The 60,948-nt window shown below is 40.2% G+C and overlaps 3 protein-coding genes across 4 annotated transcripts in view; 1 reads left to right on the forward strand and 2 right to left on the reverse strand.

Moving 5' to 3' along the window:
- The window catches only part of GPRC5A (G protein-coupled receptor class C group 5 member A), a 7,216-nt gene extending 3,704 nt beyond the window's left edge, over window positions 1–3,512 (forward strand). Inside the window, exon 3 of one of the 2 annotated variants that reach the window (XM_067469154.1) lies at window positions 227–3,512. In XM_067469154.1, coding sequence (XP_067325255.1) covers window positions 227–319 — 93 coding nt within the window. In that variant the 3' untranslated portion in view covers window positions 320–3,512. The remainder of the gene's footprint in view (window positions 1–226) is intronic. The other variant, XM_067469156.1, reaches the window with a different exon arrangement.
- An 18,594-nt stretch (window positions 3,513–22,106) lies between these two features.
- On the reverse strand, window positions 22,107–25,836 carry LOC132775364 (retinoic acid-induced protein 3-like). The gene is made up of 3 exons (XM_060776119.2): window positions 24,797–25,836; window positions 23,521–23,588; window positions 22,107–22,314 (listed from the first exon to the last, which is right to left on the reverse strand). The coding sequence occupies exons 1-3, from the start codon at window positions 25,704–25,706 to the stop codon at window positions 22,198–22,200; spliced, it is 1,095 nt and encodes a 364-aa protein (XP_060632102.2). The 5' UTR covers window positions 25,707–25,836; the 3' UTR covers window positions 22,107–22,197.
- An 11,530-nt stretch (window positions 25,837–37,366) lies between these two features.
- Window positions 37,367–56,336, reverse strand: HEBP1 (heme binding protein 1). Its single transcript, XM_060777195.2, has 4 exons — window positions 56,105–56,336; window positions 48,391–48,529; window positions 46,451–46,631; window positions 37,367–40,887 (listed from the first exon to the last, which is right to left on the reverse strand). The coding sequence occupies exons 1-4, from the start codon at window positions 56,180–56,182 to the stop codon at window positions 40,716–40,718; spliced, it is 570 nt and encodes a 189-aa protein (XP_060633178.1). The 5' UTR covers window positions 56,183–56,336; the 3' UTR covers window positions 37,367–40,715.
- Between the last annotated feature and the right edge of the window lie 4,612 nt (window positions 56,337–60,948).

Genomic DNA, 60,948 nt, shown 5'->3' on the forward strand with positions numbered 1-60,948 from the left:
CTCCACAGGTACAGAAAAAGAAAAAAATGTGCATTTAAAGTTTCAATAGCTCTTGTCTGTCTCCAGGAAACCCTACATTGTGCAAATCTCTGTTCCTAGATTATTTAAAGCCCCCCCCTCCCCAAGTGTAGCAAAGGCATTCCTAATGTGAAAAAGAAGCAAGAGATTGGGTTTCCTCTGCATATATATATTTACTTTAAAATGCATAATTCCTTTTTCTCTACAGAACCTGGAGCCCCAACAAGATTTCTCCATCCCAAGGCCTAAAGCACGGCCCAGTCCTTATCAAGACTACTCCGGAGGGAAAGGTCTCAATTAACAACTTTACAAGGAACACAAGAAGAGCAATATGGAGTTGACTGAGGTGCTAGAAACCATAACAGATATGGCATTACTTACAAACAAAACAGGGATCTAGTTCAGCACTACAGTGTATGAAGGACAAGACTTTCATATTTCGCCAGCTTACCTTTTTATTTGTCTCTACTCACACAGCACTTTATGATTCTTTGGTCAATAACTTCTGTAAACCTTCTCAGATGTTCAAGATATAACATTTGCCCCATTCCTTATCATAACATCATTGCTAGTTGCCACCCATGGCTACAATTGTGGGGACAAGTCTGAAGTGAGGCTATTGCTGTACATATATAGCTTTCTGTCTGATTAATAATCACAATTGTATAATATTCTAAATCGTTTGTAGAGATGGCACACATAAAGCAGGCTACCAGACTTCCCCCCACCGATCATGTGGGCAACAAGAGAGATGGTGCCATTTTTCAAGGATAGACTGAAAAATGTGAAACCAGAGAGTGGCTTCCCCCCTAATGTGGCTGCAGTTGGTGGTTGTCCAAAGAATGCTTGTACCATTTCGTAGTTTTATTGAATTTATTTACCTGAACAATTTGGCCAAGTTTATTTTCTTCATAATGCGTCACAAGCAGGAAAAAGACATTCAACCCATTCGTGGTGGTTTACTCCCCAAATGACTAATCCATCTTTGACCGGACAATACTTGAACTGTCTGCCTTAACTTGCGTGTGTTTTTCCTATTTGCCTTCTGAAGCACTGGAATCAGTAAGAATATTCAATGTAAAGCACTTCATGGTTTTCTGACCATTCTAGCATATTAGAATCTAAAGTACTTTTGGCTCAGTTTTAATTTAAGAATTGTGTTCTTTCTTTCTTCATAAACTCTGGTCAACTGTCCATGAAGGATTCTGATATGTCTCCATTATATACTTGATTGATGCTAAAGTTGTAATGAAAACTACGCTTTGCAGTTCCTTACTTCTAACAGTCAGTCACTGCTTGTAGATGTTGAAGGAACAGATGATCATACTTGATGGAGTTCTCTAGGGTCAAGAAGACAATGACTCTTTGCAGAAGATACATAACTGGACCTGCTCCTGGAAAAAAAAAATCTACTCACAAATTCGGTTCCGGTCCTTATTAGTATCACTGACCACTCTGGTATTTATTTATGCATTTCCCAACATAAATGGCCAAAATAATTGAGTTGTTGTAAGTTTTTTGGGCTGTATGGCTATGTTCCAGTAGCATTCTCTCCTGACATTTTGCCTACATCTCTAGCAAGCATCCTCAGAGGTTGTGAGGTCTGTTGGAAACTAGGAAAATGGGGTTTCTATATTTGTGGAATGTCCAGGGTGGGAGAAAGAACTCTTGTCTCTTGAATACTTCTGGAACATGGCCATACAGCCTGAAAAACTTACAACAACCCAGTGATTCCGGCCATGAAAGCCTTTGACGATACAGACACCAAAATCATTGTTTATTGGAGGAAACCATGAGATGAATGGAGTGAAACTCATAATCTGTGACATGAAATCCTATTGAGGCATTGAACTGTGAGGTTTTGATTATGACATCATTAACCAAATGATGTAGTGAAACTACAAGTTTTAGTTAGAGGAAGAGAAATTTGGGGTGAGTGATGTGAGTGGATGGGAGAAATGTAGTGGAGGTCTCAGATTCTCCAGTCTGATACTTACCTGAGACTGAACTTCAGTAAAGTCAGTGGAACTTTCTTCTGATCAGATACATATGACCAGGGATTCTCAAACTAAGGCCTGAGGGCCAGATACGGCCCTCCAAGGTCATTTACCCAGCCCTTGCTCAGGGTCAACCTAAGTCTGAAATGACTTGAAAGCACACAACAGCAGCAGCAGCAGGAGCAGCAGCAGGAGCAGCAGCAGCAACAATCCTATCTCATCAGCCAAAAGCAGGGCCACACTTCCCATTGAAATACTAATAATTTTATATTTGTTAAAATTGTTCTTCATTTTAATTACTGTATTGTTTTTAAGTGGGTTTTTTTGCACCACAAATAAGATATGTGCAGTGTGCATAGGAATTCATTCATGCTTTTTTCCAAATTATAATCCAGACCTCCAACAGTTTGAGGGACTGTGACCTGGCCCTTTGTTTAAAAAGTTTGAGGACCTCTGCATATGATATTGTTTGAAATTTCCCGAACTCTCATTCAATTTCCGGATAAACTCTAGCTGGGAAAGAATACATGGCAACAAAAACTTTATCCCTTTTGCGAACTCTTCCATAACGTTTGTTCACACATTGCAGAAAAGGAAAATATGAAATTATGTTAATTGCTATTTCATTTTTTTTCATGGAAGATTGAATCTTGTACTTAAATTTCTCCCAATGAAATTTGTTGGAAACACAATTTCAATGGATGGAATGCTCTCATCCGAATGCATGAGAAAGGAATGATAAGGTTCTGTTTATGTGCTTGTAACTATATTATACTATTTATTTGTTTATTTCACATATTACACTAAGCACAATGGTTATTATCATTTAATAAATAATTATATATAATTTGTAATCTTTTTTGCTTTATTCCTTTTTATTAATATACTCAGCAATTCCTCTCTGTCTCTGTGCAGGGATGAGAATAATGAAATTTCACTGTTGTATTCTTCATACTTAAGGGCACAACCACTCATAGCTAAGACACTGCCAGATATTCAGAACCTTTTAGATGTTCCTTCAGACCTCTTTGTTTCAATGTCACTCAATATCTGTCACATAGAAATATCATTGTAACACCTCCATCATGTCTTAAATGCTTTTAATGTGTTTTTGGCATGTGTGTATGCACATGTGATTTTTTAGACAGTCTTTGATGATGGAATGATTAGTGTACTGAAGGATGAGAAATGTTAATAAAGAGGCTCTGCATTAAATATAAACAAAGAGACACCGAAACTAGCCAAGATATGCAAACCACAAAGTGAGGAAGTGGAGTAGATGAGGAAAATAGTAAGTTGTTTTGGAGAGAATATTCCAGCAATGAAGACAAGGCAAAATAAGGAAATGTGCCTCTTTACAGCGATATTGAATAACCTATATAAATAAAAATGTAAATGTTCATTTGTTCAAAATCTTAAATCTCCCAAAATACTTCACTGATTGCTTTGAAATTTTGACACAAAGTTGCAATCGAATATGCACATGTTTTTATGTTTTCTATATGTACTATTATATAAATGTCACACCTGTGACAGGTAAAAAGATGTTTTTTAAAAAACAGCACCATCTGCTGGATGTCAAAGCAAGACACGCTATACCGCATATTTTACGATTCTATTTTAATGTTAAACCCTAAAACCTTCTCTGCCAAAGAGTTCTGGTGCCTCACCAAACTGCAGTTCCTAGGAGCTGTAGCCCAAAGCTCAAACCAAAAGATGCTCATTCTGCAAAGGCTTTCAGAAACAGCATTCAGATAACAAACTCATTCCAATAAGAGATCAGCACATGCACTGCCAGGAATGATTTATGTGAAGATTATCTCAAATTGGAGGAGTAAATATGTAGTACTGTTTTCACTCATGGGCGAATTCTTGACTTCCCATTTGTTTTACCTTCTTTTTTAGGTATTTGAAATGACAAAAAATTGGAAAGATAGATGACAGCAAACAAAAGCTGTGGCACTGCCCCATATATAATTAATTTTTCACATGAGTGCTTTCATTTAACAGTGTAGATGCCCCCATGGTTTGCCAACTAAACTGGAAGCATGACGGCCTAATCTGTTTCCACAGTCTACTATAAGTGTTCCAATGGCAATGATACAGTGCTATTTTTGCCCATTAAAAACTCTTCAGGACTAAGCCGTGGATGTTTTCCTCAGGCATTTTGCTGCCTATTTTCTTCCTCATCTTTCTTTGTTTTGGAGGCCACTCTCTAGGTATTCCCCATGCCATTACCCTATGAGTGACCATTCTTTTCCTTTCATTCCCTTCTCTTTGCAAGCCTCTACTTGTCTTTAACGTGCCTTCCTCTGTACCCGAAACAGTGTTCTGAAGTCAGCCTACTTCTCCTCCACCCTGAAAGTCAACACATTGCTATGCAATGATCAAAAGTTTTGAAGGAAACTGGTGTTTGTTTTCCTTTTTAACCATGATGATTGCACACAGTAATGCATTATGTAATGAAGAATACACCCTTCCCATATTAAAGCACATGAGCATAACCGGTACATAGTGGTGTTGCTGTTTTGAAAATCATTTTGGCCCAACTCAAAATATCCAGCATTGGCTGAATAATGGTAAGGAACAATGTCAATCACCAAAAGTTTATATCTCAAGAGGTCCCAACTATTTTAGATTGACTTCTCAAACAGTTTGGATTTAATCCAGGGTCTCTCTGAAAGGATTTCTTCACACCACTCTTCTGAAACTCTCAGGAGCGAAAAAAAAAAGCTCTTGTTCATAACTCTCTCCAGAAAAATTATATATAGAACATTGTTGCATAATGGCACAAAATGTATAGTGAGAAGATATGTGTGATTTCTTTCATATATAAATGTGGGTTTTTGAAGGCCAACCCAGTAGTTCACTTATGTTCTTTCATATGGTCCTACTGTACCTATTTGGTAGAGTCAATACTGATTTATTCTTATTTTCTCTTTTTTCCAGCTGTTTTAAACATGATCACACTCTCTCCTTTGCCTACTTCCCCTCTTTGATCTTGATTTTCTTCCATTGAGCAAACTGAATTCAGAGGGCAAAAACCTTTGAAATTTATTAACACAGCAGGGTAAGAGAAGAGGACAGAGACAGATTATTCCATGTATATTCCATATATCCCATGTATTTCCAAGTTAAAGCAAACATCTGCAGTGTTTTCTAGTTTCCATGTTTTTCCTCATTAATAACTTTGATATTTTTATCCTACTCTGATTCAACTTGGCAGGGGCCAAATGAGCTAAAGGTCCAGTTTGAACTTGGAAACAAGATCAGCCCCATTTAGCTCTTGGATGAGAGATTACTAACACATACCAGGCACTGTACGCTATATTTCAGATGATGGGAGTGACAAAACCACTTTTGAATATTCCTTGCCTAAGCTCTATTTGTTTATTTGTATCAAAAGCATTGCATACATAAGTATAAAACTGATAAAATAGAGGGAGCACAAGTGGCTAAATAATTTTAGACCAAAAATGGGCAACAGTGAACACATTGTCTGTAGCTGTAAACAATTTTTCCTCTATGCATGAGGCAGGACATTGCGGACAAGCATACAGATGCGGAGTTGTCTGTTCTGCTCCACAGTCGCACAAGGTGAAAGATTCTTCTAGGTAGTGCCATTCTGCCAGGTTGTCTTTTGATCTGCCCACTCCACTTCTGAGTCTGTTCAGGGACTTCCAAGTTGCCCATCCTTGGTTTGCCCCTGGAGAAAGACCCTCATGGTGAGCTTATCCATTTGAGGTTTCCTGGTTTAGTTGCCCAGAGGGATACTCTTGCTTTTGCTAGGGAAACATTAAGAAGAGTGGTGGTTGGAAGGACATCTCCTGCTGCTCCACTTCCTTTTCCGGCTCCTGAATCTCAATTATTTCCATGGACCTGCTTGTAACTAAGAACGACTTCTGTAATGATGCATCCAGTTGTACAAAAGCCGTGGCAGTTTTTAGGGTTGCCAGAGTAAATACAGGGGAGAGCTGGTTGGGTAGAATAGGAATATCAGCACATGTTACTGTACTTGTAATCTGCTTGCATGACAAGCAAAACTGGCTGAAAATTCCTCATCTGCACAACCATTAAATAAACAGGAGCTGTTGTCAGCCTCTCAACTCTAGTTGGCATGCCTTTATGCACAGTTGGGATGTTGCGTACAAAAGGCACTGACCATGGCTAGCATTTTTTTCTAGGAAGGAATTCTTAGGGTAACTAAGGAAGGATTCAGGAAAGTGAATTAAAGTGGCAACAACAGTGGCAGGAGGAGGAAGAGAGAGGTTGTGGCATGTCCTCTTTTTGCCTCAGGCGGCAGAAAGTTTTGGGTTGTCATTGTCCATGGGAAAACTAAATTCTTAGATGGGGCTTCAGAAAAAACTGTGGGGAGTGGAAAGTCATGATTTCTTCCTGATTAACACAATTTCTTCCATCAGCCCTTCAACATCACTATGTATTCAGTATCTATGAATTCTTGATGTCAGACATGTGTATGTATAATAAGAATTTAACTTCAGAAGCTTATTTTATTTCCTTCCATGAATCAACACTTAGTGTCAAAAGGATAGATTTACAGATGAGTTTATACAGGCTACATGAAAGCCAAGTATTGTGGAAAATTAATTATAAACACCTTGAACGAAACGATTGTTATCTCTTTTTTGATGAGAAAGGAAGATACCAATACTGCGCAATCACTCCGTGAATAGGATTACCCTGGAGGGAACTTGAAGGAAAGCACTCCATTTCCTTGTCCATATATTAGAATGTATGTGTTGATATTACTTAACTTTAATGACATTTTAAAGATATTAAATAAGTTAAGTCAAAGGAGTTTAGTGTACAGTAAATCCTCCAGATCTACAATATCCAGATCTGCAATTTCCCGATTGTGGATCATCACATCCTATACATAAAATGAAGGTTGCGTGAGCACAGACACACTGAAGCATCTTTGTACATGTTGCCACCATTTAATAATATGGAATGCAATCATCTGCTTTTTGGGGCATCCGCTGGTTGTGTTTGTGTCCTGGAACTGAACCCCCATAGAGCCCATGCAATTCCCGGGGAAAAATATAGATTACAGCATTTTCATTTGAAATTTTGATTTCTCCTACTCCCTTTATTGCTTCCCTTGACACATTCACTGCAATTTTAAACTCCATAGTGAATGGCAGTAGTGGGGAGTGCAATGGATAGCAAAGAACGGAAGAGATGCAGGGAGGAGGAATGGATGAGAGGCAGACAAAGTTCATGGTTCATTGCAGAGAAGGTTGATGGTTCATGGTACAGCATGCCCATGTCAGAAGGAAACTGGTGAGTGCAAGACTGAAAGATAGGGAGTGGACTGAGATATGATGATAGGTGAGCAGAGAGAGAACAAGAGAAAAGATGGGACAGCAAAGAGAATATGAATAGCAGCATAATTGCCTTCCAGAGAAAGAACATAGCCTTAGTAGTATGAATACAGGTTACTCTAGGTCTGTAACTATAGTACTGAATACCAGCCATTGTTTTTAAGAAACAACAACCAAAAAGAACAGCTTTCTTCAGTATTTAGTATTAGTTATGGACTTGTAACTAATATTATGAATTAGTAACTTATCTACATTCAGTAAGACTATGTAGTCTTGTTGTTGTGTGCCTTCAACTAGTTATGGTGGCCCTAAAATGAACCTGTCATGGTTTTTTTGGAAAGTGTGTGACTCGCCTAAATCACCCAGTGGGTTTTCATGGCTGAGTGGGAAATCAAATCCTGGTCTTCAGAGTCATAATCCAGTGCTTATACCATGCCTGCTCTCTATTAATCTACGTAAACACCCACCCAATCCATTTTAAGAGCCAGCTACTGGATTGGGTGGAGGAAGTCCATTCAACTGGTGATTGGGGTGCAAGTAGCATGATGTTTCCACTGCCTTCCTGCCACTGAGTGAGGTTACAATCATCACAAGCCTTTATTATAGTATCACTCACTGATGGAAGGTGGGAGAAATGCCATCCTCTTTGCTACCTGAATTCCTTTAGTTGAATGAATGTCCTTCATCCAATCTGGCAGATGGGTTTTAAGATGGACAACAGGGATGTCTAGGCAAGCTACAGACAGCTCTGTCTAGACCAGTGGTTCTCAACTTGTGTGTCCCCAGATGTTTTGGCCTTCAATTCCCAGAAATCCTAACAGCTGGTAAACTGGCTGGGATTTCTGGGAGTTGTAGGCCAAAACACCTGGGGACCCACAGGTTGAGAACCATTGGTCTAGACCAGGGGTCCTCAAACTAAGGCCCGGGGGCCGGATACGGCCCTCCAAGGTCATTTACCCGGCCCTCACTCAGGGTCAACCTAAGTCTGAAATGACTTGAAAGAACAACAACAGTCCTATCTCATCAGCTAAAAGCAGTCCCACACTTCCCATTGAAATACTAATAAGTTTATATTTGTTAAAATTACTCTTCATTTTAATTATTGTATTGTTTTTAAGTGGATTTTTTTGCACTACAAATAAGATATGTGCAGTATGTATAGGAGTTCATGTATTTTTTTCAAATTATAATCCGGCCCTCCAAAAGTTTGAGGGACTGTGACCTGGCCCTCTGTTTAAAAAGTTTGAGGACCCCTGGTCTAGACCAACCTCTCTTGAAATGTCATGTCCTCCAGTTGTTAGCTGACAGACACCCCAAATGAAGCAAAATACTGTGATAAGAGTTGGCTTTGATCCCAAGTTCAGGAACATTTGCACAGCATAACTAGCGGCCGATTCAAAAGCAGGGCCTTGGGTGGTGCTTTCTAGCAGGTGACTCAGCCAGCAGGTGCTCCAGGTACTGAAAGGGAAGGATAAGCTCTGGTATGCAATTACAGAAGCCTTCTGGGTGTCTTTTCATTCTTTATATAGAAGTTGTTCTGCCACAAATTTTAAAAGCTTGTTGGTTTTGTTTTGAGGAAAACATGGTTAGATGGAGTGGATCATTGTTCCCTATTGTTCCCACCCTTCATACAGCCCTGGGTTGCAGGTTTTGTCAGTTCCCATTCAGCACTACCCAGACAGGATTGGGCAATTGCAACCTTTGTGGAGTCTTTACAGTGCAATCCCTTTAATGCTTCTTTGTAGGGTGTGCTGGCTAGGGCTTATCTGGATTGTAGACTGCAAATGTCTGGATGCCCACAGCTGCCTTGCCTGGAGTTGAAAGGGTCTCATGGAGCTGGACTGGGGAAGATTTCTGCTTCAAAAACTAGGAAGTTGTGTATTTATTATAACCAAAGGTCACAAAATGAAAATATAAGGCTCACCTTTAGAGCATGGGTCATCCTCTAACATTCAAAAGGAGAGAGGGGACATTAGATATTAGGCTCTTAAAGTTTTTGATAAAACAGTTTCCACGGTAAACAGAGCTACCATGTAAGTTTATATTTAGCTTTCCTTCCTCTGAGCTCCAAGCTGAATACATAACTGTCTTCCAATACTCTTCAGTCCCAGAACAATTCTATTAGGTAAATCAGCTGAGGGCCCTTCCACACAGCCATATAAACCAGAATATCAAGGCAGGAAATCCCACAATATCTGCTTTGAACTGGAATGTATGGCAGTGTGGACAGTTCAAAGCAGATATTGTGGGATTTTCTGCCTTGGTATTCTGGGTTATAAGGCTGTGTGGAACAGCTTCATTTCAAGCAGTGCCAGGTCAGACTTGGCCACGGTGGTCCATGCTCTCATTACATCCAAGATAGACTACTGCAACACATTCTATGTGGGGTTGCCTTTGAAGAGTGTTTGGAAGCTTGAAATAGTTGAACGAGAGTCAGTGAGGCTAATAACTGGGGCAACACACAGGGAGCACCCAACTCCCATGTTACATCAGTTCCATGGGCTGTTTGCTACTGGACACAATTCAAAGTGCTGGCTTTGGCCTATAAAGCTCTAAACAGCCCCAGTCCAGTTTACCTGACTGAACCACTGTGAAGACTAAGAACCATCGTGAAGACTAAGATCTTCTGGGGAGGCCCTGCTCTCTGTCCCACCACCATCACAGGGCCTTCTCAGTGATTGCCTCCCGGCTATGGAACTCCCTTCCTGGTGAGATTAGATCAGTCCCCTCCCTCCTGTCCTTCAGAAAGATGGTAAAAACCAAGCCTTTGGGACCAAGCCTTTGGGGCAGTGCAATAAGACTATAATAGAAAACCCACTCCACCGACCAGAGCCAGCATCGTGTTTTGAGATGATTTTAAACAACTGATTTTAAAGTAGATGTAACTGATTTTAGTGTTTGTGTATGTTTATAGTTATTTTATGTTCCAGCATGGAATGCATGCCATATATATGTTGTGCTCCGCCCTGAGTCCCCTTCAGGGTGAGAAGGGTGGAATATAATTGTTCCAAATAAATAAATCAAGATTCAAGACTGGCTCAATCTTTCAGCCAAACAAACATTTCCCCCAGCTCTTCTATGGCCCTCATTCATTTGATCCTACCTGCTTTTAGTGTCCCACCAAAACCTATCTGGAAATTCCACATAGTGATCTTCCACAGCATTTTCATGTGGTCATTTTCTTTTTCAACAGAGATCTGTGTGGTGAGATGTGATGGTAGGAAAAAAAAGGTCCAGTTTATAGAGGGGGTTTTTTTTAAAGCAGCAGGACTCTTCTGGCATCTTTAATGCTAACAGATTTATTTAACATGACCTTTTGTGGATTATAATCCACTCTGCAAGATTTCCGAGCAATCTCCTTGGGTGGTACTTAGCAACACCTTTCACCCTGTGGGATCTCATTCAGGTGAAAGATTCAAATGCGTACAAGGAAAGAGGGGAAAGAGTGCCGCAAAATGCTTTTACCTGGGTCAAAAAGCACACTGAACAACTTTCTGATAATTGAGTATAACTAGAAATGAATACAAATGTAGTTATAAATATTAATGTAAGAATTAAGCTGGTATCTATGGATGGCAAGAGTGAAGATAAAGAAAAGGGCAATATGACTCCACTTTTTGCTCCTCTAATGGAAGCAATTTCATTAAAGGTATTTTCAGCTTGGATAGGAGTGGATGGGTATAATGCCCTCTTCCCTGGATCATGACTGGAGGAAAGGGTTAAAGTCTCCCCCATCTTCTTTCCCAAGTCACCAAGCATTCAATTAACAGTTGCCAATCTGATTCCTAATAATGCATTTCATGTCACTTATAGTTTGACCCTCAATTGCTGCTAATGTCTCAAATTTCTAGCATGGGCAGAGGAATGAGACTGGTAGTGTAGCATTAGCCAGCAATCTGCACTTAAATAGATAATCACTGTTGAATTTCCAACATGGTTTTGCGTTAGACATTGGAAAGAATTAGTAGCAAAGCAATGGAAAGATGCACCTGTGCTTGGAAGAGAAACAATGAAATAACATTTGAGCAACACAGAGCATAATTTGATGCCACACACACACATGGAACGCAGTTTCCTTGAAGAGAAACACCATAGTTCTAAACATGACGAATTTACAAGAAGATCCCAGGAAATGCCATGGATGTTGCAGGAAAGAAGTCTACTTTGTTATAGGAATTACTTGCGTAAACCCAAACTTACGTTTGTAGACACCTGCTAGAACAGTGGACTTCCAACTACACTCCTTCCTGCTTCAGGAAAAACAGCCCCCAAACCCTAATGTACATTGCTATAAACAAAGTATTTTTTTATTTATTTAGTATATTTATACCTCAGTCTTCTCACCCCGGCCCGAAGGGGACTCAGAGCGGCCTTACGAATAGGCAACAATTTGATGCCGCATAACATAAGATAAAGGTACATGCATAACAATAAAATAACATATACATTACAACCAAAATATCAACATTAAAACTAATCATTAAAACCACACAGTCCAAAATCATAATTCGAGGCTATTCCAGTCGTCATTGCAGTATTATGAAATCACATATTGCACTGAAAATTATTGTCCAAAAGCTTGGTCCCAAAACCAGGTTTTTAATTTCTTTCTGAAGGTCAGGAGGGAAGGATCTAATTTCTCTTGGGAGAGATTTTCACAGGTGAGGGGACACCACTAAGAAGGCCTTGTCTCTTGTCCCCACCAACCGTGCCTGCGAAGGGGGTGGAACCGAGAGCAGGGCCTCCCCAGAAGATCTTAACCTCCAAGGTGGATCATAGAGTGAGATATATTTGGACAGGTAAGCTGGGCCAGAACTGTTTAGGGCTTTATGAGCTAAAGTCAGCACTTTTAATTGTGCTCAGTAGCAGACTGACAGCCAGTGGAGCTGGCGTAACAGGGGGGTTGTGTGCTCCCTGTACGCTGCCCCGGTGAGGACTCTGGCTGCTGCCCATTGGACCACTTGAAGCTTCTGAACAGTCTTCAAAGGCAATTCCATGTAGAGTGCATTGCAGCAGTCTATTTGGGATTTAACAAAAGCATGGACCACCGTGGCCAAGCCTGGACCACCATGGCCAAGTAATAAAATCTCCTGTATTTTGTGCCTAACTCAGGGTTTAGAAAAGTTACTTTTTAAGAGAACCATTCACAGAATGTGGAGTGGAGGATTAGGAGTTGTGATAAAAATATATATCCAAAAATGACATTTCCAAACTTTGAAGCAATTGCAATGTACTGTTTTGTATTTTTGTGACTTAGGGTGCTAGAGGCATGGATTTTTTGAAGATCTGATTCCCAGGAATTTTGTTTTTGTTTCACTCCACTTCTGTTCTGTCCTTTCTGGGTTAGCAGGTCTTTCTTCAGCAACAAAAAAGACCATGAGAATATGATGAAGGCTATTCTTGTCTTGAACAGCTCATCCTACCTCAAGAAACTATCAAAGCTGCTTTTGAGGTGCCATAGACTCCATGTTCATAAAGAATCAAGAACACACTGTTGTTCCCAAAACGAATAAGCCATTTATCCCTTTGCGTTGTGAACATTAAATGGTGCAGCATTGTTGATATCACAGGGAATTGGCTTCTCAGCCGGATACTGAATGCGTTAAGCCGAAAGTTCACCTCGAGTATTAATTTCATCATTAACTGCCTTCTGCACCCAAAAAGGCAACGACCGTACTGCAATGCTTTCCCCTTCATAATACTGCTAATGAGAACTTGCTCATAAAGAATTGTCATTGTCTTCATGCATGTTTTTACTGCCTTGATAAGTGTTTATATTTGGAAACAGGTGGTTTGTAATAAACCTGCCAGCTCCTGCTAATTGAATAGGTGATATCTGAATAAATACTGATTGCCGAGTGGTGCAAGCAGATGGGAGGAAAACCAAGGTTGGGGCTTCTTGAGTCACAGCACTTTCTCAATTGGCCACTTGATGGCAAGCTTGCACCAAAAAGCTTCATTGGGTCCCCCCCCCCCACCCCACACACACAGAATGCTCTTAAACTGGATCTGACTAGTATAAAAGTCAAATGTGTGGCGCCCTATGCATTGGTGCACAATTGTCTTTGATTCGTATCTCTGCCAGCCTCTCCTGCCATGGCATAACCTTGCTGCTCATATATGGGCTGAATTGTTGGACTGTTCCTCCAGATCTGTTTTGCAATCTGCTCGAATCATGGGAGAACATGCTAATTAGTTTGCAGCAAGGCCAAACAGCATGGGAGTAAAAAAATGAATGAAGATCTGCATTTTGTTGGTTTTCCTTTTATGCAGGCCAGCAGTTTGAATCATATTATGAAGCTATAGAGAAAATGTCCAGATTCTCCACCCCTTTCATTTCTAAATAGATTGACATCCCACTCTCCGTTAATAAAAAGCAAATGCAAATTTCAGCTTGGCATACCACAACAGGCTACTCATCTGAAACTGGGTGATGATTCAAGTAAGCCAGCCTAGCTGTAGGCTAGAAACGAACTGGACTGCCTCAGTTCTGTCCACCCCAGGGCCTTTAAGGAAGCATCTACACCAGGCATGGGCAAACGTTGGCTCTCCAGGTGTTTTGGACTTCAACTCCCAGAATTCCTAACAGCCTCAGGCCCTTTCCCTTTCCCCCTCAGCCGCTTAAGCAGCTGGGCCACTCTACCATTTCAGACTACACAGAGAAGACATTGAAATCCACCATCATGTGGACAATTTCAACAGAAAGGAAGAAACCATGAAAATGAACAAAATCTGGCGACCAGTATTTTAAAAAACCCTCTACAATCATAACAATAAATAAAGGAAACATTCAAAAGCAGGGGAACTCCAGACAAGAAACAATCAGGGACAGCTAATCACTTTTCAACAAATGATTCCCTCAGGCAGTAGAAGCCACACCTTGAAAACTGCTATGCCATTAAATGCTATTCAAGGTGGCCAATTGAAACATTCACACCTTGCTCCAACAGACAAGAGTTTTTTCTCCCACATTTCACAGATATATAAACCCAATTTTCCTAGTTTCCAGCAAACCTCACAACCTCTGAGGATGCCTGCCATAGATGTAGGTGAAATGGAGAGAATGCTTCTGGAACATGGCCATACAGCCTGGAAAACACACAGCAACCCAATGCTGTTTGACATCATTTTAATAGCCATGGCTCAATGCAATGGGATTGTAGGAGTTGTCGTTTTGCAAGGTCTTTAGCTTTTTCTGCCAAAGGGTTCTGGTACCTCATATAACTACAACACCCATAGAATTGAACTCCCAGAATTAAGCCATGGCAGTTAAAGTGGTGTCCAACTGCATCAGTTATAGAGTGTAGATGCAACCTAAGCCAATGTGTCTGAAAAGCTATTTAGCAAATTTAAGGAAGCATTTGCAATGCCGTGTGAGAATAGCTCGACAATCAAGATGCCATAAGCATGAGCTCAATTTCTCATCAGAACTATGGAAGGTTCAATCCAACATTAGTCCCACCTGGAGCAGACCCTCTGAACTGAAAGGGAGAATGACAGCTCATTTATGAGTCTCATGGATTCTAGTGGGCCAACTCTAAGTAAAAGCTGCATTGTATTTAATCCAGAATAAATGCTAAATCACTATTTGATGCTTGAGTTACTATAATTAAATTGAAAACAAGTATATAGCAACTATGTTTTACATAAATATCTTCCACCATGGACACATTAAAATATTTAGTAGATTGAGATCCGTTTTGAATGCATGGCATATGTGAAACCTGGAAGCCCAATTCCATTTTCAGTTCCATTATTCCTAAGCACCAACTATGCATGGCAATTTAGACTTTTACAGTATTGGTTGGTTCTGTTTGCTCAGCCAGCCAAAGCATCTAGAAGTGTTATGCATAAATATTCTTTTCCAGTCAGTACACTACAATATAGTGATATCATAGAATCATAAAGTTGGAAGAGACCTCGTGGGCCATCCAGTCCAACCCCCTGCCAAGAAGCAGAAAAATTGCTTTCAAAGCACCCCTCACAGATGGCCATCCAGCCTCTGTTTAAAAGCCTCTAAAGAAGGAGCTTCCACCACACTCTGGGGCAGAGAGTTCCACTGCTGAACAGTTCTCACACTCAGGAAGTTCTTCCTCATGTTCAGGTGGAATCTCCTTTCCTGTAGTTTGAAGCCATTGCTCTGTGTCCTGGACTCCAGGGCAGCAGAAAACAAGCCTGCTCCCTCCTCCCTATGACTTCCCGCCACATATTTATACATGGCCCTCATCATGTCTCCTCTCAGCCTTCTCTTCTTCAGGCTAAACATGCCCAGCTCTTTAAGCCCTCCTCATAGGGCTTGTTCTCCAGACCTTTGATCATTTTAGTCACCCTCCTCTGGACACATTCCAGCTTGTCAACATCTCCCTTCAACTGTGGTGCCCAGAACTGGACACAGTATTCCAGGTGTGGTCTGACCAAGGCAGAATAGAGGGGTAGCATGACTTCCCTGGATCTAGACACTATACTCCTATTTATGCAGGCCAAAAATCCATTGTAGTCAAAATCATGGGCATTGTAAAACACAATAAATTATCTTGTTCTCACAGACTTGATCCCAATGAGAATAAACCAGTTGGTCTAGTGGAAAGGTCAACATGTCTATACAGTGAGCCTCCAGTATCTGTTGAGGTCTTGTTCCAGACTCTTTGTGGATACCAAAATCCAAATACCATTGTGTACAATGGCATGGTAAAATCATGTCCATTATACAAAAGGACAAAATCAAGTTTTGCTTCTGCTATTTTAAAACATATTTTAAAGCTGTGGATGACTGAATCTGTGGATACAGAATCAGTAGATACAGAGGGCCAATGGTAGTTTAAGTGCAGAGAGTGTGAAATGCACTATTATGAGTGAGAAGATATTTAAAAAATATTGAATATGAATTTATGTAACTATGATACATAATCAGATTTGTCAAAGCCATAGCAAATCCCAGAATAGCCATCAAAGTTTTTGGTTCAGAACTTGGTAATGATAGAACAAAGACAAATTATATTTTTGTCACTTCCGAAAATACTTACAGCTTACATGGAGAAAAAATATGTGATTAAGCAAGCATAGAAAACATGATTACAAATCACATATTTATTGCAGCTCCAGGAAATGAAAATGTTGAAATAGAACAGTCAGGATTCACACGCCTTTCCTTTCCTTCGTCTTAAAGAAGCATGTCTCCAGTAAGCCTCCTAGTCTTCCATTGGCCTGTTTTTCAATGGTGTTTAGCAACGTGATTGTTTTTGGCTTTGTTTTAAAATAATACTTTTGTTCACTTGAGACCACCCACCAGCGACTTCTCTGAGATTAAGGCAGTCTTGTTAACATTCTCATGAAGCAAATAAAGAAAAGCAAATGACTTTGACATGTGCCACACTGCAAAATATTTCATTGCCACAGATCTAGGACAAATCTGCTGTGACAGAGTCCCAAATGAATTATGCAGATTCACAGCAATAAAAACGGATATGCTTCTGCCTGGCAGTTGCATGTGTTGTTTATGGCATAGATTACTTTTGAAGACTTAAGACTGCTTTTTTAAAAGATTCACTGGTAAGATTGAAGACTGAATTAGCCTATTAGAAGAGGTTGTGGTGGCTTCCATGACAGTTGTATTTGTTTATAATACTAATGATGTTTAATGCTCTTTTAATATTTGTATATTTATATGTTTCAAATTGTATGTTGATTTTTAAAAATATTAAGATGCTTTGAGTCTCCTGCAGGGATAAGGCAGGGCATAATAATAATAATAATAATAATAATAATAATAATAATAATAAACATTGACAAAATCATGATCTGTCAACTGCAAAAGGCCACCTTACTTGGATCTGCACGCATCATTCAAAAATACATCACACAGTCTTAGACACTTGGGAAGTATTCAACTTGTGATTTTGTGATACAAAATCCAGTATATAGATCTCATTTGCTGTGACATACTGTGTTTTTGTGTCAGTAAAATAATAATAATAATAATAATAATAATAATAATAATAATAATGGAAAAGCTGACGTGATACGAGGATTTAAAGATAGAACTGCAAAGACTCTGGCACAAGCCAGTAAAGGTGGTCCCAGTGGTGATTGGCACACTAGGTGCAGTGCCTAAAGAACTTGGCTTGCCCTTAAAAACATTTAACACTGACAAAATTACCATCTGTCAGCTGCAAAAGGCCACTCTACTCGGATCTGCACACATTATTTGCCAATATATCACATAGTCCTAGACTCTTGGGAAGTGTCCGACATATGATCAAATACAGAAGCCAGTATAGTGATCTTGTTTACTGTGTACTAATCTTGCTATTTATCTAATAATAATAATAATAATAATAATAATAATAATAATAATAATAAATAAAAAAGGTGTTGAAACTCTGAAGGTGTTATCTAAGGTGTTGACCCCTTTCTCTTTCCCCCAAAAAACGTCAACCCCTTCCAAAACTCTTTTAAAAGCTAAAACCTGGAATTCCTGCTGACATAGAAACCACCAGCTACTGCCAATTTCAGCCAACCTCTGGAAGCCAATATCTCTGTTGGTGAAGTCACACTTTTTAAAAATGTGGGAAAGGACCTATCCCAGAATGCTATTCAAAGGGCTGAACCCTGTTGTGAAACTAGTTTTCCATCATGGCTAGCTTCTTTCACATTCAATTTAAAACCCAGAATATATTCCATGTCTCACTGACATGGAAGGCACAAGCTTGACTCTCTGGACAGCTCCTCCAGTCCTGATGCTGGTCCTGGGAGCTTGCTGTATTGGTTGATTGAGTTGAAGAACGGTCCATCAATTTAATTTGTCACAATACACAATATGATACTAGTCTGGAGATTTGCAAGAAATTAAAATGGTGGTTCTGTGACTTTGACCCCAATATCCATTGCTGTCTGCTGTCTGATCTTTGAGAAAGCTTATAGACATTGACTATACAATTCAGTATATCTGTCCGTCAGATTTTCTCTTGTGTTTAAATTTTGCAAATGTTGCTCAGTTCTGATTCAAAATCCTAAATTGAATCAAGAGAGAACTGACAAAAAACACTTTCTGGGCAGAAGATGTGGATCCTGCCAGTAAAACCGCCTATTTTCCTTAGATGAAAATGTTAATAGCATTGTTGTCATAACTGTCTGAGATGTTGTTGTTGTTGTTGTTGTTGTTTGTATCTCACTTTTTCTCTCTTAAAAGATATGCTTTCATACTTTTCCCCTTTCAACAATATCAGGAATTTTTGGCAGTGCCATTACACGGCTTTTACAAAACAACTATAATGATATTCACACCTAAAAAGTCTCCAAGTTATAATATTTTTAAAAACACCCCTACAGTATGTAGAATATTGCTTCACTATATGGCAAGGAAAGGAGGAGAAATGAATCTGAGCCCCAGTGCTGAAAGCTTTCCTAGTTTTACTCCATCTTCCTTTGGAGAGGACAGGTCATGGTTTATCAGAAAAGAAAAATGGGTTCCCCTGACACTGTGGAGACCAAAATCCACTGATTGTGGCAATATGAAAACAATCAAATTAACTAAATGTATATATTACACATACACATATAAAAAAACCCAGGACTGCCACATTCACATTAAGAAGAAACACTGATCTTCTCTTGAAATATAAAACACAGTCTTGGTGTGAGTAAATGTCCTGTTCTTTATTCCATATGAGTAGACTCCAGTAGTCACATGAATTGACTCCAACCTACGACCGGTTTCGACTTGCAAGAGCCTTCGTCAGGTGGTTGGGTTCAAATTATCACAAAAAGCTCAACTTTTAAGGTGAGCACTTCACCTAGTGTCTTCTGGAGGGGTGGATCAGCTAGTTTTTGTTGAGCAATATACTCTGCAAGAAGTTTTATTCTGTGGCGAGTATCCCTATCTATTGATCTACTCACATTTGAATGTTTTCTAATTGCTAGGTTGGCAGAAGCTGGGGCTAACAGCAGGAGCTTACCCTGCCCCTTGGATTTGAACCACTGACCTTTCAGTCTGCAAGTTCAGCAGCTTAGCGGTTTAACTCCCTGCGCCACCGGGGGCTTGAGACTATTGCTAACAGAGGGTATTTTTGTTCAAAATTTTTCCTAGAAAACTTGATTTTATTAGATTACAGGCATACCATCACTAGGTGACAACCCTCTCAGGTCTAGGTCCTGAAATCTCAAGGCTAGGGATGCCTCTGACAAGACAACCAGGAGAGAGGGCATAAGGCATGCCAGATGCACAGGACTCTTTGTTTTAACGATCTCTACCTCTCCATCTGTACCAGTGCAGTTCTTAACATAGATTTTTTTCCACTTTGTTTTGGCAACGTGCCTCAGCCCTCTTTTCACTTATTAATCATCAAAGATACAACAGACATGGAAAATGAGGCAGCTTTTGGAAAGGCAAGGCAGTGACATCAATGACGCAGCCAAGTTATGCAATCAAATGTTCTCCTTGCTTAAGCAGACATGGATGAACAGTCAACAACCTCTTCTTTAACTGGCTTGTTAAGGATGATAAATCTGTCTTTTGGATACATGAGGGCTAGTCCTTGGTGCATTACAATCCTTCAGTGCTCAGTGGCCTTCTGTGGGGGAAAAATAACTGATTTATTATGCCAGTATTATCACAGTCTCTGAGCCTCAAAGGAAGTCAATAAAAGCCCTTCTGTGAACAAGTCTTGACAACAAGGCTCCATGACAGGTTGAAAGCACATCAGCAGAACAACAATTGTGTTACTTCAATCCATGAGTTTATCTGTGTTAAGTGCTGTACGAGCTAATATAAATATACTATCTTTGTGCGTATACGACATATGTGCCTTCAAGTTGCCCATCAACTTAATGTGATTCCATGAATTTCACAGGGGATTCTTAGAAAAGGAATACTTGGGAATAGTTTTGATAGTATCTTCCTCTGAAATATAGCCTACAGCACCTGGGTTGCATTGCCAATCTTGCTTAGCTTCCATGATCAGATAGGATCTGGTGCCTTTAGGACATTTTGACTGTTACCCGACTAGAAATCTCAATGTGCTAGGCAGAGGCTGAGAAAAATGAATGGCTGTGCAGGTGTAACCCATCCCCCCCCCCCCCCCAATTTGATTTGGTATTCACAGAGAAACATAGACTTTGCTGATCTGTCATTGTTTACATTTCACTACCCACCCAGTGTGTGTCGCTATGTAGATCCATGTACTTTGTGAAAGTGGTACAATATTTTGCACAAATTGTTTAGAATGTACTTCATACATCTTTTTGGCTACCATCCCAAGTATGGAGTGCCTGGTTCTTGTGCCTACCTTAGCTGCAAGTGGTGTTTGGAAGTGTCCAGTTTTTCATTATTGCCTTTCTGGTGACCCCCACCCTAGTCATCTTTCTAAGCTTCAGTTAAAGCTCAGGAGAAGTTAGCATGAAGTAACACAATTGTTGTTCTGCTGATGTGCTTTCAACCTGTCATGGAGCCTTGTTGTCAAGACTTGTTCACAGAAGGGCTTTTATTGACTTCCTTTGAGGCTCAGAGACTGTGATTTGTCCAAGATCAACCCATGGAGTTTCCATACCTGGTCTTCTGCAGTCCTTGCCCAAGGATCAAGCCACACTGATTCCCAACTTCTCCAATGCATCTTAAAACCAGGAAATGCAATGAACTGGAGAAGCTATGGAGAGAAATGCAGAATCAGTTGGAAGAGGACCCTTCCATACAGCCCTATATATCCCAGAATATCAAGGCAGAAAATACCACAATATCTGCTTTGAACTGGGTTATCTGAGTCAACATCAGATAATGCGGGATTTTCTGCCCCGATATTCTGGAATATAGGGCTCTGTGGAAGGGCCCAGAGACAACAAAAGCCATCCAGTTCAACCCCCTAGCCACTTAGTAGAGGTACTAAAAATCCCATTTCCTGGATTGCAAAGAGACATAATGGGATATCATCAAGAGTGTACAGGGTACATTGTACACTGATGTCCATCACATAGCCATGCACATCATCTCTGCAATGACCTCTACTAGAAGTGGATATTATGCAACGGCACAGTTCTAATTCATACAGTGTTAATTGCACCAAGGGAGATGTAAGGGCCCAACTGGATTCTGGCAAAGGAATTTTAAAGTGCCCCATGAATGAAATAAAATTATTTCTTCCTTTTTCACTGATGAAAAAAATCCCCAAAACCAAATTTCTGGGGAAGTGGACACCAAATTTCAACACAGCAATAGATCACAAGATATATTACTAAGAGCATTTCTAATTGTTAGCCTGGTAACTAGAATGACAAATGATAGCCATGTATGAATAGGTGAGGGGAAGTCATAGGGAGGAGGGAGCAGGCTTGTTTTCTGCTGCCCTGGTGACTAGGACGCGGAGCAATGGCTTCAAACTGCAGGAAAGGAGATTCCACCTGAACATTAGGAAGAACTTCCTAACTGTTAGAGCTGTTCAGCAGTGGAACGCTCTATCCCACAGTGTGGTGGAGGCTCCTTCTATGAGGCTTTTAAACAGAGGCTGGATGGCCATCTCTTGGGGGTGCTTTAAATGTGATTGTCCTGCTTCTTGGCAGGAGGTTGGACTGGATGGCCCATGAGGTCTCTTCCAACTCTATGATTCTATAATTCTATGAAATAGGCCATAATCTTCTATGACTTTTTGGAGATTTCAGAACAGCAAGGTGGAGTAAGTTTTTAAAAAGAGGGAACAAAGAAAAATGTCTAGAATATGTTTAGAAGATGTTCATGTTCTATTTAGAAACCTTTTGTTGAACTTTAATTGGGCAGAGGTCAACCGAGAACCAAAAGCTAGAAACAAAAGCACAGTCATCACCGAACAAAACATCTGCTATTTTCTGGATTGCTAATATATTCCTCTGGCGGGTCCTGTCTTGGATTCAGAGCACACCACAATATCTTGCTTGTAGGCTGGATCTAGTGTTGCCCGAGGGATTGAGATACGTGGTTTGGATTTTAGGTTCTGGAAAGAAAATTGGATCTTACTTCATTAATCTCAATATAAGTGGAAAACAAACAAACAAACTCATGAACCATGTAACTAGAATAATCAACACTGGGTAACCGTGACAGGATATCAGAAACAAATTCACTCCAAAATCAGAGTGAACCAGCCATCAAGGAGAAACTAATGGCGAATGCACTGTTGCATTCACAGGTGAGAAAAGAGTGAGGAAATGTACCTTTTCACACTATACACAGTTACAGAGCTCTGATTCTACTTTAATTGGTATGGCAGAATTCCTATTGAATTCTGGGATTTGCAGTGTGGTGGGGACCTAGAGCTTTCTAGTTGAGAATTCTAAATGCCCATCTCCAAATTGCAAATCCCAGGATTGCATAGGATGTTGTCATGGTGCTTAAAGTGGAAGTAGAGTGCTATAACTGTAGTTTGAAACAGCCCAAAGAAAAGAGCTTGCTCTATGGCAGGAAAATCTGCATCCACTTCTGTTTAAAGCCGTGCCTAAGAATAAAATACAAACAACAAAACAAGAGTGAAACATAGCAATAATTGAACTTCTAATGGAGGAGGAGGAGGAAATCTGTTTCAGAACTCCAAACTGTGACCAGCACTGTCCTGATGGATTTGAGCAAAATGAATCTACCATAAGTAGTGCTCTTGCTCATGTCCTTACTTAGTTCACACATCAGAGACTCCTGAAGGAAAATTCCCAGGAACTTTGTCTGCAGAAGATAAGGGAACTGAAATCTCATTGCTACTGCTAAATAGTGTTTTTGTATGTTGTACAGGTTTGTGTGTAAAAATAAAGACAAAGCACATGTTACAAGCTTCATTTCTTCCTTGAGGAGCCCAAAATTGGAAACAAGGGAGCTGACTAATGACAAGATATTTAGGGGCTGGAGATGTCAGGGAGATTACAAGTGTCTGATTTTTGGACTCTCAAGGTTTTTTCTCAAATGTATATCATAAATAACACAATACCCTTCCTCCTCAGAATTTAAGTGAAAGCCATTCTGTCCTGCTGTAAATAGAATTACAAAGAACTTCAATTCATGGACCTAATTTCAGTATATAAAAGATTCCACTTGGTTGAAAGCCTCCCCAAGACTCAACTTACACATTTGATTCATAGAGTATGCATGACCTGAGACTACCACGATAGTATTTTATCTGTCCCATGTTTTATATGAAGTGCGGGAAATTTACCTTTGGCTGTAGACAATTCTCATTTGCTGAAAGCAAGACGTCTTCCTCAGCACCTTCTTTATCGGGTGCTAACAAACAGGGTAGGAATAACAGAAGGATTACACACAAGAAGATGTCCGGCCACAGAACCTCATTTAGACTTAAACTAAATGCATTTTTGAGAGAATGTGACTATAATGTTCTGCTGAAATTCCCAAACAAGATAATGAGACACAGCTTATTTTTCTGTGGATGTTACACTTGCAGATATTAAAATTAACAAACTTTGCTTCTTAATGGTCACTGATTTACATATTTGCTGACTTCCTGTTTGTTAACATTTCCTTTCACATTCTCTTTCTATACCACTGCAGCCATTTCCTATTTTTTTTCTCTCTCCTCTGTTAGACCATGAATTTTATTATGTACAAGTAACATGAACTAAGGCTACATTTATATATTTTACAAATAATACTTAGCATATTGCTGTCTCTACTAGATCCTATAGGTGGGTAGGTGAGGGACTGGTTGTTGTTCAGCTTCTGCCTTGCTTGACAGACTTATTACCATCCCTCATATTTCCTAATAGCTGTGTTGTGGTTGCTACAGACTGCTCATCTATCACTGTCACTGGCAACAGTGATTTGTGTAATATGGGTGGCATGGATCTGATGGATATTTTCACAGCATTCTTTTCATTCACTGAATGATCCACATTTAACCATATGAAACAGAAGCACTCAACCTGACAAGAATTGACTTGCCTTTCATGATGACATCCAAAGACTGTGTGCTTTCAAAGCATTTTGTTAGCATTCTAAACATATTTTAATCTTAAATAGCCATTTTAAATAGATTTACAGTTAAATGGAATTTTATTTTTTTCTATTGTCTTGATTTTTCTACATTAATAACAAATATGTATTTTAATTTTTTTAAACCTTCCAAACATACACACTTCTTGCCCTCTCTTTTTTCACAATCAATATAACTATTTTACAGGACTTTTAAAAGGCTAGAGCCATCTTTAGCCAATAGCCACATCTTACCTCCCTAAAGTCAATGGAACAATTTAGACATGTCTAACTTACTGTTAATTTTGATGAGACTAAAGGCTAACATAGTCCAGATCTAAGCCAAAGTAATTTTCTTTTTAAGTTTTCATATGCCATAAATAGTAATATATTCTGTATTCTTCCCATTTCCCTGATTAAAAATATTTCTGTCATTGTGACACATTCTTTACTCATCTATGCTTGCACATCAGAATAGCTAGAGAGCACATAACGCTGCATACCTTGAGTACTTCCTGCTTCAACACTCTGTTGTGTGACTGTGGATTTATTTGGCGGGTAGTCTTCAGGCTTGAATGGGGAAGCAAGAAAGCAGATCTCTGGCACTATATATAGCACCAGGAAAACCCATCCATTCACCACCAGAGTAACACCAATGATAGGGTCATCCCACTTGCTTGGAATAGTCTCATAAGATACGCCACTCCTCAGGAATACAGAGATCCATGTAATCCAGATGATTATGGAGAACAGCAGAGTGACAAAGACGTGTGTCCCATGCTTCTTCCACCCTTTATATGCCCCACAGAAAGTGAACATGGAAGTTACAAAAGCAAGGACCATTAGGACAACCACATAGATTGCCAGCATGACAAAGTCCTTGTTGCGTTGTTCTCTTCCCATTCTGGACAAGTCAATATTATCTCTTTCTACTGTGATGACAATGTATTTGACAGCTATGATAACTTGAACCAATGTGAATCCAAGAACACAGAGCAGCAGTGATTGTTGTGAGTAAGGGACCTTTCCTCTCACTAGTCTAATGAGGTTGAAGGCATGGGTCAGAAGGCAGGAGAAGCAGAGGGCAAAAAGGACCCCGTGTAAGACGAAGCGAGCAGGGCCAGTCTTCTTATTAAGTCGGACAATGAAGGCAAAGGTGAGGCTGAGGATTCCCAAAGTGCCCATGATGAAGAAGAACTGAATGGGGACCATGTTTTTCTTGTTTTTGTCTTTGACTATACAAGCAAGCACAGTGAATAACAGCAAGAGTATCAAAGAGGTCAGGATGCCTGCAGCGGCCACAGTTGCTAGTCCAATGCCCCAGGCTTCACAGATGTCACAGAGGAAATAATAATTGGGGTCAATGTTGCCACAACCAGGAGGAGGCGGAGGTGCCATTACTGTGGTAGCCATTACAAATGGTGCTTCTGCCCGAATTGGAGGGAGCAACTTCAGGGAAGAAAAAGAAATTGTGATAGAATTCAGTGATCCTAACACCTGAGTGCAATTACTGACACTGATGTGTAACGCTATTGTCAGGCAGGTAAATGAATCTTAATTTTATAGATAGGTTAAAATTAGCATTGACAGGAGGTGACTTTCAAAAGAAAGCTATATTTTAATGCTGGTTTACCCAAGTAAAATTGTGCCCAGTGGTTTCAAGGTATTTTGTTATTGCTTTTATTATAGAATAAAATGTTCCGTTTTGTGGTCACTGTTTCCATCAAGTATGGTCCAAACCATTTTATCTTGTGGGGGGGGGGGGGGAGTGATGTTGCCATAACAGCAAAAGCAGCAGCAGTGGGAATAATATGAGTTTTTTGGACCAAGACTTGAGAGATCCAGGTTTCAGAAACTCAGTAACCACCCATTCTTTATGATTGACTTACCTCACATGACTGTCAATAGGATAAAGCTGAGAGAAGAAGAACCATGTACATTGCCCTGAGCTCTTTGGAAAACAGACAAGCTATGAATGCAACTAATGAAAATAAATAATAATTGAATATTTACTACTCCCACTACCAACACAATAATCTTTTCATTGATTCAGGTGAGCTCAAAACTATGGCACTATTGCACTGTTAACTTTTAATAGCACATGCTATTAGCTAAGTTGAATATTTTTGGATACCTGGTAACACTATAATTGAATAGGAGGGTAGAAATGGTGGCAGATGGACAGTGTTGCAATTGCATTAGGAAGATCTGGAATCATACAACCATAGAATCAGAGAGTTGGAAGAGACCTTGTGGGTCATCCAGTTTAATCCCTTGTCAAGAAACAGGAAACTCGCATTCAAAGCAGTTTCTTGTTAACTGGGTAACCCTGTTAATGAGCTAGGATTTTCAGGATTGTTCTGTCTCACACTGTAACAACCTCATATTATTGGTTATGTGCCTAACATGGGATTATCTTGCTCTGAGCTCCTTGAAGGAAACATAGGATATGAATGCAATAAATAAAATTAATCATTACTATTATAGAATATGGCTCTTCACATCACAAGTCCAGGTTTTAGAAGGAAAAAAGACAAGAAAATAACATTGTGCATTTTTGTTCAAAACTAGTACAAGAAAAGACAGGCAAACTATTCATAGTACTATGGACAGAGTTCCCAAATATGATTGGCCTATAAAGCAGGCAAGCAATCTTGTTGAACCATCTTGCATCTTTTTAAGATAAAACTTTATCTCACTGGATCAACCTCTTTCACTTACCTTTGCTGTAATATGGTTGGAAAACAAGGCTTTGTTGATGGGGAAAATCAGAAATTTGCACAGCTTCCAATAGGAAGAAAGAAAAGGAAGCCCAAACTGCGCTTGATCTTGTCTGTCCTTATCAATGTCACGAGCCTGCCCGAGTAGCACTTAGAATGACCAAATCTATAAATGCTAACATTATTATTAGTTAGACATGTTTTCTTTTTGAGGAGCTGGGGATCCAGAAAACACTCCCAAGGCAACTGAAAATCAAGGAGGGCACACCTATTCTGGTTCCACCACAGTCACTGTGGTCATTTGTAGGAACAAATTGCTGTCTATGTCATGTATTTCTTCTTGCACATCTCTCATTCTTTTCAAATCACTTGAAATGTTAACACAAGCTGTACTCATGGTGAACACCCAAAGCACATTTATGTTTTAGAGTTTAAAATATATAGATACATTGGGTGTTCGCCATAAATACAATGTGTGTTCGCAAAGGGTTCCTATAGGATCAAAAAGCATTTCTGATATAAATGTGTTCTGAACCCTGGCTGTGATTATGATTGCAAATGATATTTGTTTCCTTCAAAAGTACTGGAAGGTCTCCTGACCATGTACTACAAATTCAATAGTGTTGTTACATGCACACAGAGGCCAAGGACATCCAATTTTGACAAACCCTATTTTAGCTTTCTTGAGAGTAAAAAGCCAATGCTTTTCTATATAAAGTCATATGTAACGATGAGCACAATAATATTTAATATTTTCCTTTGGCAGATTAGCCTAATATGCAGTTGTAAAATACATCTATGTAGGAAGAAGTATGCAAAAAAATGGGTGGTATCTTATTGGTCTTTAAAACATTGTAAGTAACATGATTAGTTTCTCTTTAAGAAGTGACATTCCAAGTTCAGCAAAGGATGAATATTATAATGACAGGATGTGCTGATGATGTTGGCCTAATATTAGTCCTAACTAAAGCAGAGTCACTGGATCAGGTGCCATACCTAGGTAAATCCCATTGCTTTTGGGTGTGACTAATAGAATTCACACTCCTGTTTGCATCTCCAGGCGTTTACATCTGAAAGCCATCCAAAACTAGGAATGTTTGGAAACCAGGCTGAAACAGTTACGTGCTTGGAAGTGATATAAAAATAGGACTGAATCTGTGTTAAAGAGTTGGAAGTGACTGAATGAATAAACGACAACAAAAAGCAGTGCATTTGCACAATTGAAACTGATGCACCAATTGTGCCTATTCCTTGGGACATCTGACTTGAACATATGGACATATGCTTTAGTTGTGTCTTGTTTGCATTATTGTAATGCATTCTACACATAGCTGCCTTTGAAGACTGCTTGAAAACCACCTGATCCAAAGACCTGGAGCCAGATTTTAACAGGGGCTGGATATAAGGAGCATATGAGGCATCAATCTAAGCTGCTATATAATGCAGTTTCAGAACACAGTTTAACTGCTGTGAACTACACTGCAGTGTAGATTCCTATAATCCAGTTCATTGCAGTTAAACTGCATTCTGAAACTGCATTACATGGCAGTGTAGATGAGGTCTAACTCTTTTGCTACAGCAGCTCCAGTTTTTGCCGATCTGTTTCTAGACACAATTAACAATGTTGCTTATGACTTATTAAGATCTAGACAGCTTGTGTCCAGATTATCACAAGGACCTTAACTTCCCATATGAGCCTGCCCAAATTCAAAGTCCTTTAGGGGTGGCACTGCCATCAACTGCACCTTCACAAGCATTTGTGGTGGGAATGCTGGAGAAGACCTTCTCCATGGCTGTGTCTATATTTTGATACTCCATTCCTTAGGAAGGCTAGGTAGCTCCTGCCATTCTGTTTTTCTGCATTGTTTTTTATTTATTTATGTTTTTAATGTTTTTATAGTTGTAATTCTATAGACAGTCTATTATTATCCTAAACTTAAATTTTTGTATATCTTATATACACTTATATAAATATATATTCCTGTAAGCCTTCTTGAGTGCCACTTTTGAGGGAAAGGTGAGATATGGTGATTGGTTTATTGATTGATTGACCGGAATGTTCAGACAGATTGTCACTTAATTAAAGTATGCCTCTTTTCACCCAAAAAGGTTCTCTTGATGAGACCAAGCAGATGCAATGGCAACAGAGAAGAAAGGTCCCTTTATTAGTATGTTTACAGGCTGCTAAAATCAAGTAGCTGTTTTGTGCAGGCTGATCTGTGCTAACAGTTAAAGATTAGAAAATAAGATTCAGCAATAGCGAGATCAATTCAGCACAATGTACTTTATTTTGAGATAAGCAAAAAGGTTATGAATGGTCTGCCAGAAATGGTTTGTGGCTAGTGTGAATACCCAGCAAAGATGGAGCGCCTAGATGGGTGGCATTCCATCTATTTCTGTCAAGGACGCTGTTGTTACCAATGATCCTGATACAATAAATTAGGGTTTTGAACAGCTTTATAGTAGGTGTTATACATCTCTGCCTACTTACAGCCTGGAACTGATGCATCTTTAGATAGAGGTACTTGAAATGCTCTTTCTGAAGAGCAAGCAGTTGCGCTTGATAATCCTATTGCAAAAAAGAAAAACTGCTTTGACTTACAGCTACAGTCGGGTTACAGTCCAGCAACCCCTACGGCAGTTTTCCAAAGTTACCATGAAAATTGATCAGCCCAGGCACAAAATCTACTCAGCTGCCCTTTACCCTGGTGACTGATGGGGAATGAAAATGAAAAGAGGATCCTGCTGGGTTGGTTAGTCTGTTTGGTAGTGAGACCAAAGGGCTTCTTTTTAACACCAGGGCTCTGCGAAACTCTGAAAGTAAACACCTTCATTAGCTGATTGGAGAACATGCTGAGCGTCCCTTAAAGTGTATTTTCAGTTCCATTTCTCCAAATACTCCCCCTGTCCATTAATAATGAAGGACTGCTTAAATTGATTAATGACATGCACAGCAAGACCAGGAACAAATCCCGCAAAAGCACAGAAGAGCAAGCGACAGCCAAGTTCTAACTGTGTTTACTCATAAGTCCAGCCAATTAATTTCTTTTCTCATTGTCCTAAATGATTAGTAGTGCTTGCTTAATGATGGTAATTCATTAAGAACTAGGTACCAGAATTTTGCCCCAGCAGATCAGGAGGAGAGGGGAAAACAAAATCTTTGCATACCGCCCAAGACAGCAAGGGGTGGGAATTACTATTATATCATTATTTTTAATTATGTATTTCTCACCCACTTATCACTCAAGATTGGGATAGAAAATTGCTTACCACATTTCAAAATATCAATTATAACATTATAAGGTAAAGGTTTCACCTTGACATTAAGTCTAGTTGCGTCCGATGCTGGGAGGTGGTGCTCATCTCCATTTCTAAGTCAAAGAGCCGGCATTGTCCATAGACACTTCCAAGGTCATGTGGCCAGCATGACTATATGGAGTGCCGTTACCTTCCCACCGGAGCGGTACCTATTGATCTACTTACATTTGCATGTTTTTGAACTGCTGGGTTAGCAGAAGCTGGAGCTAACAGTGGAGCTCACTCACTCCCCAGATTTGAACCGTCATTCTTTCAGTCAGCACGTTCAACAGTTCAGTGATTTAACCTGTTGTACCACTGGGGGCACACTATAACACTGTAGTACTGTACATTGCAATTATAAAAGTATACATTGTTATGTATCAACTTTAATAAACATGTTAAACAATTAAAATTCCATTTGTTTCATTATTTTAAAGGACAGTTGTAAAGTTTTGGCTCTGCCTTTTCCTCTCCTATGCTTTAGTTCTTCGTTTATAGGTTTTCCCATAGTGTAGATACATTTCTTTGTATTAGTTTTGGATGGAGCATACAAACTCCCTAGAGGCCAGTCTTAGTTGGTCTATCCATTTGCCTACATAGACCTCTTTTGCTGGACTCCTCCTTTTTTCTGCAGCAGAGCTATAGTGAACAGAAGCTTAGGCATTGTCTGGTAATCCTAGGCCGAAGCAATCCAAAACAGGAATCCTTAGCACCTGCATTTATCAGTATTTTTACACCAGCAGTCCCAGAGACAACAGAAGCTTTTGATCATCTTCACAAGAAAGAAGACTGAGACAGCTTATAAGCAGCCTGTAAACCATCGCTTTGCACCGGAGGCAGAAGACTCCAAAGGGATGACTGCAGCCAGCAAAATCTCCTTTTGTAATGTACTGTTTTAAGTTACCTTATAATAGTCCTGGTGGAGTTAGCCCTTTATTCATCTTGTTTTCGGTAAACTCATTTTTGTTATCTTTTCACCTTGCCTAAAGTGCCTCTCTGTGTTAAGGGGTGAATATCTTAACAGAAGGTATACAGATAGCCCGTGAGTAAAGCCAGACACTATAATTTTCCCAAAGGCTCAGGCGTGCCATCACACTGCCTGAACAAAAATGTCATTCTCATCACTAAACTAGTAATGGTGACCTTAGGAAAATCTGTTGGCAAGCATGGGACGGGGGACACCATACCTGAAATAATGTTCAGGTCTAAACTTTGCCATCTTTCTAGCAAGCAAGAATGAAGATGTGACATGTTTCTGTTTTGTTGGATCATCACAATTGCTCCACTTCAAGGCTACTTGCTAAGCAATTCCCCCAGAAAAGAAGTGAGGAGGTTCTCTGGCTTTTGTTTGAGTAAGACATGTGTGAAGGTTGTGGGGGAAAGTAAGGGCTTATCACAAATAGGTAGGTCCATATTTTCTCACAGAGCACTGGAGACATTGTGAAAAAGAGCAGTCACAAAGATCAAAAAGGTTGGAGCATCTTCTCTAGCTGAAAAATGACTTTTTTAGGGGAAAGACAACTAAAAGAGAACATAAAAGGAGCTGCCAAAATTGTGCATGGAATGAAACAGAGAAAAATCATGCTGCTTCTCCTATAACACTTAAAATTCGGGTCAGCACGTCGCTAAATTGATTGGTGGAAGGGTCAAAACAAAAAATAGGATGTATTTCTTCTAACAGTTAACCTGTGGAATTTACTACCACAAGGTATGGTGACAGGCAGTAGTTTAGAGAGCTATAAAAGGAAAATAGACCCAGGACATCCAATTACATAACATCAGCCATGATAGCTTAACAACACTTTGATATATTCTCCCAAAACCAATGTTGCCATTCAAATGACAATGTGCAGCTACCTGTCTTTTCGTCCTTAGCAGAATATTAGATGGAATGAAGAAAAGAAAATGGCGTGAGGTGGGGGAAATCCATTGGGTTGCACGGAGACAATGATGTCTGGACATATACACTGCCCAAATTGAATGAACGAGTGGGTCAGCTGCATATTAAAAACCATTTTTGGAAGCACCTATGGTTGCTTGCAGACAAGATGTCTTTTTCAGTAGAATTTCCAGCAGAATAATAATAATAATAATAATAATAATAATAATACCCCGCCACCCTCTCCCCAATGGGGACTCGGGGTGGCTAACATGAGGCCAAACCCAACAATTACAACAAATCATACTGCAAATAATAACATGAAATGAAATATAAACAAAACAAGTTAATAAATAATCAAATGCAGGAAATGAAATAAAATGATAAAAAAGTGCACAGTGGGTTGGGCCAAGTTATAAAGGGCAGAATTAAAAATATAAAAACACTGGGTGAAATGGATGAATAGCATAGTGTGCCTGGTGGGATATTTAGAGGGGAATAAACAGTGGGGTGAATATCACTAAAAGATGAGATAAAGTGCATCAATGGGCATATTGTGCTGAGCTGGTCATGGTGTGGGGATTGTATTCATTCCTCAAAGGTACACCAAAACTGCCAGATTTTTAGGCTCTTCCTGAAGGCTGCCAGGGTGGGCGCTTGCCTAATCTCTCTGGGTAGCGAATTCCAAGGCCGAGGAGCTACCACAGAGAAATCCTGCTTCCTCGTCCCCACATGTCATGCTTGCAACAGAGGGGAAAGCGAGAGGAGGGCCTCCCCAGAGGATCAAAGGGGTCATGCAAATGTCCTCAGACATACATCCATTTTACACACAACAAAATTCTGAATGAAGAATGTCTTTTGGTTTGTTCATACCATGTATCAATAGCAGTTTCTTCACTGACGTCAATAGTCCTTATTTATTAGATACTAAGCATTTATTTATGAAACTGTCTTAGTTCAGTAACAAAGCTATCTGTATTTCTGCTTGCCTCATTAGGCCTATATTCCCCAATACTGATATCTGTCAAATAGAGTTTATTTTCCCCTAAATTCACAACATATTCAGAGTGCTTTTAAAGCTTTTGCAAAGGCTTCTCGTGCTTGTGCTGCTATAAATTTCCATTCCAACGCCCAGTCTTAAGTACAAAACAAGTCCCCCCCCCCCCCCGCTTGCCTTCCAAATGCAAATCTGCAAGCTTGCCAACTGCACAATTTTTCCCAGGTGCATATTTTGTATCCAGCATCTCAGCCAAAAAAAAAAAAAAAAAGTGAAAGAAGATTGGTGCCATCCTGCTTTGTTTGGCAACTTTCTGGAATCCTCTGATGTCTCTGGCATGAAGTTGGGCTCAATGAAGTCTTCACCAGGTCCAGGAATTGGATTGATAATGTTACTTTTTGAGTACACATACTGTACTAGAATTTACCAACTAGCTGGGCAAATGATGGCCATGATAGAATTCGGGAAAGTATAGTCCATTCTTCCAAAGCCATATGGTAACTTTGAGAGTAACTTTATTTTTTCATGAGCTTTTCAAGATTGAAAAATGCTAAAATAAACCTATCAAAGTTGCCACAAGATTCTTGGTTGTTTTGTTGGAATGCAGTAATATGTCTATCCTTTGAAAAATGTAACTTTTTCAAATAAAAAAATTAGCAAATTTAAAAGGTTTACTTTTACCTTTCCCTGTATTTAATATTATATTACTAATACAGTAATAGACAGACTGCCGGCGTGATAACGCCATCTACAGCTACGAAGGATGCAAGCATAAAATGATGTCTGTGTTGGATCTGTGTAGCTGTAGCCATTGACACTTGTTTCCAGCACTCATTTTACACCATAACTATGGTGTTTACTGACACCTAGAAAGTGCTGGTATTCATCTCCACATTTTGGAATGACTTACAGTTACATAGAGTTTGTCAATTTTGTTTTGTCCATGGTGCTATCACACCTGAGACACAGTGCCAGCTTCACTCAATATCCTGGTCAGCCTGTCTCTGTCATTGGTGATGATGCACTGCATGTTCTGTCATTTTCTCCAGTTGCACAAGGTGCTGGACAGAGTGGAGAGAAGCAATACAGACACAATCCTGTCCTGTTCATGTAGCACTTGGCAATGGATAGGACTGGGAGGTTAAGATGGACAGACCAGTATGGTAAAATGTCTAGATTATGAAGTTCTGGTACCCACTGAATTATGACAGTCATGGTGTGACTTTGGACCAGTCATTTTGTCCTAGCCTGATGTTGCTTACAACATTGTTTTCACAATAATGTGGGAAGGAGAACCATGCATAGAACACCATTTTGAAGCTGGGAGAGACCTTGCACATCATTTATTTGTTTATAGTTTTATAGGTTTTTAAAATACATCCCGTGTTTCTCCCATTATAGGGACTGTTCCAATTCCCAATGCAGGAAAAACAAAACTACAGCAACAGTGATAGATGGTCATCCAATATCTGCTTTGTTTCAGACATGGTAAGTGAGTTGGGAAGTTGTGGTCTTGGTTGCTGTAATTCCCTCTCTATTTTTTTTTTAAAAACCCAAATAGCTTTTCTGTTGTTATAGGTAATTTTCTGGCAATTCTGGGCAGCTAAGCCTCAATTGTGGTTTTTTATATTATGAGACAAAAAAAAGAAAAGTCAATTTTCTTCTCCTGATTCTTAATTTTTTCCCCCTTAGCATTAGTTCCTTAGTGCAGCCATAATAATATAAAGCTTAGATTTTTTAAAAACCAAAGGAGCAAACTTGCTCCTCAAGCAATAGGATTACTTTAGCAAACCATACCCCCTCCCATTTAGAAACCTTTGGAGGAATCCTAGCAAAGACCCTGGGAATTGCTAGAAACAACCTTACAAAAAAATGAGTGGATTTAGAGGTGATGACAAAGGGTAAATGTCATCATAACTCTAGGAACCATACTATGAGAATTTGTACTTTTTAAGATCAGTCTGGGAGTGAGGCCATATTGAACCCCGTTTTTCTTTTTGGAAGTATTAGCTACCTTTCCAGGCTTGTTCTTATATGAAGATTTGCTGAGTTTCCTCTCTACTTCTTCATCCAAGGGCCTTTCTAGACAAGCCCTTTATCCCAAGATCTAATTCCAGGTTTTTTGTTTATCCCAGACTGTCTGGCAGTGCAGACTCATATAATTCAGTTTAAAACAGAAAACCTGGCATCAGATCCTGGGATATAGGGTCTGTTTGGAAGGGCCCCAGGACACCCAAGTCATGAATTAGACTGAGGCAGGACAGAGTCCAATGGTACCCCTCTTGTCATAGGCTGCTTTTAGGAAAGGTGGGACATGAATGTAAATAATAAACATTTAATCTGTGCACGTGTGTCATCCTTGGCACACAGACCTCCAATGACCAACAGAAATATATTGGAAGGGTTTGGTGGGCACTGACCTTGAGTTTGGGAGTTGTAGTTCACGTACATCCAGAGAGCACTGTGGACTCAACCTATTTATTTATTTATTTATTTAACTTGTGTACCGCCACTCCCAATTTGGCTTGGAGCAGTTTACAGAAGCAATATAATACTAGTAATAATAATATGATATTATAATTATATATTTCTCTTACATGTAATATTACTAATAATATTACAGTAAAATTGATATAGTGCAATATAGCAATATTTAAAACTGATATTGTACTATGTTAATAATATATTGTATGTATATATACCTTGTAAGCCGCTCTGAGTCCCCTTCGGGGTGAGAAGGGCGGCATATAAATGTCGTAAATAAATAAATAAATAAATAAATAAATAAGTCACATTTCAACGTCTGTCAACTTTATGAATTTCATAGGGTTTTCATGGGCAAGGAATACACAGAGGTAGTTTTAAACAGTTCCTTCCTCTGAAATATAGCCTATTATATCTGACTAGCCATCCCCTGCCACGTGTTACTGTGGCCCAGTGCGTGTATATTTGTTTTTTTGGTGTGTATGTGTGTATATATTTGTGTATATATGTGGTTTTGTGCATGTGTTGTAATGTATTTTTGTTTTTTGGTTTTTAAGTCTCTTCCACTGTGTTTTTCAGTGTTTTTATGAGTGATCATCACTTGTTGGCCTGATAGGTATATTGTGTCCAAATTTGGTCTCAATTCGTCCAGTGGTTTTTGAGTTATTTTCATCCCACAAACGAACATTAAATGTTTATTTATATAGATTATATGGCAGTTACTTATCCAAATACTAAGCAAGGTTGAACCTGTATAACTTCTAAGATCAAATATGATTTGATCAATTATTGGTATATTGTATAAGCTCCATGGTTTGGGCTATTTGCTAGATGCGCATATCTGTTTAAAAGAGGCATTAGAACGATTTACTCCTTCGCTAGGAATATGAACAAAGGTGCTAATTAACTAGGCCAAATAGCTTTGCAGAGCTCCATTATAAGTTCTTTTGCAATTAAATTGCAATCTTCTGTCTTCAGACAAGAGAGAACAATTTGTTCCCTCAAGCCTTGCACAAGAAACACACAGGTTGCTCATGTCCTTTGATATGTGGGTGAAAAAAATCAATGCATGTTAATGAGCACAGATGAAAGTCAAGTCTATGCTGAGGTGGACAACTCTGCAGTGGTGCTCTCTCTCTCTCTGAAAAATATGCCTAGTGTTCACAAGGTGCTCTTTGAAGAGATCACCCACCTGAAAGTTTTCTGCAATTTCAGTCAGGCAGTGTAACATACTATAGGAGGTGGAGGCATGAACATTATTCATGGTCCCAACTAAAGTAAGCCCACTAAATTAATTACTGAAGGAAGAGGCCCCTTGATGGAAGAGATCTGTTCTAGGGACCCATATACACTGCCATGTACAGTAAGGCAGACTGAAACTACATGCTATGAGTCTACACTGACCATATAATGCTTTCAAACTGCATTATATGATAGTGTAGATGGGGTCTAGATGAGACTACCAATGAGATTCAGGATGGAAAGTGTCCTAGGAAATTGAGCAGATTTGTGTTTCACTGACAGATTGTGCTGGAACAGAATATGTTGTGTGCCTTGCCTTCCTAGTTGCTTCCAACTTGTGGAAACTTTAAGGTGAATCTTTCATCATAAAGTTTTCATAGCAGAAGGGGTTGGTCATTGTTCTCCTCCCAGGTTGATAATGTGTGTAATTAGAACAAGGTCACCAAGTAGATATTATTTATTTATTTATTTATTTACAGTATTTCTATTCTGTCCTTCTCACTCCACAGGGGACTCAGGGCAGATTACAATGCACATACACATGGCAAAAATTCAATGCCACTTAGACATATAACATTTCTGTGCATAGAGCAATCTTGCTGCTGTGATCATATATTACAACAATTTACTATCATAACTTATATCAGTCATTCCAAGTTAAAAAAAAGTGAGGCTTTAACTGGATATTTCCCCCCAATTTTCTGAATCAACTTATGGATTTGAATCCAATATTTCTTGGCACTATTACATGTCTACCACATGTGGTAAAAAGACCCCATTTCTTGTTTACATTTCCAACAATTGTTGGAAACTTCTTTCAACAATTTTGAAAGTTTTTCGGGAGTCCTATACATCGGTACATCATTGGACTCCATTGTATTCATAGTTTTTCATGTTAATTTTTACATCATCCATAGTTATGTGTCTGGATATGGGACAGAGTCATATTGCTAAGTCATGAGCTTAATTTACTTCAGGGAATGATGGTGGGGGTGCGCAGGACTGTTGGGATAGGTGATGCAGCATCTAGAGATATTAGCTATAGTAACAGCGGAAACCAGAGTGCCTGAAGTCTTGCTGCAACTTGAAATAATGTTTCAAAAGGGGGTATTATTATCTCCTTTGGGTTGAAACCTAAAAGTGTGCCCTGAATAGGAAACCTACACATACATCTGTCAGATTGATTTCCCTCCCTGTTTGAACATTATGAGAGACTACATGGTTTTCAAGTTGTTCTCCTGGCTGTAGTTTTTGACAGCGAAACAATGATTTTATTCCTGAAAGTTTTACTTAGAAGCAGTTACACCCCTACCTATATAAAAAAATATTATTTTCTTTTTCTAAAAAAAGATGTTTAATAATAGCCATCAAATGTAGATTTAAAACCACTTAGTCATTTAGAAGCTCTCAGGCTTTTGGAAAAGATGCTGGTTGTTTTCTCAGTTTGGTTGAAATTCAAGAGCTTCTTGATGTATTCTTAAAAATATTTCTCATCAAGCATTTAATATGATAGAAATTAATCCAGGAGAGCCAATAGTGAGGGCTGCTGAGAGCCCCTGGTTTGGTAGATATGGGCAAAGAAGGGCGCTTCTAGACTGAATTTAAATGCGCACCGAAGTGGTTTTAAGAAACCCGCTTTGGCATGCATTTAAGTTCCCGCACCTCCCGCCAAAACCCGTGTTTTTTGGGGTGTGTGTCTCTAAATGCTTATCTGGTACCTTCCAGGAGGGTACCCAGATACCCAGAAGCCCAACAAAATAAGACCTTAAAATTAAAACAACTTACCCGGTTGCCAATAAAGTACAGCTAGACTCCTTGTCCCCCCTCTCCTCAATTTACTGGCATGTCATTTCTATTGGGGAGGGGGTGGGTGCCCTCTTGGTTTTCTTAGCTCACAGAGCCCAAAAACCCCAAGCTAGATGTGTGGATTGGGCCTGGGGATCACATGACAAAGTCTTCAGGCCCAATCCACACTGGGTCCACACCTGGGACCTGTATCTTGAAGAAGGAAATGATTATGGAAGAGTTCAAAGAAATAAAATTGACATGGTTCCATTGTATACAATTAGAACAATGGCTCAAAAATTGGGAAAAAGATAAAAAATGGAAGCAAACTTAACCAATTTGAACAAATAATACAGAATGGAAGGGTTGTAGAAGAACATGAAAATTTGAGAGGAACAACTAGTAAAATATATAAGATAATAATTAAAATAAAGGAAGGAAACACAAAAAACAACACCCTTAAAGAGGTTTGGGAAGAAGATTTAGGGATAAAAATAAAAGAAACAGAGTGGCAACAATTATGGAGACAAAGACATTTTAAAAATTTATCAATACGGGTTAAAGAAAATTATTATAAGCTAATATGGAAATGGTATCTGACACCAGTAAGAATAGCATATATATAAATAAAAATAATTCAAAAAATTGCTGGAGAAGCCATAGTCTTGGACAACTTACTGCAACTGGAAATGTTCATAGAATAGACTGAGTGTCTGAAATGCCTCTTAAGGCCCTTCCACACAGCCATGTAACCCAGAATATCAAGGCAGAAAAACCCATAATATCTGCTTTGAACTCGTATATCTGATGCCATGTGAATCTTCTCTAATGGTGCAAGATCCCTGCAAGCCAGCTGGTGATGGTGACAGCTGTTACCAGTTTTTTTCCTATTCATTTTTAATGCAACCAATGTTGCATCTATGAGGAACAAACGGCAAACACTGGCTTAAATTTAAGGACATGCAGTTTTGGCACTTAATGAATTACACTGTTGGGGTATCATTGCTCATCATCTATTTCTGCATCATATTTGAAAGCAGCCTCTGGGAATGACTTGGACCCTGGACAGGAAGTCTCTCCCAGTTCAGGTGACTGCAACAGGTTGGCAATGCCTTCAGGAAATACCCATCTGTTAGCAGATGCCAACACTGCTGGATTGCAGATGGTACAGCTGGTTCATGATCTCTCTGGGCAGCTCTGGAGAAAGCAATGTTTGACACAGTGAGGCTACATGTCAGGAGGAAGTGTAAACACATTCAGTCAAAGATCTGAGCTCTTTCTGATCCCTGATATCATTTGCATTTCAGCTTCAGAGTAAGAGGAATTGGTGGAATGCAGACAGGATGGGTTAGTTTGAAATTAGGCACTTTGTTCTACAAGAAGGAAATCAAGCTAGTCCTTTGCTCTGTTGCGACTCACTTCTGAAGTACATTTAAAATGTTTTGAAGACACTGATCTTCATTAAATATTGTTTAGCACAATTTTTAGCATGTCCAGAATGGCTCAAGCTGCTTTGAGGTGGCACAAAGGACAAAAGGGTGCACCCCTGACAGATGGCCATCAACTTTCTGCTTAAAAACCATCAGAGAAGAAACTCCACCATGTTCCAAGGCAGCATATTTCATTGCCAAACAGCTTTTATCGTCAGGAAGTTTTTAATGTTTAGGTGGAATGTCTCTACCTAATATGAATCCATTGCTTCATTTTCTAGTTTCTAGGTCAGCAGTAAATAAGCTTGCCCCCTTCCCATTATGACAAATCTGTAAAGGCCTAAACTGTGAATGTGAAGGAACAACTGCATTTTATTTTTTATCATTCTGTTTTGGATAGGGAGCAGTCAATGAAATTGCACTCATGTCTTATGAAGAAAAACCAAACAGCTTCTGAATCAAAGCATTTCACCCAAAACACAATGGCTGAACTTAAAAAAATAACCACATCATATCAAGCATGAGGATGCCTTCCTTTTATCCCTGCCTACTTAAGGAAATCCTGGTGCAGGCTACTTGAACTGCTCATTTCTTCAGTAACCAAACCTCATTGCGTCTCCCATAGGGTTTCATGGGAGGATCATAACCATTGCAAAAATAGAAGTCTTTATGGTAGTCCTCCTTGTCTCCCAAGGCAGAAGTCAACTTGGCTGCATAATTCACATAATCTGCTTCTTTGGCGTAACCTCCAAATTGCCTAGGAACAAAGAGAAAAACAATACCAGTGGATGATATTTGGACTGATCCCAAAGAGAAAGTGAATATAAGAAAAACAGAAAAAGGAAGGAAAATAGCAGGACTATTTCTTCAAGAGAGGTTAATAAGCATCTTTCTGCAATGTACTTCCTATCTAGTCAGAGATAGAATCATAGAATCATAGAGTTGGAAGAGACCACATGGGCCATCTAATTCAACCCCCTGCCATGCAGGAAAAGCACAAAGTATCCATGATAGATGGCCATCCAGCCTCTGCGTAAAGGTTTCTAAGGAAGGAGCTTCCACCACTCTCTGAAGCAGAGAGTTCCACTGTTGAACAGCTTGTAAAGCCAGGAAGTTCAGGTTATGTTTGAATCATAAGACATGTTTGAATTGTAAGATAAAATCTTATGTACAAATCACATTGAAATGAAAAGGAATTTTATGGTAGAAGAGTGTAGTTGTGCCATAGGTTTGGTTTAATGTGACACAAACTGACGCAAAAGCATCCAGCTGTGTCTCCTGGGTTCCTTGACCACAGCACTGTCTGGCATCGCCTAAACCAGTTTCTCAAAATGTGCTCCTCCAGTTGTTTTGGATTTCAACTCCCACAGTTCATAACAACTGATAAGCTGGCTGGGATTTCTGGGAGCTGAAGTCCAAAATATCTGGAGGAGCACAGTTAGAAAAATCCTGTCTTAAATTAATCTGAGATTTGAAGGAGGATCCTTTCCCATTAACATTGTTGAAGGAAGATTCATTTGCCATTCCAGTCAGCTTCTGTGAATGAAATGAAGAGGACCTTTCTTGGATTTCTCTACAGGCAGAAAAAAAGATCTTGGGGAGCCCAATTTACCCCAAAGTAATTTGTGCAGAGGAACTACCTATTCTATGGAGCCCTTCAGAGCCCTGTTTTCATGAAAGTAATTTGCAGAAGAGAGCTGCCTGCTGGATTGTGCATCATGTTGATTGGTTGAGGGATATGCAGAATGCATTTTCTGTACCATTAATATAGTATATCTGTATTGCTGCACAGAGCACTCTAGAGTAAGAAGACTAATGACAGCCACAGAGTTTGGAGATGTTATTTTTGTTTTTGGATCACAACCAATTGTGTTGTGGAGCCAGGGCTCAAATGGTTGAAGACTTGGCATTTTGGATTAGCTAGGTGGTAGGCACTAGAGCCTACCTGATCTTGGAAGTTAAGAGGATCATCCTTGCTTGCACTTGGACAGGAGAGTATCAATGAACACCGTGTGTTGTGGATTACACTGCACAAAGAACATCCTATGAAATTCATGGGGTAGCCATAAATCAACAGGTGAGATTCACTGCTTTTCCTGTCTATTTATTGTAAAACAAGATGTTTTGGTGCTTAAATTGTAAAATCATAACATAATTTGATGTTTAATAGGCTTTTTCTTAATCCCACCTTATTATCCAACATTTTCACTTATCTAACATTCTGCCAGCCCGTTTAGGTTGGATAAGTGAGAGTTGTACTTTTGCTGAGTTACATCCACAGCAGCTGAATAGGGAAGTGATTTTCCTAGAAAGAATATATGATAAGCTACTCCTGTTGTAAGCATTCAGAGATTGTTTGGTTTGGTGTGGACAGGAGTTGGAGGGATATAAAAGGTTCTGGAATATTTTAAATAATATACAGCACTATATATCTGCCTGTTTGAACCCTCCTTGAGAGTTGCTGCTATGAAGACTGTCATAGTGTAGGCCTGCATTTCAAAAGTTATAACCACAACTCTAATTACAGCTGCTAGCATCCTCCTGCCAGCATGATCACTGGCCACGAGGGCTGGAAAATTCTGGGAGCTGTAGTTTCCCAGAAGCCCTGGATCTGCCATGGGTAAACTTCAGCCCTCTAGGTGTTTTGGACTTCAAGTCCCACAATTCCCAACAGCCTACTGGCTGTTAGGAATTGTGGACATTGAAGTCCAAAATACCTGGAGGGCCAAAGTTTGCCCATGCTTGCCCTAGATGAAGGAGGAAAAGGCTTGGTTGACATGTAACCCGGATTGTCTGGGTTAAACCTAATGTGATGGCAGATATGCAACTGATTCCCTCAAAGTAAAATAGAACTGAATGAGCCAGCTGAGACTATAATTCTGTGGAAAATTGAGTCTATCTTCCTGTCCTGTTTTCAGGAGGGACCATCTCCTCTGAAGCTGCAGTAATTTAAATATGGAAATTACACCTTTCTCCTATTGTTGCTATTGTTTGTTGTTACTATTGTAGAAACAACCCTATCAACCCTATCATGTCGTTTTCTTGGCAGGATTGTTTCAGAGGCAGGTTGCCTTTGAGGATGAGAAAATGTGACTTGCCCAAGATTTCAATAGCCAAGCAGGGATTTTAACCCTGGCCTTCAGATTCATAGTCCAGGGCTCAAACCATGACCCCATCTACATTGCCATAAAATGCCGCTTCAGAATGCAGTTTAACTGAATTATATGGCAGTGTAGACTCATATAATCCAGTTCATTATGAAAGTGTATTACATGGCCATGTAGACAGGGCCATTTATATCATGCTAGCATGCTAGAAAGCATCAGTCATAGTTGCATAGAGCATGGGGGAGAGTGGCTGCTTTTTAACTAAACATACAGGACATATGATCTTCTGACACTGTGTCTCATTGTATACTGTACTGAAGGCTGAAAAGGTTTTTTTTTACTTTGTGATTCTCCAATAATAACTGAGATGACACCTTAAAAGGCTGTTATCACATCAAAGAAATGTTGAGGAAGGCATACACGGTACAGAATACAAAACTGATAATTTGCTTCAAAAGGCAAAACATGTCTCATTTATCCTGCCTTTTAACTCATCACTTTTCACAAATAGAAACTTCATCCAATTAGTCAAATGACAAATCTAATACATTCCCAGTTAGGGAGTGAGAATTTATGAAAAAGAACTTTGGGGGACATTGGGTGCTTTGTTAAAAGAATAGGGGAAGGAAAAAAAGTAGGCTCAACTCCTATTTGCCCAAGTGTCAGTCATGGCCAGAATCGATATGTGTATTTAGTGCCAATTTCCAGAGATGTCATTCAAGAGAACCATCTACCATAAAGGCATGAAGTGTTATGATGGCTAAGGCAACTGATCTGAAGGGAACATTTGCTGGAAAGCCCCAACATGACATTCCACGTCAGACATTCAGACAGAATGAGGGAATCATGGCTTCATATTCCATTCACGGTGTCCATATAATTAAAGTTGATCCCCAGTCTTTTCTTGGATGGTGTGTGTATGGGGGGGAGGGGGAGAAATTCATTCTGAAAGATGATCCTTGACAGCAGACTTTGTCATAATAGTCACACTAAAGTTGACATAAGAGTGCCATCCAAAGGCCACTTGTGTTTGGATGATCTAGATTGGCATTTCCCTGGATGTGCATAAACCTGTTTCCCAACCGGAAGCATCAGCCAAGAATTTGTTCATGTTCCCTTGGCTTTGCTCAAAAGAACTGTCACATCAAAACTGACAAGCCTGTCTTTTCTCCACGAAGTTATTACAAATAGATTTAGCACTCTAGAGCCTGGTACAACACTGTTGTAAAAGAGGGGAAAGACATGTTCTAGTAATTCAGAACTAAAGCTCAAATAACTCAACTCTGCTCCTGAGCCTTGTATTATTTTAATTTCAGGATATTGACAACCACGGCAGATTGTCACTAACCAGAGATTTCCTGGAACATAAGAGAAGTTGTAAGATAGTATCCAGCTTGCTACTCTCCTGACATTTTGTACTACAACTCCCATAATCCACATTTAGAACATAAAGACTATACTACTACAGATATAGAGATATCTAGGTGGTAAAGAAAGACAGAAACTGTATTTCAGTTAACAAACCTAACATCGTATTGCTGAAGGCTTTCATGGCCAGAATCACTGGGGTGTTCTCTGGGCTGTATGGCCATGTTGCAGAAGCACTCTCTCCTGACATTTCACCTGCATCTATGGCAGGCATCCTCAGAGGTTGTGAGGTCACAACATCCTCAGAGGTTGTGAGGATGCCTGTCATAGATGCAGGCAAAACGTCAGGAGATAATGTTTCTGGAACATGGCCATACAGCCCAGAAAATACACAACATCCCAAACCTAACATCTGTGCTCATATTTTACTGGGACAGGTGGCTAAGCAAAGATACATCCCTTTCTCTGTACATCCATCTTCTGAAAAGAGTGTTCCAACCTAATCCACAAAGAGTGCACAAATCCTCTGTAGGGCAGATCTAAAGATGTAAGGGCTCTAGGATGGCTAACCTTTCACACTACACAATTATAGTGCTATAAACCATTTTCATTGCCATTGCAACATCCTTGGGTTTGTAAATAGAAATACTCAAATTCTCTGGCTGCGAAAGTGACATATCCCTCTAAACTGCAAGCCTCAGCATTCCATAGGAGGTTGTCATAGTAACTAAAGTGGAATATGGATAGTGTGAAAGAGGCCCAAATCACACACAAACATGTATCAGAACCTAGATACTGGTGTTTTTTATATTAAACAACAGTCACCCCCAGGTCAAAAGCACAATACAGAATATGTACTTATCACACAAAGCTCTGCTCTTTGAACTCATTTATGCTCAAGAGTTATTTTTCCTTCCAAAGACACACTCTTGGGGAATTGTAAACAAATGAGTATGTTGCACAGGTTCAGCAGCATTCCATTATGTCTTTCACGGTGGAGTTCTGAACTCTGGTTACTGGATGGGGATCAACTGAATCTTAGCTGTATATGCACAGAGAAGAAACAAATGAATACCTATTAACTTGTGCCTTCAGAGCATGTGGCACTTTACAGTGTTGTATAAGTCAAGATGACTAAACCGAGACTATTGTACCTTGGATATATAATGAGAAGACATAACACTGGAAAAGGCAGTAATGTATGTTAAGGTAGAAGGCAGTAGGAAAAGTGGAAGACCACATCACAAATGGATAGACTCAATCCAGGAAAACACAGCCATGGGTCTGCAAGATCCGAGTAGAGTTGTTGATAACAGGGTGACTTGGAAATCCCTCATTGATAGGCCTGCTATACATTGAAGCTGACTTGATATCAGGTAAAAAACAACAACAGTAAGCCAACAATGCAACGTTTTGTCCTAAAGGATTTCCTGTTTGCAATATGATGGCCATAAATATTGTCATAATGAATCCATGCCTCCAGAGGTGCAGATTTTCAATGATATTGGGAAGTTTAAAACTGTGAGGAAGGGGAGTGTGTCGTCTTCACCATATTCCAAATGGTGACTTTAAGAAAAATATAACTTTCTCAGTCTATAAAGTCTTACCTCATGATCTGAAACACTTGAAAACCAGGATTTTGGCTCATATGAATGCCTCCTACATTCTTCCCCCCTCGCCCCATGAAATCACCATATGGGGCAACAGAAGCTACGATGGAGAAAGAGGTCTGTATATCCTGTATATCTACAACAGTGATCTATAAATAATGTTAGAGATCCTCATGAAATCTAAAAAGTGGACGACTATACCAAGCTTCTCTCAGAACTGTCTTAGGATACCTACGTAGAGTAAACACTTATTTCCTCTCGTTCTTCAATTCGAATGCTTTCATCAGTAGGGGAAGGAGGACTGGCCTGGAACTGACTTGGAATCCGTAACAAGACTTTCACCTTACGCTGCAAGGACCCATCATCTTCAGGAAATACAGTCGTACAGATTGGTGCCATTATTCCCATCCCAGCTCCTAAAAGAAAAAAAAAAACAAAACCATGAGTCACAGATTCTAGGTGTATCACTTTAAATGCCATAGCTACATGCTACGAATCCTGGGGACTTGTTGCATAGTGAGGTACTTAGAATTCTCCGCTACAGAGCTCTAGTAATGTAATTTAAAAGAGTGGCTACATATCTGTAGCAAAGAATTATCATCAAACTATAAATCCTAACACTCGGGGCTCATCCACACAATACCTTTATCTCAGGAGCTCCCGGTTCAAAATAGTATAGTGGGTGGCCAAATGATGTCCCCTGAAAATATGGGAGAAATTGCTACAAAGCACTAAAAACATGAAATTTTCAGTTGTGGGAATATCCTGGTTCTGGGCAGAAATTGTGGATATTTGAATATCTGCATGTGCTTACACTCAGAAAATACAGCATTGTTTATGTTGGTTTCCTCCCGGGTTATACATATTGGCTCCTAATTGGCTGTATCCAAAAAACATGGCAACAGTTGACTACAGGGCAAAAATTTTATGCTTGCAAGAGAAACTTCATCCCCTACATGCTGAATGAAGTTTGCGACATATAAACAAAGATTTTGCCATGTAATCAACTTTCCCTATTTTTTTTTATGATAAAAGCAATGAGGAACAGATATGCATAACCCAGGAACATCCCCCTGTTGTTCTCAGACACAAGTACATGACCAAACCTGTCTGGACAGATGGCCATGTAGCCTCTGAATGATAATAATAATGATGAAATTGTGTTCCTGGCACAAAAGTGTCAGTTCCTGTTTAATAGACTAGTATTTACTTTGAAAGTCGTGGTGCCACAAATTTCATTAAATATGTGGAGGACAAAGTTTCTCTTGCTAGGACAGCCCTCTAGTCAACTTTCACCATCATTTATTTATTTATTTATTTATTTATTTACGGTGTTTCTATCCCGCCTTTCTCAGCCTGATGGTGACTCAAGCGGCTTACAAATTGGCAGCAATTTGATGCCTCAACAGTCATTAAATACAGTTAAAAACATTTGGCACAACATTATAAAAATCCATACAAAACCCCCATTAAAAACATAGAATCACCAGTGTCTTCCTGGTAAACTCATTTTTCCAGTAGCATTTTCCCAGTAAAATAAAAGCAATGAGGAATAGATATGTATGATCCAGGAACAAAACTCTTATGAATAATGTGCAGATTTGCATCTGTGCATCTAAAGTTAAAAAAAAAACGCAGAAATTTCTGGTGGACACCCCATGGCAGCCATCTTGCAGGCTTCAAAATCCCATAACGAAGAAGCAAGTCTGGACATTGCAGGCAGAAATTCCAGGACCAACATGTCTGTGTGCAGGCCTTCTCTCAGGACCTGGGTTGTTTTGCCCCTCATGGAAAACCCATGATTTGGTGCTGTCACTTATCATGGAGCCATGGCATTTTAAATGGTATCAGATTGCAATACAATAACTCTGTTTGTACAAATACTTGTAGTAGAGGTAGTGGTGTTTTCCCTTGAGCCGAGCAAATATATGATTAAATGGCTGAGGAAGGAAGGAAGAAACAGAGGTGGAGGAATATTGGTTGATGAACTTAATGGGATCATAGGAGATTTGAAGGAGTCCCTGCCAGTTCCCCAACACCCAGCCTTCTGACTAAAATAATACTCCACCATCACAGAAAGTCAAACACAGCTTATCCGTTGCAAATGGGAGTAGCTGAGCATGGGAGGAAGAATCTCTGTGTTATTTGTGATCTCTCCTAAGGAGAGCTCCTCACCCTGGTCATTGCTCCCTCCAACATATTTGAGAAGTTTCAGCACAGCTTCATTTCTGGCCTCGTCAAATGGTTTTTCAGTGAGCTCGACTGTAGCAAACTTTCCACCTTCGTATGTCCTTTCTTCATAGGATACTTCATCCTGGTAAAACACAGTGATCAGACAAATAAATTCCCTAATAGACATAAGCACGATATGTCTTGAAAGAAAAAAGTCAATCTCCACAACAAACACTATATTATATAGGAAACCCTGCTGTTCAAAGATGTATGATTACCGTATTCAATATGTAGTTTTAGAGGGAGAGAAATTACCAATCAATGACACAATTGTTCTACACATTACACTTTCCCCCACCCAGGGGAAAGAAAATGCACATCTCCACATACTGGTCAGGTAGGAAAGAGAATCAGACCCAATTATTCCCTCTAATAGCAAACTTAGCTTGTGCTCGAAATGTTACAAATAACGGAGGGCTCCTCCAGATGGGACAAATTGGTCGAGAGGTTGTGGTGTTTGGCTTCATTCTTGGGGCTGGCAGAGGAATCATTTTTAAAAAGCCATCTTTCACATTTCTGGTCTCTTGGACAATTTTCTGGCAATTCCAAGAACTAGGTGTAACAATTTATCCCCACTCTCAAATGAGTTCCTTTTTAATTGGGAGGTGTATCAAAACAATGTTTGACCGTGTCTTCTTTCCTTTTCTTCCTACACTTTCTCTATCATTATAGTGCTATAGTTCATCAGTGAAATGGCCCACTGCACTATAACTTTGCAAATTTGGAAAACAATCAGAAAAGAGAAAATTTATCTTTTACACCATTGAACTATCTTGGTAAACTCTTGCCCCAGGTTTTTTTCCCTGAGTGGGAAGGAACTCTGGAAGAGCCCAGTGCAGATCCAAGGAATCCCTACAAGCAGTCCTCCAAAAGAATGACTTGAGAAAATGAGGGAGATATAATAGACTACAAATTCTAAGGACCTACAAGGAGAACTCTTTAGACCAGTGGTTCTCAACCTGTGGGTTGCCAAATGTTTTGGCTTTCAACTCTCAGAAATCCTAACAGCTGGTTAACTGGCTGGGATTTCTGGGAGTTGTAGACCAAAACATCAGGTTGAGAACCACTGCTTTGGGCCAACCTAGGAGAACTATGAGAAATTAGGTGATAGGTAAGTCCCTGCAGCAGCTCAATGAGGAATACAAAGGCTGACTGGTAATGAATGTAAGTTGGAATCAAAAACCGGTGGAGAAGAACAGAGAACATGGCTGACAGGTACCTTGAACAGAGATGCTTCCAGAAAGGTGTGGGATAGGTAAGAGGAAACTCAATCTTCCACTTTATCTCTGCCTGCCCCATATATATATGGGTGGAAAAGATGGGAGTTGTAGTCCAACATATCAGAAGGACACATTAGGTTGGAGACAGCTGGATATACACTCAAGAAGAAACTAGACTGGCTGGGGGTCCAGAAGCTCATTGAGTCCAGCATTTTCTTTAACACAGAGCCACAATGCCCCCCCCCCCCAAACAAAAACAAAAAGAACCCAAACAAACCCAGAGTCACAAAAAACTATTTATTTTCAATAAGTTGTCAAAGGCTTTCATGGCCGGAATCACTGGGTTATTGTGAGTTTTCCAGGCTGTATGGCCATGTTCCAGAAGCATTCTCTCCTGAGGTTTCCCACATCCTCAGAGGCTGAGAGGTCTGTTGGAAACTAGACAAGTGGGGTTTATGTATCTGTGGAATTTCTAGGGTGGGAGAAATAACTCTTGTCTATTTCAGGCAAGTGTGAGTGTTGCAATTGGCCACTTTGATTAGCATTGATCACTGCATCTTGTGTTAATGAATTCCATCCATTATGCACTGGATGAAGAAATAACTTCTATGATCTGTCCTGGTTCCGCAGGCAAATTTATTTTTGTGAGATTACCTCAAGATTAGTGCTGCATGAGAGATGAATAAATGTATCCACATCCACCCCGTTTTTCAAATCTGTCACAGCTTTCCAAAAGTCAGCGCTCTCCAGATACTTTAGACTACAATGGTCATCCTGGGCGGAGATGACAGAAAATGTAGTCCAGTATAGCTGGAGGGTGCCTGGGCAGTTTACTGTTCCATATATTTCTCATTATACTATCACAATTTTATGTTCAGTCTCTTTTGTAACAGCTTCTTGCATTGATTTTACCCTTTTCATTGCTGCTGGCAAATTGAGCAAATGTTTTCATCACACTCTTAAACCACAATGTCAGTCTAAGGCATGTCATGGCTCTTATAACAACCCAGACAAAAATGTTCATGAGATTATATACATTTTAGGTTGCAAAAATCAGTTGCTTTTAAAACATGTCAAGAGTGATTGCTAGTTATAAATGTGTATTTGCTTTCATTATTTACATGTAAATGCATAAGGCCATCAAATAGACCTGCCACCAGCTCATCTATAAGTACTCATGGTCATTGTTTCAACAAAACAAGATCAAGGCAATAGCAGTTGTTAAACAGGTTCTTTCACCTGGGCCTCCTGAGAGCTGTGTGAGTGTGGATTTGACAAGCTATTGAGAAGAGAAAGGAGATGATAAAGGACAGGCACAGATCATATAATCTTAGCACATGATGTACTGCTGCTGTAGGGTTGCTGGTTATTCTGGAAATACACAAGACTTAAACACAAGATTTAGGCTTTGCTCCATTGTTTCTGTAGAACGACATATCAGGACTGAAGTAATTTCTTTTTTTTTTAATGTTGCCGAGTGAAATAGAAATTCAAAATGCAGGGCTGGTATGGTATTCTAGCTAGCACACTGGGCTTTTATGCTGCAATCCCACTGAAGTTGAAGTTCATAAGGCAGGACCACAGGTAACATATGATTAGAAGAGTCCTGTTAGATCAGACCAGAGAGCCTATCTAATTCCAAATTCTGCTATTTACCAGGAGCCCACTGGATACTTTTGGGAAGCCTGTGAACTGGACAAGAAAATAATTTCCCTCGCCTGCAACATCTATAACAAATCCCTTGGCTTTTGAATCTTTAGGTGGTCATGTCTATACTTATTTATTTCATGTCAAAAGCATTCCATACATAAATATAAAAACTGATAAAAATAGAAGAAGCACAAGTGGCTAAATAATTTTGACCAAAACCAGGCAACAGTGATTGTATTGTCTGTAGCTTTAAACAATTTTTCCTCTGTACGTGAGGTAGGGCATTGTGGACAAGCATACAGGTGCGGAGTTGTTTGTTCTGCTCCACAGTTGCATAAGGTGGAGGGTTCTTTTCGGTAGTTCCATTTTGCCAGGTTGTCTTTTGATCTGCCCACTCCACTTCTGAGTCTATATCTATTCTAAAACAATTATAGTAGTTTTGTGAGATATTTGCCCTTCTCTGCCAGAGAGCTCTGGTGACACAACAACTACAAATCCCAGGATTTCCTGGGATTAAGCTATAGCAGTTAATATAGTATCAAAAAACAGACTATCAAAAGTGCCAAATACAGATGCACTGCTTGTTTTAAAGAATTGATTTATTTTAAAAATCTTAAACAACACAAGACAACTCGTGCTATCTATTTAAAATGTCCCTGCATACTTCAACAAAAGACCATTCATTTTAATTTTGAGGGGCAAAAGGGAGGCTTTCACATCACGCAATTGTAGTGCTGCGATTCCATTTTAACAATAATGGTAAAATCGGTTAGAAACTTGGGATTCATAGTTTAGTGAGGTGTGAGAACTATGTGACAGAAAAAAGCCAAACACCCATCTCTAAAATGCAAATCCTATGATTCCACAGGATGGATCCATGGTAACAAAAATGGAATTATAGCACGGCAATGTGTTGTGCAAAAGATGGTCTGAGGAGCCCAAGAGGGTATTGCGAGGGCTCAAAACAGCCTTGGTGCCACTGCTGTTCTATGGGCTTGAGCAGTTCGAACAATTGTCATTGCATATTATATTCATCTTTGCATCTTGCTCCCTAAAAGGAAGGGGGGAAATATGATTATAAATGAGAAGTGGAAGAGGAAAATATGCATATTGGTCTTGATCAGAATAGGAGGAGGGGATGCTTCCAGCTGTGAAACAGCAAGCAACTTGCATGTTTTTCTTTGTGAAAGGAAGAGTTATGACTTATGGTAGCCATAACACTGCTTAAGCTAATATCATATGCCACTTGGCCCTAGCACTGAGCTCTTCACTTATTACTCTTCAGCCTGAAATTAGTTTCATACAGGGAGGAGAAAATGAAGACATTACAACACATGCCGTTTTATTTTTATTGAATGGCTGTAGCCACAAGACTACCCAAGGGAGCTGTAGAGGATTTATGAGATGCTTTTCGCTACAAGTCTTGATGTGTAAAATGCTATGGCAAACCACATGGTTTCTCTGCAGATAATTGTGTATAATTATCTCTACCACAAACATAACTGGCATGCTGCCCTGCATGTTTCCTGGGGATATTTTGTGCTTTCCCATCTGCACCCCAGGCAAAATTCAGCAGGTGCTGTTCAGGTCATCATCTCCAAGCTGAGAGTTGGTGGCCTGCCATAAAAAATGATAGCAAGTCTAATGCCAAATTACTGTGGGACTAGATTGTGCTGTAAGGATATATATATGAGTCAGCTTCTCCTTCATCCAACTCTGTGGAGATTTTTTTTCTCCAAGATTTTGTGCAGGGCACCTGCCAAGTAAAGCAAATGCTAGTGACCCAAATTGGGCAGAGTTTCACAGTGGAATGGCAAGATGCCACACACATCCCCGCCGGGACCCCTTAGGTACTAATGGAAGTGATGCAGGATGGTGACCTTCTCAGTGTTAGCACCCCGCTTATGCCATGCCCTTTTCCAGAAGTTCATCTGGCACTTTCATGATAGCCATTTCAGTGTCAGGTGAGATAAACCTTTCTTATTTTCCCAGGCCAGTAGAAGTTGTGGGATGTTTTGATCCTGTGTATTTTATCTGTGTGATTTGGCTGATGCTCTAAACCAAGTTATGCATGGGATATTTTAAAGTTATGATATAATGCATTACTAAAGGGGTATGTTTGGCTTTATATTTTATTAAAAAAACACATGGTGAAACAGCCAGAGAACTTGGGGGTGGCTTGTACAAATGTTGTATGAATGAAGAAAACTATGTGGGTGTTTCCATTTACAAAAGGCACATCTGGACTTTGGTCTACCTCTAGGAGTTAGGAGCGTTGATATTTATGGGAGGGAACATTTGTGTACTGGGTCAGCCTGCGTCTCAAGCCTCTAGTGAGGAGTCTGGGGATGAGTTGCCTCTGGAGACTTTTCAGAACCATGAGCATGAGGGAATTCAAGACCTAAATCTGGATATAGACCAGTGATTCTCAACCTGTGGGTCCCCAGGTGTTTTGGCCCACAACTCCCAGAAATCCCAGCCGGTTTACTAGCTGTTAGGATTAGTGGGGGTTGAAAGCCAAAACTTCTGGGGGCCCACAGGTTGAGAATCACTGATATAGACTTAGTTCCAGAGCCAGAGGCACCAGAAGAAAATGGAAATGTGGCAACACCTCAGCCTGCAGAGACAGACCAGGAGCAAAATCAGGGTCAAGCTTTGTCTTCATTCTGTAACCCAGCTGCTCTGCTCCTGTGCAGACCTGTAGCTCACCCGAGTCACCAAAAGAGCAGAGGTGACAGAGGCTAAGGTTTGCCTTAAAGGAAAGGCAAGTTAAGGCAGGATCCAGCTTGTAAAAGCTAGGCCCAGTTGTGGGAACAAATTGCATTCGTGTTGTACTCACTGGTTGCATTTCACTGAGATTTCCTAACCCTAATCACTGGTTTGGATTATTGTTGGCCTGTTTGCTCCAGCCTTGACTTGTGCATTTGAATTGTGGACTACTCTTTCTCTGGATTATCCTTAGACTTGGCTTAGTGACTTTGGTGAATATTATTCCCAGTATGTTCTTGAACATTGATGTGGCTGTTATTTAACTATTGGGAGACCTGATGTCTGGGGTTAGCCAGCACAGTTTGTTACTTTTGAACATAATTGACCCCAGATGTTATGTAACCTCAGATTATGGCTAGCACATAGTCCAGTAGGAGAGGCCATAGGGAGCATTTCTTGCTCAATGATAACCTCAGAAATCCGGGAGGAACTGGGTTATTTGAATGCCCATACAACCCTGAAAACTAACAGCAACCCAGTGGTTCCAGCCATGAAAGCATTCGACAACACAACTAATCTTATAGATGGCCATAGTAGTGAGAATAAACTATGCTCACAGATGGAAAGATTCAACTATCCTGACACAAGAAGATTGGTTCAGGAAGATGTATGTGTAAACTAGTAGAAACTGAGTGGCTGTTAGGAGTGGTGGGCATTGAAGTCCAGAACACCTGGAGGGCCCAAGTTTGCCTATGCCTGGTATAAAATGTGTATGAAACATCAATGAAATTTGTGCTTAGACTTGGGTTCCAACTCCAAGATCTCTCCCATTATAGACATTTCCAAATCCAAAATACTTCTGTATTTCAGATAATGCCCACTCAACTTGTACTAGCAGGGAGATTATAAGGGGAAACATTCATGAGCTATTTTATAACAATTGGTGCTGGTGGTATGGATCCCTGTGTAATCCAACTAAGGATGCATCTACACTGTAGAATTAACATAGTTTGACATCACTTTCACTGCATTAATACAATGGAATCATGGGAGTTGTGGTTTGATGAGATATCAGTGCTGTTTGGCAGAAAGATCTTGTAAAACTACAACTCAGTGCTATGGAATCATGGGAGCTTTTTAGAAAGTCCTTTTTACCAAGTAGTGCTTGTTGGTGCCTCCCAACTCTCAGGATTCCATAGCATTGAGTTGTGGGAGTTAGAATGGGATTGAAGGACATTAATCCTACAGTGTGAATCAGGCATGGGCAAACTTCGGTCCCCTAGTGTTTTGGACTTCAACTCCCACAATTCCTAACAGCCTACTGGCTAGGTTACTGTGAGTTTTCCGGGCTGTATGGCCATGCTCCAGAAGCATTCTATCCTGATGTTTCCCTGCATCTATGGCAGCCATCCTCAGAGGTTGTGACAACCTCTGAGGATGCCTGCTATAGATGCAGGAGAAATGTCAGAAGAGAATGCATCTGGAACATGGCCATACAGCCTGAAAAACTTACCACAACCTTGTGAGGTCTGTTTGAAACTGAGCAAGTGGGGTTTATATATCTGTGGAATGTCCAGGGTGGGAGAAAGAACTCTTGTCTGTTTGAGGCAAGTGTGAATGTTGTAATTGATTAGCATTGAATGGCCTTGCAGCTTCAAAGCCTGGCTGTTTCCTGCTTGAGGGAATCTTCTGTTGGGAGGAGTTAGCGGGCCCTGATTGTTTCCTGTCTGGTATTCCCCTGTTTTTTGAATGTTGCTCTTTACTGTCCTGATTCTAGAGTTTTTAAATACTGGTAGCTAGATTTGGTCCATTTTCATTGTTTTCTCCTTTTTTTGTTGAAATTGCCTACATGCTTGTGGATTTCAATGGGTTCTCTGTATTGTCTGACATGGTGGTTGTTCCCAGCTGTTAGGAATTGTTGGCGTTGAAGTCCCAAACACATGGAGGGCCGAAGTTTCCCCATGCCTGGTGTAGCTGCACCCTTAAGGCAACTTTTCCAGGGGCTGGTATGCCGAACCATCCTCCCCAGATCCCAATCGTGGGAAGACAAGAGAAAGGCCCTCCCTCGCGTTTCCTACCTTCTCCCCTTGGCTCAGCACCCGGCAGGGCCAGACCTCCGCCGAGCCAAACAGGGAGTTCTTGATCATGCCAAACATGGTGGAGCGGGGCTAGCTTGGCCGCAGCCCTTTCCGTCCAGCGGGGCTGTCGCTCCTCTTGCCGTTGGCACCCGGGGAAAGGGACTGACAAGGGAGAGGAAGGAGGAAGGACTCCGCCCCGGTGGGCCCAGAGGTTGGGCAGCTGCAGGCTCAGCCCAAGAGCAGAGAAAGAGAAGGAGGAGGAGGAGGAGGCGGGAGGCAGCCTTTGCCCAACGCAGCTGGAGGAACCACAGACCTGCCCAGGAGGAGAGAGGAGAGAGACGCCCAAGGGGCCCCCTCCTTCCCTGCCCTGGTAGTGCTCCTGGATTTTTTTTTGAAGCAGAGAGTGTTTGAGGACATCCATAGGGATGCTTGTTTATTAAGCGATTGTCCTCCCAACCCTGCTCTATGCCTGTGAAACCGTGGACTGTCTACAGAGGTCACATGCAAATTCTGGAACGATCCCATCTGCGCTGCCTCCGGAAAATCCTGCAAATCTCTTGGGAAGACAAGCGGACAAATGACAGCGTGCTGGAAGAAGCAAAGACCACCAGCATTGAAGCAATGGTCCTCCGCCATCAACTCCGTTGGACCGGCCACATTGTCCAGATGCCTGACCAACATCTCCTAAAGCAGTTGCTCTACTCCGAACTCAAGAACGGAAAACAGAACATTGGTGGTCAGGAAAAGAGATTTAAAGATGGACTCAAAGCCAACCTTAGAAACTCTGGCATAAACACTGAGAACTGGGAAGCCCTGGCCCTTAAGTACTCCAGTTGGAGGTCAGCTGTGACCAGCAGTGCTGTAGAATTTGAAGAGGCACGAATGGAGGGCGAAAGAGAGAAACATACCAAGAGGGAGGCACATCAAACCAACCCCAAACGGGACCGCCTTCCACCTGGAAACCAATGCCCTCACTGCGGGAGACGATGCAGATCAAGAATAGGGCTCCATAGTAACCTATGGACCCACCCTGGAAGATTATCCTACTCGGACAATGAGGGATCTCCTAAATGATGAAATGAAAAATGAATGCTCTTGTGCCAATCCATCAGAGAGGAAAGCCTTGGGGTGCATCTATGCCATCCAATGAATGTCAATGACCCGGTGGCGCAGTGGGTTAAAGCCCTGTGCCGGCAGGACTGAAGACCAACAGGTTGCAGGTTTGAATCCAGGGAGAGGCGGATGAGCTCCCTCTGTCAGCTCCAGCTCCTCATGCGGGGACATGAAAGAAGCCTCCCACAAGGATGATAAAACATAAAAATCATCCGGGTGTCCCCTGGCCAACGTCCTTGCAGACAGCCAATTCTCTCACAACAGGATGCTCCTGACACGACAAAAAAAAAAAAAAAAAAGGCTCAGTATTATGGGATCTGTGGTTTGGTGAGGCACTATTGCTCTTTGGCAAAAGGAGGCTATTTATTTATCGTGTCAGGAGCAAACCAAAATAGTTGTATTGCATTAAAAACAAACAAATGAAACACAAAGTTTGCAAACTTGGTATTCTATTAAATGTTCTTTGACCAGTAGCTGGCCTCTTGGACTGCTTCTGGTGTTGCTGCAAGAAGGTCCTCCATTGTGCATGTGGCAGGGCTCAGGCTGCATTGCAGTAACCCTAATGCTAACCCTAACCCATTGCTCCCTTGTGCCTTGGTCTCTAGAGCAGGAGAAAGTCATTCCCCTCCCCTCCTCCTCCTCAATGGGACACGCTTTAAAATCTTGAAATATGGTTCTCATGTTCCCTATCTTTTTTTCTCCCAGCTAAACACCCCCCAGGAAGTCAAAAGGAGGAAGGGAATGGAGGGAAGGAGGGAGAAAGGGAAGAGAGAAGGAAGCAAGGAGGAAAGCTTCAATCCCTGGGTATTCAATTAAAAGAGAGGAGCAGGTGCTATTTTCAACACAATTGGAGAACACCTTAAATAATACACTGGGACAAATTGGAATACGTCTCCAAGTGCACGTTGTTGTTGTTGTTGTTGTTGTTAATAATGCACTTTATTTATATTCCGCTTTATCTTCCTGGAGGGACTCAGAGTGGATTACAGTACATATGAGGCAATTCTTCAATGCCTTTTATACAAACAATGACATACAATACACAGATCAGGTAAAGGGCTTCCCTTTTTTAAATTTCTGGTGTCTGGAGGTGATGCTCAACTTCTGGCCATGAGGAAGTGCTGTTATTCTATTTCCCATGCCAAAGAAGCCTGCTGTTTGTAGAAATCTCTGATCTTGTTGCCAGCATGTCTGCATGGGGCATCCTTTTACCTTCCCACCGAGGCGGTACCTATTGATCTACTCACATTGCATGCGTTCAAACTGCTATGTTGGCAGGAGCTAGGACTGACAGTCAAGGGCTCCCCACGACTTGTAGCTTTGAAATGCTGAACCCCCCCTCCCCCGGTCAGCAGCCTTTCCTACAGCTAGCAGCTTTAACAGTTGTGCTACTGCAGTTGTTGTTTTGAAACAAGCCCAGTATGTTTCTGCATTTGTATACATTCCAGTCACCTTCTGCAGGGCCAACATGCAGTATATCAGCAGAAATGTGTGCAGCTGAAAATCTCCTACCATTTTCCCATTCATATTCTTTCTTTTTTTCAGTCCAACAAATGAAATGAGATTTTGCGCTCCAGAAAATTCCTCTGCTGGATTGTATACTGACCTTGAAGGCAGCCATTCACGTTTCTATATAGGTCAAAATGTATTGGGCTTTTTTTGGAAATAAAAACAATAATAAACCATAACTGAGCACTTGGAAATGTAGCTTCCCTTTTGTCCCCTTCGATCCAATTTTAAACACATAAGTGGAAAAAGTGATAAATTTTAAATGAAAGTGACTTGAGATGTTGCAATGTATTGGTTTGTTGGACAACCACTCTCATGATCAAGGCTGCCGACATTGCTGGCTTCAGGATTCTAGAAGCTGAAGCTCAGAAGAAGTAACCTAGTAACCTTTCAAAGTGTTGATAAAATCCTGAGTAGAAACTGATATGCAATCAACTCTGGGTGGGAAAAGATTATATGGGGTGAACACAGATATATATGTTGCTGTACATATGTTGCTGATGTCCAGAAGCCAAGAAAGGCATGATAGGATTCGTGGCCAGTTTTGGTTGCATGATTATGAACCTTCCATGTGGTACACAAGTGTTTTGTTTGTTTGTTTGTTTGTTTATTTATTTACAGTATTTATATTCCGCCCTTCCCACCCTGAAGGGGACTCAGGATGGATGACAGAACGCATATACGGCAAACAATGCTGGTTGTACAATGACAAAACAGACAAGAAATAGAGGTATGTATTCAGGCTTTCCCAACTTTCGGCATCTTTGGAGCCTGTGCTTAGTTCCGGCCACAGCGGGCGCTGTTGCTCCATCTTCTTGCCAAAGAGCATTTTTCTTTGTTCATAAACTTTCCTCCTTTTTTTTTTTATCGAAACACAGTGCCTAAATATCTCCCCGCTTTAATGCGGTTCCCATTTATCTACTCACATATTAGTTTTCAAACTGCTAGGCTGGCAGAAGCTGGGCTGAAGGATCAGGCACTCACCATGACCTGGGCTTTGAAGTATCAACCATCTGATTGGCAAGATTTATTGCAGTTTTGTGATTTACCTGCTGCGCTAAAGCCCAGCATGCTAACACATACATATAGACTATGTTTTCAGTGTATTTCTGAAATATTTTGGCATGAATAATTTGAAAAACACTCTGAATCATCTATCCCCATACACAAGATCCATGCTAATATTGCCTGGAGATATCCAGCTTGTTTGACTTTCACATTCTTAATCGGTCATGAACTCAACCGCTGGGAATGTTTATAGCAACAAAGTTTAAGTAGATCGAATTAATAAGGTCATTCTTCTAACCACAGAAGATGTACATAGAAGATGCTCATGGAAGCCTGTCTAGTTCAGCATTGTTCATGTCAAGGATGGCTGACTTCTGGATTGCAGGGTCAAAGCAGGGCTCAAGACATACAGTTCGAAAGAAAGATTTCTGGGCTGAGAAATCTGTCCTGTGTTTATATAAATCATGATCTCTGCCTATTTTATACAGCTTTATTTTTACTGTAAAATAGAATTGAGTTTCAGAAGGAAGATGGTATCACTTGAGTGTAATGGAATAATACTGTTCGGTTGTTGTGAGCTTTCCGGGCTGTATGGCCATGTTCCCAAAGCATTCTCTCCTGATGTTTTGCCTGCATCTATGGCAAGCATCCTCAGAGGTTGTGAAGTCTGTTGGAAACTAGGAAAATGGGGTTTATATATCTGTGGAATGTCAAGGGTGGGAGAAAGAACTCTTGTCTGTTGGAGGCAGGACTGAATGTTTCAATTAGTCACCTTGATTAGCATTTAATGGCCTTGCAGTTTCAAGGTCTGACTTCTTACTGCCTGGGGGAATCTTTTGTTGGGAGGTAATTCTCTGGCCCTGATTGTTTCTTATCTGGAATTCCCCTGTTTTTGAGTGTTGTTCTTTATTTACTATTATGATTTTAGAGTTTTTTTTAGTACTGATAGCCAGATTTTGTACATTTTCATGGTTTCCCCCCCTTTCTGTTGAAATTGTCCACATGCTTTTTGGATTTCAATGGCTTCTATTTGTAGTCTGAAATGGTAGTTGTTGGAGTGGTCCAGCATTTCTATGTTCTCTAATAATCTGTTGTGTCCAGGCTGGTTTATTAAGTGCTCTGCTATGGCTGACTTCTCAGGTTGAAGTAGTCTGCAGTGCCTTTAATGTTCCTTGATTCATGTTTGGGTGCTTCCAATATTAGGACCACTGTGG

This window comes from Anolis sagrei, chromosome 5, assembly GCF_037176765.1.
Source record: "Anolis sagrei isolate rAnoSag1 chromosome 5, rAnoSag1.mat, whole genome shotgun sequence".
Lineage (NCBI taxonomy): Eukaryota > Metazoa > Chordata > Lepidosauria > Squamata > Dactyloidae > Anolis > Anolis sagrei.

What these genes read in the sequence shown, in the direction of transcription:
- LOC132775364 (XM_060776119.2), bottom strand. Translation starts at nt 25,706, where the DNA reads ATGGCTACCACAGTAATGGCACCTCCGCCTCCTCCTGGTTGTGGCAAC. An exon ending in TGAAGCAGGAAGTACTCAAG is followed by an intron (nt 23,589 to 24,796) that starts GTATGCAGCGTT and finishes CCTGTTTGTTAG; the next exon opens with CACCCGATAAAGAAGGTGCT. An exon ending in AGAATTGTCTACAGCCAAAG is followed by an intron (nt 22,315 to 23,520) that starts GTAAATTTCCCG and finishes TTTTCTTTCCAG; the next exon opens with AACCTAAAATCCAAACCACG.
- HEBP1 (XM_060777195.2), bottom strand. Translation starts at nt 56,182, where the DNA reads ATGTTTGGCATGATCAAGAACTCCCTGTTTGGCTCGGCGGAGGTCTGG. An exon ending in TGGAGGGAGCAATGACCAGG is followed by an intron (nt 46,632 to 48,390) that starts GTGAGGAGCTCT and finishes TTTTTCTTTTAG; the next exon opens with GAGCTGGGATGGGAATAATG. An exon ending in GAAATAAGTGTTTACTCTAC is followed by an intron (nt 40,888 to 46,450) that starts GTAGGTATCCTA and finishes CTTTGTTCCTAG; the next exon opens with GCAATTTGGAGGTTACGCCA.